Genomic DNA, 70,367 nt, shown 5'->3' with positions numbered 1-70,367 from the left:
TCTACCTACCCTAGGTGAACGAGTAATAAATTAATTTTTTGAAAGTCATACTCTACCTGCCCAGGGTGAAAAAGTAATGAACTAATTTTTTTGGAAAGTTCTACTCTACCTACTCGGAGTGAAAGAGTAATGAACTAATTTTTTTTTTGGAGTCCTACTCTATCTGCCCAGGGTGAAAGAGTAATGAACTAATATTTTTTTTTTGGAAAGTTCTACTCTACCTACTATGAGTGAAAGAGTAATAAACTAAGCTTTTTGAGAGTCCTACTCTACCTGCCCAAGGTGAAAGAGTAATGAACTAATTTTTTGGGAAGTTCTACTCTACCTACTCGGAGTGAAAGAGTAATGAACTAATTTTTTAGGAGTCCTACTCTACCTGCCCAGGGTGAAAGAGTAATGAACTATTTTTTTTTTTTTGGAAAGTTCTACTCTACCTACTCGGAGTGAAAGAGTAATGAACTAAACTTTTTGAGAGTCCTACTCTACCTGCCCAGGGTGAAAGAGTAATGAACTAATTATTTTGGGAAGTTCTACTCTACCTATTCGGAGTTAAAGAGTAATGAACTAATTGTTTTGGGAGTCCTACTCTACCTGCCCAGGGTGAAAGAGTAATGAACTAATTATCTTGGGAAGTTCTACTCTACCTACTCGGAGTGAAAGAGTAATGAACTAATTTTTTGGGGAGTCCTACTCTACCTGCCCAGGGTGAAAGAGTAATGAACTAATTTTTTTTTTTTGGAAGTTCTACTCTACCTACTCGGAGTGAAAGAGTAATGAGCTAATTTTTTTGGGAAGTTCTACTCTACCTACTCAGAGTGAAAGAGTAATGAACTAATTTTTTTCTTTTTTTAGGAAGTTCTATTCTACCTGCCCAGGGTGCAAGAATAATGAACTAAGCTTTGAGGGAACAAACGGGGGATTAACCTCGCATTTGATTTTTTTTTTTAATAAAAATTTGGATTTTATGAAGGTCCGGTAAACATTTTAACTCTCTTTGAATCTGAGGAGTTTTCAAAACTGCTATCAAGAGGGTAACCTTTTAATTCAAAGTTAACCTTATCCTTTGGGGTTGAAATTGACCAGGCATCAAAACAAAAATGCCCCTAGTTTGACAAGTAACATTGCACTGGGGATAATTGAACATAATTTGAAAATAAATGCCCCTAGTGTAAGGGGGGAAACTGTACTCTTTAGAAAAAGGAAGTGCCATTGTTATGAAAGTTTAAAATCCTTGATTACCGCAAGCGCAATAAAGGTTTAACTTTTAATTTTGACTTTTTATATTGAAGTTTTTGAGTCAGGCTCAAAGAAATTGGAACAAAATATTTCTTTCTGAAATTCATCATAGAATTTGTTCTTTCTCCCCGTCGGTTCGCTTAGGGACATGAAACTCTTCAGATCAATCATAGACGAGATACTTGTATCCATTGAGTCTATATTTGGTTCAAACTGGATATTGAAACTTGATCATTCGGACTTCTGATATTTCGACTCGGGCTACCTTTTCAGCTTCTCAACTCAACGGAGATTTTCTTTTATTTTTTGATAGCTCTAAATTTTGCCTAGATTGCCTATTCAGGTTTTCAATCTAGCGAGCATACTCTAGCTTTTGCCTAGATCGCCTTTTTAGGTTTTCGATCTAGCGAGCTTACAATTTTTTCTTTTTTCCTTGCTTTGATTGTTACCAAAGTCATCCTTCCAGATTTTTAACCTCGCGAGCTTGCCTTAATTTTTGCCTAAGTTGCCCTTTTGGGCTTTCAACCTAGCAGGCTCTTCTTTTTTTTCTTCCTGTCTGAACTTCTGGAGTTGCTGTCAAATCATGCTTTGCTATCTTCCTTGACTTTTCGCACGGTACTTAGGAGGATTTTCATGGGTAAGCTTAGGACTGGGTATAAAAAGAAAGGAATCTTGAGGCTCAAAAACCCAAATGCCCCTTGCGTGGCATTTCCTTTTAAATTATTTTCTTTTTCCTTGAATTTTCTTCCCCACTTTAACAATTTTTTTCTTTTGAATTATTTCTTTTTAGATTTTTTCTTTGTTGGGGAATCTATATTTTTTTTTATTTTGATGTGGTCGGGCCTGAAGTAACTTCTCAGGTTGCCTACGTACCCCAGAATTTTGGTATCAGACTAAAACGTAGTTCGAATTTTCCCTCCCCTAAGTTAGGTGATCGGGCTGAGAAAGAAAAAGGCATCATTTTTTTTTGAAAATGCTGCAAAGGGCTGAGAAAGGAGATAATGAACTGGGTAGCAGGAAAATTGATTAGGCCAAAGATGGCCTCCTTAAATGTAGTACCGTTTGATCCGGTCAAGGTTGGTTGTGTAGACACCCCATTTTTGCATCCGCCTGATTAATCAAGTCGTCAACCCGATCGCAAAGGTTCCCAATGATGGATGTCTATTCCAATGCTTTATTTTGTTACCAGATATGTTTCAGAAATCCGGATGAGGTATCTCGAACTGACAAAACTTAGAAACCACGCTACGCTAGGAAAATACTACCCTAGAAACATAGAAATCATCATCCTGCAAGCCAAAAAAGAAGCTTCACGATAAAAATCACTAAAAATGACCAAATTACCAAAATACCCCTAACATCAAAACAACCTTAGAGCCTACATTACGCTTAGGAAAATCTGTTCAAATACATAAAACGACAAATCGAAACCAAATAAATCATTTCGCCAATTTTCACAAAATTACGAAAATACCCCTCATAAAATTCACGATCAGTTCACGCAAAAAATTTCATAAATGAAAAAAACCAACATTCCCATTGAATTCCTTACGAAAAACTGATTTCAAAACATCCTGGAACATTGAAAAACGACTTAAAAAGTAAAAAATCCTCTCCGAGGGCAAAATGGTAATTTCACAATTTTAATAATTAAAAATTTTGAAATTAATAAATAAATCATTAAATAATGTAAAGTGAAACATTAATGAAATTAATTATTAAAATTTAAACCAAAAAATTTATCAATCAGGTTTTCAAGCAAAATTGTTGAGGGTTCGCAAGATATTTCTTTAAGGACCCCTCCATTTGGGGGTCCAAAGAATAAAGATATAATAGAGGGGGGTTCTCCAAATTTAAAGTCAATCAAGCAAGACTAAGGTCAAGATATTAAAGTCAATCAAATAAGACTAAAATCAAAATTAAAGTCAATTAAGTAAGACTAGAGTCAAGTATTAAAGTCAATCTCATAAGACTAAAGTCAAAATCCTAAATCAAAACCCTAATCTAAACTAATCGAGTCAATCTCATAAGATTAAGGTTAAAACCCTAAATCAAAACCCTAATCTAAACTAATCAAGTCAATCTCATAAGACTAAAGTCAAAACCCTAAAACCGTAAAGACTAAGTCAAAACCCTAATTGAAACCCTAAAAGAAACCCTAATCAAACCCTAATGCTTCTAAAAACTTTATAAATAGGAGCCTCCACACCCTATTTTCGTATCAAAGAAAAAACTCAAGGAAAAGTAGGTAAAGAAGCCTTCATAGCCTCCCCAAAACCCTAATTTTGGAGCCCCAACTCCTTCCCTAACACCCCTACTCCGATTTTAGCCTCAAAAACACCCAAAAACCTCTCAAAAACATCCCAAAAATCACAAACAAATTTGAAACACTCAGATCCAAGAAGGAGATACCTTACCTCGGAGATCAGGAATCAGATCCGGAGATAGAACGAAGTAAGGAATACGGTACAAGGAGCCATTCTAACCAGATCTGAAGGAATAACACTTTTCCAGATCAAAGGTAAATTTTTATTTTTTTTATTATTTTTTTTTATCTAGGTTTATCATTAGCAATGTAGATCTATTTGGGATAAGTAGAGACCGGCATTGGCCGGGCGGGGTTGGTGCCAAACACCTTCCAACCCCGTAACATGATCCCCGGATTCAGATTTATATAGTAGATTAGTTCTTTTTATCCATTGTAGGGTCAATTTGGTTCCTAGACCGTAATAACTAGGTGGCGACTCCCAAACCTCAAGGGTCAAAAGCGATCCGCGCACCCCGCGGATCGAGGGCGCTTTCAGGTTGACTCTGGTAATTCGATTCCATCATGATCTTGAAGTCTAACAGTTTTTCCAGATAATATTTCCTTAATGATTGAATCTCTCCAATTGAGTTCAAACTTTCTATGATCGAGGAAGAGTACTCAAAATTTTTTAGGTAGTCTGATGCTTAGATCCTTGACTTATAAGTGATGAAATTCGACTTTCTTGTCAAACATGTGAGTGACTCCTCTCCATTGACAGACCCAATCTGTTTCTAACAATTAACTTCCATCAAGACCTTGAGATACAGGATTTTCCCTTTTAACCGGTAAGATTGCTTCCATATCATACTAGAGTGACCCTAATAGAAGACTGTATTGAAGTGTAATATGTCCATAATGCGAATTGTAACTTCTCTGGCCAATGCCGGTGTGATGTGTGATTGACACATTTTCACGATGATTGTCTTGAGATTTTTACTGGCTGTTTCAACTATTCCATCGATTTTAAAATTTCAGCTCTGATACATCTATAATCCCTCCTCTGACTATGTCAGTCAATTCTGGTTTATATATGTGGTGTTCTCACAGGATGGGTATATATTTCATGTTGAACAACACTCCAAATTTAACCGACATATCCTCATAGGACCATGTAAGCAAGTATTTTGAATTTTTTGAATAAATTCATCATCTCTTTGTACTCCTCTGGGGATAAGTTAGTTCCAATTTGAATTTCTCGGGAATTATTTTTGTTTCGAAGTCAATGACCTTTGCTTCCTCGAGCAAGACATTTATCTTCTCATTTAAGAGGGGGTTTCTTATTAGAGGAATTTCTCCTTGAAGCTAGTTATTAGTTAATTCGTTAATACGCTCGAGGTATTCAAAAATTTTCTTTATCCAATCAAATTCAGAAGGGGCGACAGACACCTCTATAAACTCGATAAACTAACTCGACTCAACAGGAAAATAGTAGACTCAATTTAAAGAAGACATGACTCATGAAAACTCAAGACAATTACCCACACCGGGCTTGATTAGGACTAAGGACTGAGACATTGCTTACAACCGGCATGACTGAGGTACTGTGATCTTCAAAGAACAACTGGGCGATGTTGAGAAATTTTGAGGTCATTTCTCACTGTTGACTTGATATTGACGTTTACTCTAACTGACCGGATTTACAACCCTAGCTAGAAGATGGACGATGGACGATTGAGCTTAGATATAATGATAACCCTTAAGCCTCATTGAAGGTGAATTTAATCAATTCCAGGATTACCCACTTCATAACATTTTAAACGAACCCTGAGATTTTATTGAATTCTGTGCACCAATCCATTAAACAATTCATTAATGTAATGATTATTCAGAAAAATAATTTTATTGCACTCTTGAAAAATATTGACAAATAATGTTTTCATTGAATAACAACTTCCACAAACATATTTCAATAATTTTTCATGCAAAAATAGATTTTTTGTAAACCATTTTTTTTTTTAAATATTTTTCTTCCTTTTCTTTTTTTTAAAAAATATTTTCTTTTAGAAAACTTTTTGGGAAAGCATTTCCTTTTGGAAAATCTTATTCTTCCGGAAAATATTTTACTTTTGAAAAGCATTTCTCATCTGGAAAATATTTTTCTTTTTTTAAAATGGGTTTAAAATCCGAATCAGAAAAAAGTTTGAATTTCATTTTGATTCAAATGGCTCGGCCCATAATGATCGTTGGATCGAGATGGACTGGGTCAAGTTTAAAATGGATTTTTTATTGGGTTGGTGCACCCATTTTAATTTTCAAAAATAATATTTTTGATTCTTGGGGACAATCATACACTTTGATCTCATCATTCACATCATTCACATACATTCATCAATCCAAAGGTTCTATTTAATAAACAACCCGGGAACACCCACGATAAGTTCGAGTCGTGACCTATAGGAAAGGTTTCTAGACTCTAAGCTTACTACGTGCAATGCATTTTTATTTGGCCACCTTTGCCCAAGCACACCTATATACCTTTCGATACGTTGTGATTTGGTTTGATATACTATATAGGTGATAATCTAAAACCTCAACCCACTTCTCTGAAGCCAAAAACAGCCAGTTTGATCTCTAGTTAAGAGGTGGCGCACGATGCTGAGCAAGGGCCCACTTAAATACCTCTCGTCTAGAATAGACGTAGTCTATCCCCCTCGTACAATAGGGTACAGTGGGGCAAGATCTCGCTTAGGCACTGGTTTCGACCAAGAAGTGCAATTGATCTACTTAGATTATATTTTACATACCTATGGGTATGAGTAAAGAGTTGTAGCTTTCATAAATGGTTTGGCATCCCACGAGGGGACCGACCACGTACTAGTACTACGTTGGCAATCGGGACATGTGACTATGTGGCTCACAATAGATAAAAGGCTCAGGTCGCTCCAGCCTGGATGCATCTATATATCTATCAGAATCACCTGATCAGACGGTATTGATGCTCCAGTTTGATATACCCTAAGGTACGTGACTGGAGTTATGGTCTTCATGAATGACGTCGCATCTCCGAAGAGATCGGGCCACGCACTAGTACCACATTGGCTATATAGGACGTGTAAGTGTGCAAAACAGTAAACGTGCATGTGGTGTGTGCAAAACAGGGTGGGGTGTGGCCGGGGCCTTTTCAAATAAATGGGTCTATAGGCCTAATCAAGCCATCGCAACATAAATATCATATGAATATTACCCACATAATTCATCACATCAAGATTAAGATCAAAGCATGCACATCAAAAATATCTGTCAAGATCATGGCAAATCAATTAATGAGCATGGCATATAATAATTGATCAAACAAACATTACAATAGGCATAATTTTTATAATTTTTAAGGTCCAATCAATGATCACTTTTGGGTGATCCAAAATAAATCGAGATTCCAATAGATGTTACATTGATGATAGAATGACAATGGTTGAGATGAGCTCACTCTCAGGAACATTAATTGTGCTAACATTAGATAAATTCGGATTTTCTGTGAATTAGGAAAATACAATCCAAACTTGCATCGATGATATCTAAGGCTCTCGATAACGAAATCGAGTGAACTCAAGTTCTAAATTAATCTACTCGATGAGATCTACATTTTATTAAAGGTGCCCAGACTTAGTTCTCACTAGAATGTTCTGTAAAAACGTTTTAACATTGCTGTCCCAACCTTCATTCAGAAACAATTTTAGATTTACAGATTGAACTTGCATCGATGATATCTAAGGCTTCTGATAACGAAATTGAGTGAACTCAGGTTCTAAATTAATCTACTTGATGAGATCTACATTTTATTAAAGGTTCTCAGACTTAATTATCACTAGAATATTCTATAAAAACGTTTTAACATTGCTGTCCCAACCTTCATTCAGCAACAATTCCAGATTTACAGATTGAACTTGCATCGATGATATCTAAGGCTTCCGATAACAAAATTGAGTGAACTCAAGTTCTAAATTAATCTACTCGATGAGATCTACGTTTTATTAATAGGTTCCCAGACTTAATTCTCACTAGAATATTTTGTAAAAACGTTTTAACATTACTGTCCCAGCCTTCATCATTCCATCATTTTCATATGTCAATTTGAATCTTTCATTATTTAGGGGTCATCAAAAAGTGATCCTTAATTGGAAAAAAAAATGCAATACCCAAAATCATCAACAATCAAGTCACAAAAATAAATAAATAGAAAAAAAAAATAAAATAAATCAAACTAAAAAATAAAAAAAACTAGGTCATCTTGGCAATGCTCCCATACTTGGGGTTTTTCAAGTTCGATCCTCAATAGTCCCCAGCGGAGTCGCCACTGAAAGCACCCTCGATCCACGGGGTGCACGGATCCGCTTTTGACCCTTGAGGTTTGGGAGTCGCCACCTATTTATTACGGTCTAGGAACCGATCAACGACTCTAAATAGATAAAGAACTAATCTAGAACAGAAAAAAACTGAATCCGGGGATCATGTTGCGGGGTTGGAAGGTGTTAGGCACCAACCCCGCCCGGCCAAAGTCGGTCTCTACTAACTTTCCAAATAGGTTACATTGCTAAAAAAACCTAGATAATAAAAAAAAATAAAAAAATAAAAAGTTATACCTTTCCGATAGCAAAGACTTTGTTCCCTCAGATCCGACAAAAATTGTTTTTTGTACCGTACTTCTTGCTTCGTTCTGTCTCCGGATTTGATTTTCGATTTTTCGTAAGGAATTCAATGAAAATATTGGTTTGTGTCATTTATGAAATTTTCTGTGTGACATGGTCGTGAACTTCGTGAGGGGTATTTTCGTAATTTTGTCAAATTTTGTGAAATTTGTCAAATGATTTATTTGGTTTTGATTTGTTGTTTTATGTGTTTGAATGAGTTTTCTTAAGCGTAACGTAGACTCTAGGCTTGTTTTGATGTTAGGGGTATTTTGGTAATTTGGTCATTTTTTAGTGATTTTTATCGTGAAGCTTTTTTTTGGGTCTGCAAGATGATGATTTCTATGTTTCTGGAGTCGTATTTTCCTAGCGTAGCCTGGTTTCTAAGATTTTGTCAGTTCGAGATACCTCATCCGGATTTTTGAAACATATCTGGTAACAAAATAAAGCAATGGAATACACATCCATCATTGGGAATCATTGCGAACGGGTTAACGAGTTGATTAATCAGGCGAGTGCAAAAATGGGGTGTCTACACCACCTCACCCTCAACTCAACCCAATTCTAATCATACATTAACCTAATCAAGTCCAACTCAACTCCAAAGCTCATTCAACTAAACCAACCCTAAATCCAATCCAACCTAAACCATTACTCAATTCTTACCTAAGCCCAAAGTCATACCAATGATCACAACCAATCACCACAAAAACCAATGATTATCAAAATGGGACAATTGTCACCACCACAACTCACCTCCCTAAGTCCATCTACCCAACCCCATCACCATTCTCAAAAAGTTAATCAACCCTCACCCATGGCATAACCTACCCCCATCATTCTCTTCAAACCTCTTACCACGAGCCATCCCCACACCCCTTCTCTTTAATCAAATCACCTAACACAGACCCTCACACCATTTTGACACTTGTCATCTTCTCTACCTTCCCAAAAATATCAATAACTACCCCCTTACACCACCATTCTTTTAATTAAAATCCACTTCCCTTAACCCCACCTAACACTCAACCCAAATGGATTGAAATATCCAACCTATTTGGATCAAGAACAACCTACTTACACCACCTTCCACATATACCCCCCTTTAATCTCAAATTTCATATACCTCACTCATAAATCTCATGTCATTCTACACTATTCCATACTTTTACCCAATTTTATCCCTAAAAGCCATCCCCAAAATCCTAGATCCCCCCTTCCCTAATTTTCTCACAAACCCCTAAGTCTTGAAAAATCCTATCAAGTTTCAATTCTCTCAACTCTTTTCTCTCTCTCTCTCTCATGGCATCTATAGTTACACCTTTCAACCATTAAAAAATTCTACATAAATAACACATCATGACTAAGATAAAAAAGCTCATACCATGAAGGAAAAGAAGAAAAGTCAAAATAAAAGAAGAATGAAGTAGAGTAAGGACAATGAAAAAGGGATAACTCCCTCCCTTTTCTTCCCTTCATACTTTCTCCTCTTTTATTACTCCCCTCTCTTTATTTTACTTATTCTAGAACAACCCCAAGATGTAATGTATACCTTCCCTTACTTCTGGAAGATTAGGTTTTGGCTCAGTTGAAATGGTAAGGGTTGAAAACCATTTTCAAAAACATTTCTTAAAAATTCCTACACCTTGCACTCACCACAAAATATTTTGAGACTAAGACTTTTGGTCATTTTCTTATGAAAGTGGGTGCTTGAGCAATGAGTCTAAAGTTTTTCAAAAATGTCTAAAGGCATGGATCATAGAAGGGCCCCTTCCTTAATAAGGAAGCCCTCGTCAATTTAAGCCAAAATCGAAGCCCCTCGTACTCGATGGCACAAATCGAGTTTTATTGATTTTAATTTTAATTTTTTCAAAAAATAACCAAATCCAATGTATCACTTATGGTGGAAGGAATAGGGTGCCTAATACCCCTTTTACTTAGATTTTAGGTAGACCAACACCTTTATTCGTGCGAAAGTCATTATAAATAAAAATGAGCGCTCGAAATCATTTTTCAAGTGCCCATTCACACCCCTTTTTAAAAAAGAATGCTAGCAACAGCAAATCCAAGTAGTAGAGATATTCGAACTCGAAAATCTCATGTCTATAGCTTGGGGACTCTACTTGAGTGCATGAAGGTCCTCCATCTTTTGTATTTGATCATTTTTCAAATAAAAAATATATGTTTTCATTTGTTTGTTTTATCTTATCTACTAACGTTCATTATATTTATTTTTTTCCATTTTTTGTTGTGGGAAAATGTATGTAATATTTACTTACTTTTGTTTTTCATTTTCTAGGACAAATACTGTGCAAGGATGAATACATCTTTTCAAAAATGCACATGCACATGCTCATGTGCTTTACAACCACCCCTACCCTTGTTCAAAAGTTAACCCTGGATGTCAGTACTCTCAAGCCCCCGAGATCGTTATTTTGAGTAGGAGGGAGGAAAACATCCATCCCATTTATCAACCTAAAACATCGACACTTCAATATACATTGACGTTTGAAGAATGGATATCCGGAAACTTCCTATGAACCCGCATGCATTGAAGCACTATTAGTAGATCTAGGACATTAACCTCTTCAAAATCAAATGCGTATCCATCCCATGTTCATGTTGTTGTAATTTCAGAAGCCCACGAAGGTAGATTATAAAGCCCATAAGGACACCTAAGAGGGCAAAATTGTATAGATTTAACTATTTTTTTGTTTTACTTTTCCCTATTTTATCTCCTTCTAGGTAAAGGAGAAGCACTCTTCTTTTTATTTACTATCTCATTTGCAAAACACCAAAAATATATGTGACAAATTCGAACCAACAAGCTTAAAATATTTTTTTGCTCGAAATTGAACCTATTGGTCCGTGTTTCAAGTACGGACCAATATTAAATACCCCAATTTGTATTTGAAATACATACTTAAAAAAAATTTACTTCTTTCATTTTTTTGACCTATGATCATAACTATTGTTTTTTTTCTTGTTTACCTCTCAGATTTAAAGCTTAATAAGTTGACATGTACCAAATTGTTCAATCCTTAATGTAGACACCTCATTTTTGCATTCGATAATTCGTCACTCGGTTATTGTGGCTATTAATAATGGGTATAAAATATATGAAAAAGTAGGCTATTGAGAGGCCTTTTCCCAATTTCTCTTAACTCCTTCCACTTCTTTCCTCATGACATCGAGAATTGAAAAAGATTGACATTGAAACTAAAAGAAGTCATTCGTCAAAATATAAAAAGATCTAAAAAATGACAAAAATACCCCTCGTGGGCCCCACATTTTTGAAATGTCTCGAAAGAACTAATGCTATGCTTGGAATGTGATTTCGAGTTTGACAAGACTAAAATTAGTGAAATGGAGAATTTTTACAATAAATTGAAAAAATGATTAAAATACCCCTCGATATTTGACTTTTATATAGAGACCTCAATTCTTAGGAAAATGTGACTAAAAATAAATTTCCAATAACATTATCATGCGTTGAAAAAGTTTAGAAACAACCACGCTTAGGAAAATAATAAATTTCACATAAAATGATGAATTTCGTTGTGCGGAATGACACTTTTTCGTCACAGAAAATAACAATAAATTTTATATAAAATGATAAATTCCGCCACATGGGAAGACAACCCTTAATCTCATTCGCTTTAAGCCACGATCTGAAAACTTAAATTTTATTTTAGAACTAATTTCAAAATTAAATAAAAAAATAACTTTAATTTGAAATTTAAAAATTGAAATATACGAATGCTCAATTCTGAAAAATTGTAAAATATTGAAACCCACAAAATGTTCAAACATCAAGCCTATAATCTAAACCTTAGATTAACCAATCGCCAATAAAAATAATCAATTGATATGAAATGTAAGACAAATCGAGCCCATCAATACAAAATTTAACATCGATCGCCAATCAATAAATTAAATTTGATCCTAACAAATTAAAATCGAGAAATTGATCTCTCAATAAAAATTAAACCAATCAAACCCATCAATGCAAGAATCGAACCTTGATCTCTTTAATCATCCAATTAATTATAAAATCAATCACATAAATCGGACCGATCAACAAATTTAATTTAAATTAATTGATCTAAGCCTCCAATAAACAACCAACTGATTGCAAAGAAAAGTTAAGAGTTGTCAACATCGACCAATAAACACATGAGGCTTAAGGATGAGTGATAAAGTCGAGTTGCATAACATCAACCCTCCCCTACAGACCCACGTGATTCTTTAGAAAGAAATGGAAACAAAAATGAAAAGGATCTCACTCCTTTTTATTCGATCAAAAGAAGGCAAATAGAAAAAAAAAACAAAAAAAGGAAAGAGAATAAAAGGCTCCATTCTCTCCTAGGTTCGGTACTTCGGTTGACGTAGAGACCCAAAAAAATAATAATTTTAGAAGTAGAAAGAAAATAAAAGAAGAAAAAATAGATAAGTAAAGAAAACCCTTAACTTTTCTCTCTTGATACACAACAAAAATAAAATAAAATAAAATAAAAAAACGTTGACAAAAGGGGGACAAAAAAGAGAGAGACGAGAGGAATGACTAACCTTCTCTCATGTGGTCCTCAAGCAACCATTAAAGGGAGCATAACAGCAGTACCGTCCCATCGTCCTTCCTTCTTCTCAGCCATCCCCATCATAGCAGCCTCAAGTTCTCCATTTCATCCCTTTCTCCATACACTCCAACCTTCACCATTGACTGTTAGAAAAATAGAACTTGAACTTAAATTGCTCTGAGGCACGTAGTAATCTACGTTGTCTTATAGATAACAGACGCCCCCACTCCGATTGAACACGAAGATGCAGATGGGTTGCTGGCGAACTTGTCTTCAGGATACAACAAAGCCCAGTTCTAACACAACTGTATATTTCCTCAAAATTTGCACTATTTTGAGAAAATCTGTCACACAAAATCTCAGATACATGAATGCCTCTTTTTGTAGAAAATTTTTGAATTATTATTATTTTAATTGAATTGATCTCCATAAAATAGATAACAATTATAAAAGTCACACCCATTCATAAATGGTTTTTAAATCTCAATAGGTATGAAACCCATTGGAACCACTAGGCACCTATTCGGATCAAGAATCCGTTAAGCACCCTTAGGCCCTTTCGACACCTTTCGGATCGGCCTTGGTGCCTATCCATAATTGGACGGCCCTATTAAATATTTAATTTTTCTCTCTCTCTCTCTCTTTCTTTCTTTTCTTTCTTTCTTTCTTATTATATATATATATAAATAAAATAAAAAAGAATTATTAAATTTCTATATAGCTTGAAGCTATTAAGAGCTCTCAAGGAGAGAGTCTTTGGAATGAAGAAAGAGTTGAGAATAGGTTCTTATTTATAGGTTTAAAAATCCCTCCAAAACATTTAAAAAGCAATGTGGGATTTATAAAATATTTGAAAAATAAGTCAAAAAGAATTTTTATAAATTTAAATCCATGTGAAAAGTTATCAACCAATAGAAATGTTCTTTTTAAAATACTTACTTTTCTTTAACAAAAAGTATACCAAGCATAAAGTAACTTTCAAATATCATTTTAAAATAAACTTAATTAATTTTATTTGAATCAATTTTAAATAAATATTAATTAACATTTATTTTAACAATCCCCCACTTGATTCAAAAAATAATTAATTAATAGAGGCAAACTGGATGTGTATCAGAATGATCATAATAAGTATAACCATAGGTACCTAACAGTTTGAACCTTTGGCTTATATATATAATTCAAAGTTTATAAGATATTTAAGTAGCTTATAGCCTTGAACTTAAATTCTTTGTAATAAACCGGAATTATATATATACACTTATTATAATCTAACTCATTAGTGACAAAGAATAGTGCTTTGCAGTCAAGCGCTTAAATCCTGATTTTCGTGAGTATTTCAAAGAGATGACCAATTCTCTGTTTAAAGTAGTTAAACTTTTATAGTCATATAGGTAAATTTGTCATGAGTGCTCCTTTAACACCCAAGCTTAAATAGCCTACAAATTCATTAAGAGTTTAACTCATCCTTTTCTCATTACAAGATGTGTGCACTGAATAACATCATAGGGATAGCCAATATAAATATTGTGTGCACTTACAAAGACAGTAAAGTGGCTTCTTATCTCTTTGAACTTAGAAAATGGGATCTCCAAATCTACTAAGTTGAGGTTCCACTACTCTGTCTTCATGGATATAGGTCTTAGGTCCATCCCCCTCGATGTTCTCAAAACTACCTCTCTAGGTAGTGCTTTAGTTAACGGATCCGCTGGTATTTCTGAAGTTGGTACGTACTCGAGCACGATCACCCCATCTGTCAACATCTGTCGAACAATGTTATATCTAAGGCCTATATGCCTTGATTTGCCCTTATATTTTCTATTTCCTAAAATGGCTAACACAGCTTTATTATCACAATAAATAGTAATTGCATAATCTCGAATAGGAGTTAATGGAATAAATTTAATAAAAATTCGAAGCCATTCTGCTTCTTTTACCGCAGTCGATAATGCTATGTATTCTGATTCCATACTTGAAGTAGAAATACAAGTTTGTTTCTTTGACCCCCACGATATCGCTCCTGTTAAAGTATAAATCCAACCATTTGTAGATTTTGAATCATGAAAATCAGAGTTCCATGTAGCATCTGAGAACTCTTCTACTAGTTCAAGTTTACTATTATATTGTAAACAATAATTTTGAGTACCTTTTAAATATTTCAGAACCCTTCTAATTCCTTCCAATATTTAGGTCCTGGGTTACTTGTAAATCTACTCAATACCCCCACTATAATAGCTATATCAGGTCTTGTACATTGCATTAAATACATAAGGCTACAAACTATTTTAGAATATTCTAATTAAGATTTCGCTCTACCCGTATTCTTAAATAATTTCTTACTTGGATCACAAGGAGTAGGAGAAGGTGAACAGTCAAACATATTATATGTTTTCAATATTTTTTCAATATAATGTGCTTGAGATAAACTAATGGTTTTATCTTCTTTTATGATTTTTATTCCAAGAATAAAATCTACCTCTCCACTGTCTTTCATATCAAAAGATAATTTAAGATAATTTTTAGTTTCTACAATTATATCAATATTTGTACCAAAAATTAACATATCATCTACATACAATGACACAATCACATAACTTTGATTTATAACCTTACTATAAATACATCTATCACATTCATTTGATTTAAAATCAAATTCTTTTATTTTCTTATCAAATTTATCATGCCACTGTTTTGGTGATTGTTTAAGACCATATAAAGATTTATTCAATTTACAAACCAGATTACATTTACTTCATTCTACATAACCTTCTGGTTGTTCTAGGTAAATTTCTTCATCTAAATTACCATTTAAAATGTAGTTTTTACATCCATTTGATGTATATATAAGTTATGAATAGATACTAGTGTTAAAAGAACTCTAATAGAGGTTAATCGAGCAATGGGAGAAAATGTATCAAAATAGTTTATTATTTCTTTTTGCCTAAACCCTTTGGCTACTAATCTTGCTTTAAATTTTTCTATACTACCATCTGGTTTTAATTTCTTTTTGAAAACCTACTTATGTCCTATAGCTTTACAGCTTGGAGGTAAAGATACTAAATCCCAAGTTCTATTAGATTTAATAGATTCTATTTCATCATCCATAGCTTCTTTTCAAAACACACTATCTAAAGATCTTATGGCTTCTTTGTAAGTCTTAGGATCTGCTTCTAAAATATAAGTGTAAAAATTTGGACCAAAATTATAATGTGGATCCTTTCTTGGTCTCTTACTTTTCCTAAGTTCTAGTTTTCCATTTTCTTGTATTTTTTCTAACACTTGTTCAGAATGGGTTTCATTTTTTAAATCAGAAACATTATCTTTATGTTGAAGATTTTCAAAAAATTGTGCTTCTACAGATTCGATAATAACATTATCATCTAAATTTAAAAATCGATAAGCTTTACTATTTTGAGCATATCCTATAAAAGCACACTTATATGTTCTAAAACCTAATTTTTTAATCTTATCATCTAGTTTTCTAACATAGGCTAAACAATCTCAAATTCACAAATATTTTAAATTCGGTTTTCTATTTTTTCACAGTTCATATGGTGTTTTGTTCACTTTATAATACGGTACTCTATTTAAAATATGACATGCAAAATACAAAGCTTCACCTCATAAATTCATAGGTAAATCAGAATTTATTAGCATAGAATTTATCATTTCTATTAATGTCCTATTTTTACGTTCCGTTACACCGTTTTGTTGAGGTGTTCTAGGGGCAGAAGTTTCATGTATAATTCCAAAATTTTCACAATAAAGAGTAAAATTGTTATCAAAATATTCCCCTCCTCTAACACTTCTTAAAATTTTAATTTTCTTTTCTAACTGATTTTGTATTTCTGCTTTATATAATTTAAAATCTTCAAAAGCATCATTTTTGTTTCTTAACAAATATATATAACAGTATCTACTAAAGTCATCAATAAAAGTAATAAAATGTCTTTTACCACCTCTAGTTAGTATCCCATTTAATTCACATAAATCTGAATATATTAATTCTAAGATAGTAGAAGTTCTCTCTACACTACGATGTGATTTCTTTACTATTTTAGACTGAATACATATATGATATTTATCATTATTTTCTTTATTAAACTTAGGTACTAAGTTTAAATTCATCATATTTTTTATAGTTTAAGAATTTAAATGTCCTAATCTAGCATGCCACAAATCAAAAGATTCAACAATATAAGCAAAAGAACTTTCATTGATTACATTCAACTTAATCATATTGTTTACAACATACCCTTTACCAATGAAAATATCATTTTTGGTCAAGATCAGTTTTCCAGAATGAAGGACTAACTTGAACCCATTTTTGTCAAACATACAAGCATAAATTAAATTCTTCCTAATTTCTGGAGCATATAGAACATCCTTCAGCAAGAGAATCTTTCCAGAAGTGAGTTTGAGTTCCACAGTACCGGACCCTGCAATCTTGATGGTAGAAGAATTTTCCATGTAAAATTATCCTTCTTCTTGAACTTTGTATGATTTGAAAGCAAATCTATCAAATGACACATGTCGTGTTGCACTTGAGTTGATCCACCAATGTCCTTTCGTTTCAACCATAATTTATTTTAGACACAACGGCAACCACTACATCTCCTACCATGTTAGATTCGATTTTCAGTTTTTTACGTTGACGTTTTCTATAATCTCTTGCAAAATGTCCTTTTTTCCCACACACATAACAGTCGCCTTCATTCTTTTTGATCTAACCATGACCATTGTTTCTGATAAATTTCTTGAATGGTTTTCTATTGGTAAAAGGCTTGTTGTATTTTTTCTTCTCTTGAATTACATACTCAACTATATGAGCCTTAATTGATTCAGAGCGATCATCATTTTTATCTCTGATCTTATTTTCTTCTTCTATTTTTAAATCTTTCAAAATCTCATTTAGAGTTTGCAAATTTTTATTATGAGACAGGGTTTTTCTATAGTCTTTCCAATTGGGTGGTAACTTGGAGATTATTGCACCCACTTGAAAATTTTCAGGAAGTTTAATATTTTCTTCCTCCATCTTAGTAACAATAAATTGCAACTCTTGAACTTATTCTAGAATAGATTTATTTTCTGTCATTTTAAAATCAAAGTATTTAGAAATTAAAATTTTTTTTGTACCCACATCTTCGGTTAAATACTTCTTCTCTAGTGAGTCCCATAATTCTTTAGCAGTTGTGTGCTTGCAAAACGAGTTGAACAATCTGTCAGTCATTGCATTGAGTACATGATCTCGACAATCCAAATCATCATCTTGCCATTTTCATTGAGCGTCGATTTGTTCAGAAGTTGCATCCGTTGAAATAGTTGGACATGCTGTTGTAAGCACATAAGAGACCTTAAATTGATGGAGCATAAAGAACACCTTCTGTTGCCATCGTTTGAAATTCGACCCATCAAAACGATCAAGTTTTACAAGGTCTTGGTTCATAAACTTGATGCTTTGTGCCATTAGAGTAATAATCTGTTGTCTATAAATTGTTAGAAAAATAGAACTTGAACTTAAATTACTCTAAGGCACATAGTAATCTACGTTGTCTTACAGACAACAGAAGCCCCCACTCCGATTGAACACGAAGATGCCGATAGGTTGTTGGCGAACTTGTCTTCAGGATACAACAGAGCCCAGTTCTAACACAATTGTATATTTCCTCAAAATTTGCACTATTTTGAGAAAATCTGTCACACAGAATCTCGGATACACGAATGCCTATTTTTGTAGAAAATTTTTGAATTATTATTATTTTAATTGAATTGATCTCCATAAAATAGATAACAATTATAAAAGTCACACCCATTCGTAAATGGTTTTTGAATCTCAATAGGTATGAAACCCATTGGAACCACTAGGCACCTATTCGGATCAAGGAATCCGTTAAGCACCCTTAGGCCCCTTCGATACCTTTCGGATCGGCCTTGGTGCCTATCCATAATTGGACGACCCTATTAAATATTTAATTTTTCTCTCTCTCTCTTTTTCTTTCTTTCTTATTTTATATCTATATATATATATATATATATATATATATATATATATATATATATATAAATAAAATAAAAAATAATTATTAAATTTCCATATAGCTTGAAGCTATTAAGAGCTCTCAAGGAGAGAGTCTTTGGAATGAAGAAAGAGTTGAGAATAGGTTCTTATTTATAGGTTTAAAAATCCCTCCAAAACATTTAAAAAGCAATGTGGGATTTACAAAATATTTCAAAAAGGAGTCAAAAAGAACTTTTATAAATTTCAATCCATGTGAAAAGTTATCAACCAATAGAAATGTTCTTTTTAAAATGCTTACTTTTCTTTAACAAAAAGTACACCAACCATAAAGTAACTTTCAAATATCATTTTAAAATAAACTTAATTAATTTTATTTGAATCAATTTTAAATAAATATTAATCAACATTTATTTTAACATTGACAGCCTCTCCTCTCAGTTCAGTTTCTTCTCCACCCCCACTCACGCACAGTTTCTTAATCTTTCCATCATCATCCTTCACAACTCCCACAACAGCACCATTCTTCCAATAATGTTAGCCAATGTCCCCCCCTCACTTCCCACACACTCACGACTCTCACACCTTTACAAGAAGACTCAGGCTGTCATATATTTGGAGCTCATTAAGTGTTTTTTTCTTCCAGGAGTTGATAGTGTAGGAATAATTTCTGCATCTCTTTTAACATATGCTTCTATCCAAGCATTACAACCAGATCTTATCATAAATTCAGGCACTGCTGGTGGCTTTAAGGTATATTTCTGTTTCTAAGTCTCTCTTTCTTTCTAAAATTCATTCTTCTCGAGCTATTTCTGTATCATCATTATAGAAGCCTTGTCTTGAATATTTGGAATTGGCTGAAGGAATCATGTTTCGTAATCAGAATTTAGAATAACTTATTTCTATACTAAGTGGAAGAGGTGCCAACTTGCTCTTACTTTCTATTTATCAACTTGCTTTCTATTGCAATCTTGTGAAAGAGATAGGTCCCTAAAGGAGGGAAGGTCCATGATATTCCTAGCTACTTTAATGTAAGGGATATATAGTGGATGAGTGGTGATAATATGATTCCCCCACGTTGCATACTCAATCGATTCCAATAACGTGGGTGGGGTGTGTGAGAACCATAGACTTTATGCCACATCAGGGGAGTTGATTGAGTATGCCACATGGGGGAATTAGATTATCATGACTTGATCTTAGTGGATAGTAAAATGTTTGAAGAGTCAGACATGATCTCAAAATGCTCTATCTCAGTCTTCTCTATATACAGTCACCAATTTCTGTGATTTATTCTAGATTTTCCTGCTTGTATAATTTTTTCAATCAGGCCATGGTATTGCTATTCCCATTGTTTGCCTTTTGATTTATTTCATGTAGCCATAACTCCGATTTTGGTGTATTTGCAGGTTATATTGGTTCAGTTTCATAATATAAAAGTTATATTGGCTATTCCCATTTCTTTGATTTCTTTTAGATATGTAAATGTTTTCTAAAACATTATTTCCATAATTAAGAATAATATGATTTTGGGTATAATTCAAAATATTTCACCATCTTGTAGATTCCAATTCGAATATTTGGGGATAGATGAAGATGTCGAAGCCTTGGAGAGGGCTACAATCTGTTTGAAGAAGCTGATAGAGGTATGAGCTACTTCTAGTTAATTTTTTATCCGCTAATGTTCGCAACAAGGATCATCCAGCAGACATGTTTATCTTAAGCACAAACATACATGCCAACAGACATGTTTTTATGATTTGCTGATCTCTGCCGCTTGGTTTGCTTTTCTTTCTAATGGGGTTAGATGTAATGTGTGATATTTTCTTTTCTTGCTTTGTTTCTTTTAATCTCATTTCTGACTTTGCCCGATACTTTTAATGCTACATTGTCCTTAATTAATGTATTTTTAGTGAGTGTTGCCTATTTCTATTTGGAGTTGTTGATGTTTGTTATAATTTCAAGGCGGATATACTTTGGTTGTTGGTGACCTATGATGTCCTTTAGCCTAAGTTTTAATAGTTTTTGTTGCTACAACAAGCAACTCCAACTTTTAACTTTGGAATAATTAGTTTGGTGGATCCTTGATTCTATGAGGACTGAGTAATTTTTTAATTTCTTTTAAACTTATTTTAGCTCCTTATTTGATTAAAGGAAAATCCAGAAGTAGAATTAAAAGTGACATAGTCGACGAGGTTGTATATGTATGTAACCATCGATGCTTTTTCATCGAGATACGAGTGAAAAGCATCTATGGCTATGTGTGCACCTCCACATCAGCAATGTGAGAATTGATGTCAATTTTAAAGTTACTCCAACATGACTCTATTTGAAATGCTCACATAAAAATTAAGTTGGTCTGCTTCCCTCCCCTTTCCATACGATCCCACTCCTGTATCTTCTTATATTGTCTATATTTACATACTAAAAATTAATTTAAAACAACTCTCCAAAACTCTTTAAAGCGACTTTCTTATAAATGCATGTTCTTTTTTTATATTTTTTCCCGTTTAAATATTATTATTTGTTTCTTATTTATTTTCCCATCTATTGTATGTAAGGCAATGTGCATTCGGATAACTTTTAAAGATAGAATTGCTTTATTTTTAACAAATTGAGTTATCATTCATAACTTATATGCTTATTATGACAGATTACCACTACATTTAGAGTGTCTTTCGGGGCAATTAATCATCCATCTCTAGACAGATTTTTGGGCAAATTACAGCCCTTTTTAGGTTGAGTTTATGCTAATCTGTTTTGGGGGGTTTAATCATATATTCTAGTCCATATTACAAGTAATTTTAGGCTATGTTTGACCCCAATGCGCAAAAGTTGATGTGGGCATGAAATGGCAGCAGATGACTGCTGTTATGACACATGGCTACTGCTGTGGTATAGGTGGGAAATGGGGACAGCTGCTGCTGTGGCTACAATTAGTGTGTTGGTATTCAAATGGTGGTAGCAAAGCAGGAGGTGGCATATGTGCTGCTACATGTGTCAAAGAACACTGTACGAGATCCATTAGCTCTGTTTTAGTGCAGTTTAACATATGTCTGGTCTTATGGGCTCAGTTCAAGTCAACACTGTATATTGAATACTATCTAAGAACAAGTTTCTCTGGTAGTTTATATGAGGCACAAAGGTGAGTTTGCAGATCATCTAACCCTTGAAAGGTACTTTAGATGTTCTTGGCATAATTTTTTGTTTCATAATAGTGTTTATAATTCATTTAGAGATAGAATTGAAGTTGAGCCATCTTAGTATTGTAATGGGGTGCTGCTGGGACCTTAAATAAGGAGCAAGGACACATTGTTCTAAAGCGTTGTGGTGTGTCATGCATCATTGAATAGCATCTCAAAGGTGATTCTGTTAGGTGTGGTTTACACTTGTTTTATGAACTTCTAGGTTGGGTATATGGAAGTGCTCTTGTTTCTTCTATGGGCACATGTAGACATGTCGATATGATGCATGCTTACATATTTAAACGTATACACAAAACGGGAATCCCACTTGTTAAGATTTGGTGGGGTTATCAACTCAGTCGGTCCAAGTCTAACAATATTATCTTGTGATGTGATTAGCATTGTCACTTGGAGAAATATCACACATTTTACTCATTAATCAATTATAATTGTTTTTGTCATGCTTTGTGATGCATCTATACTGTTGGGGTCTCTTTCATAAGAAGTCTAAATGCAATGCAAAGTTGTGAGAAAAAAAAATGAAAAAGCTTTGTAGATACGTGGTTTTCGTCATTAGGACGGCCACATCTACGATGATTTGGAGTTGCCACCATTCAAGTTGTAAGTGGGTGTGAATGGTCACCCGATGTACATTTTTGGCGTTAATGACTCACAATGGGTAAGGATTGATCGAACCTAGAGATTCGGGTAAGCGGTTCGATTGGAGAAAAGGGAAGGTGTTAGGCACCCCTTTCTCCCCACCAAGTGGCGGTAACCTCAAATAATTCGGTCATTTTTTAGTTTGAAGAAAATTGGAAAATAAAATGCCACGTGGGGGTTTTTGTACCCTAGATAGGGATTCATTTTTGACTTGATCATAGGGTCATTTCATTGATGGAAATGACCCTTACGGATCTTTAGCCTTGGGGTCCACTCATTTAAAAATAAAAACGAAAGAGAAGAATGGTTATTTAGAAGAGGGAGAAGAAGAGGATAGAGAGAGAAGGGGGGGGGGTATACTTCAAACCCACCTTGTACTCTTGATCTTCTTTTCTTCTTTTCCTTGACTTAACTTCTATATCTTCTTGAATCCTTAGTGGAATGTGAGAGAGATATTGTGATAGTAGGAGAGTAGAAGAGAGATGAGTAGGAATTAGAATTTTTTTTTCTAACGAGACTTGGTAACCATTTTTGGGGTGAGGGGAGGGGTATTTATAGGAGTTGAGAGAGGAGGCTTGGGGGTATAATGGGGTTAAATTTTGAAAAGAATGATAGTGGCATAGGTTTTAGGGGTGGGAGGTTTGAAATTTAGAATGAGAGTGAGGGTATTTGTGTAGTGATGAAAGTGGGTTGTGTTTTAACCCAAATGGTTTGGGTTTTATCCAAATCCATTTGGGTAGAGTGTTTGATGGGATAAGATGAGTGATGGTTGATGGGAGGAGTGGGGTGTAAGAGAGTTGTTTAGAGAAGAAGTGTTAGGTTGATTGATGAGGTGAGGTGTGTAGATTTTGGAGAATGGGTTGTGTAAGAGATTGTTAAATTGATTTTTGGGAGGAAAGAGGGGATGATGCCATGTGGCATTTGTGATGAGAGGATGAGGTGATGAGATTGGTTGATTGGTTGATGGTGGTTGTTTGATTAGAGAGAAGGGTGTGGGTTAGTTGGTTGATGATGAGGGAGGTATGGATTGAGATGATTTTGTGAGAGTGTTTTAAGGAAAATGATGGGTGTAGATATGGGTTGTGATGTGCGTGGTTGTTGATGTTAGAGAGTGATGGTGTGTTAGGGTATGTTGAGTATGGGTTGTGATGTTGGTGGTTAGAGAATGAGAATAGGTTAGGTTAGGGTAGGGTATGGGTTGAGGTGATTTTGGAGAGAGGTAATGTGGGTTAGATGAGTTGTTTAGAGAATGGTGATGGGGGTGGGTGATTAGATGAGGGAGGTGAAAGGTGGTGATGACATGTATCATCTTTTGATGTAGAGAGGGTGATTGGTTGATGTGGATAATGGATAATGGGTTAAGGTAGTGGGTTGGATAATGAATTAGATATGGGTGGGATTTTGTGGGCCTTGGGGTGTATTGGGCTTGGATTTAGGAGAGTTGTGGGTTGTTTTGGATTGGGTGAGGCTTATTTTGGATTGAATTTTGAGAAGGGAGGTTGTTTTTAGGGCTTAGAAGGTATGAGATTAATTTCGGGTTAAGGGTAATGTAAGAAAATGGGTTTAGGAAGGGGTTGAGGCCTTGTGGGCTTTAGGTGGGTTTAGGGTATTTACGGATTTCGAGGCGGAGTTGTGGATGATAGATGAAGGGTAAGTCTCCCAAGTCTCATCTTTTTAATTTTTCAATTTTTTTTGTATTTTTCTTGAAGTTATTGATTTGATCAAAAATGCCACGTGTTTGGCGATTTGTGCCTTTTGGGCCCATTGGAGAATTTATCGATTTTTGTGGATATAAGTGTGGAGCGGCGAAGGTTGGGATGTTGTGGGATGAGTCCGGTCCCTTTGATGGATCATTTAGACCATTGGGTGGTCTTAGGGGCATCGATTTAATCGAAATTGCCACATTTTAATGTTTTGGGCCTTAGAAGCCCGTTGGCCTATTTTGTCGAAAATCGATGTTTCAAATTGACCGGGGTAGATGGGAGTGTGCCGAATCCTTTTGGTGGACCTACTAACCCATGGAGAGATGTTAGAGGCTTAAATTTTGGCAAAAATGTCACATTTTGATGATTCGGGCCATCGAGGTCCGTTGGTTAAACTTATTGAAAAATTACTGTTTTTGGGCCCATTCGAGTGAGGGCCCATTCAAATTGGGGTGTCTACAAGTTTGTTTCCTAGAATTGGTTCCTTCAAGTCGCTATAAATTTAATGGACTTGGAAAGTTCCAACAGTTTTGCACTGAGGAAACAAATCAAAAATCAAAAAGTAAAGCCACCATTTAGTGAACCCTCTCTCTCTCTCATCATTTGGTTGATTTGACCACACATCAGAACCCCCATTCAGGAAGCAAATGATTTCATTTGCCTATAGCTTCTTCACCCTCCCACTACTTGAAAATGAACACAGAGAAACAAAGAAGGAGAGATTTGCTTTTAATTAGAATGATTTTCAAATAGAGCCTTACAGTAAAGCTTTGGCATCCAAATAGAGCCACACACTTATTGGTGATTGAGATTGGTTTGGTTTGATGAACTTGATACAAAAAGGAGCTCGATTCAATCACCACATAAGTAACTCTTTTCCAACATCCAGTATTTGGTTCAACGTGTGAATCAAATTCTCTGTTCTAATGCCAATGATGCTGTTCCTTGGTCACAATAAATGGTTCTTTTCATGCATTTTGATTTCTAATTATGCCAATGCTGCTGTTACTTGAATATATTATACATTAACAGGTTTTGGTGTTGGTCCCATTGTGATGTTGCTATTGCAGCCAAATGGGACCAAAGCACTGAAACAAAGATACATAGCTTTGTTATTTCAAGAACTAAACTGAACAGAAGAGACTAGAGATAGAGAGGTGTATTATTTCTTATTTTATTTAGGGTTTTGAGGTTTGAATCTTGATTTCTTTTTTCTTTTCTCTTAAGATCCATAAAAGTGTTTTGTGTGCATTTGGTTCAGTTGCTTAATTTGAGGTAGAAGAATAGAGAAGCAATTGAAGTTGGGGAGTTATTTGAACTTTGAAAGATGTCTATTGGTATTATGTTATGGGTTCTGTCACCTAATAGTAATTCAAAGACTTCCAACTTGCTTTATTATGGGTTGCTTTATTATGGGTTCAGGATAGTTCAGGGACCTTAACTATAGAGTTCTAAGACATAAAGGAAAGAAGAAACATTTAAGATGGAGTTGTTGTTGTCCTTTAAATGCAAGTTTGTGGGTGGGTCACAAACTTATATTTGTGCCAATTTACTTTTATAATCTGCTTCTCATAAGAATATACACTTGCTTCAGCTTTTCATCATTACATAGACATTATATGCACTTACACGACTACTTAAAAACATACTGTTTTATAGCTATCTGACACATAAGGATACAAAGCATGAATATTTACTTTGGCAGTTGGCTTTAGTGTATTGTTGGCATAGGACTTAACTAATTAGTTATTACTAGTAGATGAATAGCTTCTTCATTCTGAAATCAGAATCGATAATTACATTTCAAGTAATATCAATTACATCTTACTGTGAAAGCATGGAAATGTCAAATCCTCCCTTGAAATTATGCTAGAAACATGAGCACCAACACTGGAGTCTAAAGCCCATGCAGTATAAAATAGGTCATAGTAACACATTTTTGACCCAGCCCGTTCACAACGACTAAATGCATTTATACTACAATTAAAGAAGACAACACGGCTAAAACCTTCACCAAGCTAGATAGGTTGATGAAACTTAAAGCACATGTCAAGGCCTGCTTTAGTCCTGATCTGGCAGCCCATCAGTTTTAAGAGCAATATACATGAACCAAATATTTAACCACAGATTACTGGATTTTGTATTTTCATACTTATTTTTTCACAAATTATTGAGCGCATTTACCATTACTTGCTAGTAGAAGTCTGGTTGTACTAAATAAAATTACAAAATTCATATAATGCTGACAAACTTTTATCATATAGGTTGGTGCAAAATCTCGCAATCTTCAATGTTTAAGAGGTAGGATATCATCATGGATAAAGATTCCAACATCAGTCGCTCTACCCTTTGGAGTGTTTGAGACTATTCTGTCGGCAGACTTAAACAAGGTACTTTTCACTTTTCCAAAGATACTATAGAGCACAGTGGTGTTTGTGGTTTTTCAGTCATTTTTACAACGGAATTCTTTTTCTTGGTGTGATCATGAATGTAGTTATAAGATGTAAATGTAAATGTAAATGTAGTAATAAATGTTTTGGTGTTTATTTCAGTCAGCTTGGAAATGTACATTTTTGACAGAATTATTCAACCAGTTTGGAAATTAGTATAATTTTCATGGAAATTTTATGAAGAGTAGAATTTTGAAAAAAAAATCATTGGAACTGTAGGAAATGATAAAAAAGATTTGGCAACTCCCTCATAAGTCATCAAACTACAATAAACAACAATATAAAAACTACAAAAAACAACAATATAGAGTATGCCAAGAAGATCATTAGTGTTTTGCTACACGTTTATGCATGTATTTGCAGTGGTACTATGTACACGTGTTAAGTGTCAAGGTGTCTGGCTCAACAATCTCGAAAAATTCCAATACAATAGGATGGCTTTAAAATATTAACTTATTTGCAATAGATCTTATAGGTGGTAATCTATTAATTTGTGACACATGAAGGAAACTTTTTGAATTGAATATCTACCCAAGCTACTAGAGTACATGATTTACACCGGTAATGTTTGTTCATTAAAAGGAAGTAAAAGATTGGTTCTACCATACGTGTGGAAAGTGAATTGGCGTGTCATGTCAGCATGCCAGTATGGAAAAACTTGGAAATTGGAAGAGCCAAGGTCACACCTGGGTATCTGAGAGCCCAACAACAAAAATAACTATGTTTTGCGTAGAAATGAGCATAATAACGTCTCATTAACCGAATACACCTCAATATGTAAAGCACTTGCTTATGGAGATCAAAGATTAATATGTAACACTAGACCTCTCAAAGGAGATAGTTTGGGATTTCAGAGAAGAATGCAAACAGAAAATTCCTCTGGGTGCAGTATTTCTAGGACATGTCCATATATCTTGTTTATGGAAGACATATTTGAAAGATGGTGATTTAAAGATTATTATGTACTTAGGTTAAAAAACATGAGAGAGGGACCCGTTATTGGTATTTCCCAGCTATCCATTCTTATATATTGGTTTTGGGGGCAGTGGTTGATGACTACTTGAACTTTGATCCAATCAGAGAAAATTTAGTTGTTCTAGTGGTAGGTGAGATGTCAAAATACCCATGTATATTTATTTGAATTCTGAATTCTGAAGTACATATATTCAATTATCAGATAGATGTTGTCCATCTATCTATTTGTCAAGAATTTTGAAGTACATATATGTAATTATCAGTGAGAATGCTGAACCAAGATTGCAATGTAAGTGTTTTACATTGTGAGGAGTTTGACAAGGCTTATTTATATTTCTAAATGATTGAGTTGATACAATGTATATCGAAATGTGATGATACAATGTATTTTCTTGAGAAATTTTACCACCTTATATGAGAAGAGTCAATGCTTCAACATATATCTTGATTGAGCTAGACTTTTTTAATTTGTTCAGAACAAATTTTTCTCTTTAATGCTTGTCCTTGTATGAGGTGTTCGTGACTCTAAGTTGTTTTAGTATTAAATAAAGCATAACTTGTTGCATATACTTTTCAACAATTAGTATATAAAACATAATTATCTGGATAGATAATTCATTTTTATGTTGCACTTAACATTTGCAGATGGAACCTGGATAAAGTTCATCTGGTGAGAGGACAAAATCGAAGAGAAAAAAAGGCCGTACTCGATGCCTCTCAATACAGAATCTAAAGTCAGGAGAAAGGTACTTAGGTTGAAGGAGAAACTAAAGTCTTTGGAGCAACAACAAATTGTGAGAGATGCTAAGGTGGAAAGACTCAAAGGATTGATCATTACCGTAATAAGAAAGGTAAATTCTCACTAATAATTGAATATGTTGTGTTATAAAATATTTTAATAATAAATAAATATTGATTGATATGACTAATTTGATTAATGTATATGAATTGTAGGTTGATGAGCAGCACAATCAGTTCGACAATGATAAGTGCCCACAACAACCATGAGTGATAGTTTTTGTTTTTTGAGTGACGAACATTGATTTATAAGCATCAAACATGGTTTTATAAGTGTTGACTCTTAATTCAATTGACTTATTATTTTGTTATACTTGTCTCTTAATTAATTTGACTTACTAAGTAATTGTGTTTAATTAACAGGTTGTATAAAAATAGGTATTTAATTACAACTAATTTTAAAATAAAAGATATTAAAAAATAAAAAAAATCTTATTAGCGGCGGCCACTACTGTCACTATAGGCCTTATTTATATTTATAACGATAGTAATACAATCAATTAGCGGTGGCCAATACCGTCACTATAGGCCTCATTTATATTTATAGCGACAATAATACAATCAATTAGCGGTGGCCACTACCGTCGCTATAGTCATATAATCAATTAGCAGCAGTTTTTGACCGCCACTATATAGCTCCATAGCTACACCACCTATAGTGGCATTACACGTGGCCATCACTATTTATAATAGCGGCAGTTTTTTGGGTATTTGCAGCGGTTTTTGACCCCCGCTAAAAACCTAAAATTTTGTAGTGTCATCACTCATCATTGCAAAAGCAGCCACATTCTCGTTCACGTCCTCATATCTCCCATCGTCCCTAGTAGTAACTGCCTCTCCAATTCACCATATCCTTCCCTAAGTCCCTACTACTTCCCACTTCCTCACAGAAGAAGCAAAAAAGAAGGAGAAAAAAGAAAAAAAAAAGGAAAAGGGAAAGAAGAAGAAGAAAACGGAACAAGGAAAATGAAACTTACCTTCACCTCTCTTCACGCACAACAGCAGCTCCCATCCTACCATCTTCATCTCCTTTTTTTCAACTTGCAGTCCACTTCCTCATCCCTCATTCTCTATGCACAACAGCAACCCTACTATTAGAGGACAATCTGATTCCTCTGATTATGACCAAGATATCAGTGATTCTCCATAATTATAGGAATTTATTTTCCTTGTGTATTTGTTTCCATATTTGTAATTGTCAAGCTATAATGTATCTTCTGTCTATAAATGAATATCTCCTCACAGCTTATTGCTTGAGAGGCATTTCCTTTACATGGTATCAGAGCAATAGGTCAACCCTTTGTTGATTTTTTTAATGGCCGAATCCAACACTTCTCTGCTTCTGCTCAATACAATGGTTCACCTGGTGACCATCAAACTTAATCCCACAAATTATCTCTTGTGGCGTCGTTAGTTTGTTCCCCTGCTTGAAAGTCAAGATCTTATGGGCTATTTGGATGGGTCTTTGTCTGCAACTGCTGCTCAAGTCCGTGCTGGAAATGATCTTGTTCCTAATCCTGCCTACAAGACATGGCACACGCGGGATTGCATTTTACTCAGCCTTCTATATGCCTCTCTCATTGAGGAATGTATGGCTGAAGTCGTTAACTGCACTACAACTCGTGATGCTTGGCTTGCCCTTGAACTTTCATTTTCTCATACTTCAAAGACCAGAGAACTCCAACTAAAAAATGAACTCCAGCTAGGACACCCTTCTTTTCGCATGCACGATTAGGACACCCTTCTTTTCGCATTGTTTCCTCTTTGAATAAGCATGGTGTAATCACAATTTCTAATAAAGGCAATTTTAATTCAAAACCGTGTTTTGGTTGTCAATTAGGAAAAGGTCACCGCTTGCCTTTTCCAAATTTGAATCAACGTTTTTTTTTTATTTGAACGGATTCACTGCAATTTATGGGGTCCCTCGCCAATTCCCTCTCCATCCGGTTATCGATACTATTGTGTCTTGATAGATGATTTCTCTCGCTTTAATTGGTTCTTCCCTTTAAAGCGTAAGTCAGATTTTTTTGATATTTTTGTCCAATTTCACTAGTACGTCATTAATCAATTTGACTGTAAAATCAAATCTTTTCAATGTGATGGAGGAACGGAATTCACCAACCACCATTTTACTTCTTTTCTTCGTAAGTGTGGTATAGTGCAATGCATAGCATGTCCTTATACCCCTAATCAGAATGGTATTGCGGAGAGAAAACATCTCCACATCACAGAAACCGGTCTCACTATAATGTTTCATTCGCATGTACCTCTTCATCTTTAGGTTGAGTCGTTCTCCACGGCATGCTATCTCATCAACTAACTCCCATCACTCGTTCTTGATGGCAAGACTCCTCATGAAATTCTATATGGTAAAATTCCATCTTATTCTTTGCTTTGTACATTTGGTTGTCTTTGTTTTCCATTTCTACGTGATTATATGCCCAATAAATTATCACCTCGCTCTATTCCTTGTGTTTTTATTGGCTACAGTCCTCTTCATAAGGGTTTTCGTTGCTTGGATAAGAAAAATAACCGGGTATATGTGTCTCGCCATGTTCAATTTTTTGAGAATTATTTTCGTTATGCTACCTCCAATATTCCTTCTTTGGTTGGCACTGATTATGTCACTTTTACAGACACTTCTGACAGTTTTCTCCTAGTGACAGTTCTTTCCCCATTGGTGTGACTCCCGTTTCTAGTTCGGCCTACACTCCTTGTATTCCTTGTGCTGACTCAAGTTCCATTCTCATGCCTCTTATCACAATCTCTCAACCTTCTTCATCTGAACTTGCCTTGGACGTCCCTCCACCTGCCTTTTCTTCTGCTGTCCAACCGTCTACAGCTACTCACCCCATGATCACCCGTACTCGGGATGGTATTGTTAAGCCTCGTATTATTCATTCGTTATGTGCTATCACTGCTCCTTCGTGGTTTCAGGTACATCTTACGGTTAAAGAGCCTTGTGGTTTTAAGTCAGCTGTCAAGCATCCAACATGGCTTTTTGCAATGGATGATGAAATTGCGGCTCTCAAGCACAATAACGCATGGCGATTAGTACCTCGTCCACCTGATCATAATGTTGTAGGTTGTAAATGGATTTTTAAGACTAAGCTTCATGCCGACGGATCCATTGAGCGTCACAAAGCTCATCTAGTGGTGCAAGGTTTTTCTCAAAAGCATGGCATTGATTTTGAAGAAACTTTTAGTCTTGTTGTTCGACCTGCTTCTGTTCGCATTATTTTGTCCCTTGCTACTATGAATAATTGGCCTTTACGTCAACTTGATGTAAAAAATGCCTTCCTTCATGGATTTCTCTCCGAGGAAGTCTATATGGAGCAACCCCCAGGCTATATTGATCCACAATTCCCAACTCATGTCTGTCGCTTACAACGTGCTCTTTATAGCCTTAAACAGGCTCCTCGAGCATGGTTTCAACATTTTAGCCAATTCTTGCTTGGTATTGGGTTTATTGCTAGCTGTGCTGATTCCTCTCTCTTTCTCTATCATAGTCCTCATGGTGTTATTTATCTTCTCCTATATGTCGATGATATGGTAATAACATGAAGCAATTCTTCTATGCTGCGTTCTCTCATTGATCGGCTAGCCAAAGAATTTTCCATTAGGATCTCGGTGATCTACATTATTTTTTGGGGATTGAAGTTGTTAGAAATGACAAGGGTCTTTTTCTCAGCCAAGCTAAATATGCGCTTGATCTGTTGACTTGAGCAGAAATGGTGGATTGCAAGCCTATCTCAACTCCTTTTTTGGTGGGATCTCATTTAACCGATTCTAGTACTTCCTATTCAGATGCTACATAGTTTCGTTCTCTAGCTGGCGCATTACAATATTTGACTCTTACGCTGCCGGATTTATCCTATAGTGTTAACTCTATATGTCAATATATGCATGCTCCCACCGTTGATCATTTTAGAGCCTTGAAGTGTATTTTACGCTATATCAAAGGAACCTACCATTATGGCCTGCAACTCTCACGGGATTCCTCTTAGACTTTGCTTCGTTATTCTGATGCTGATTGGGCCGGCTGTCCCATCACTCGGTGTTCAACAACCGGATTTGCTGTTTATCTTGGTCACAACTTAATTTCATGGTGCTCCAGAAAGCAAACTACCGTTGCACGCTCTAGTGCTGAAGCCGAGTACTGAGCTCTTGCCTCTGTTGCTGCGGAACTTTCATGGACACTTCAACTTCTTCGAGAACTCCAGATCACCCTCCCCTCTCCTTCGAGACTCTTAGGTGACAACAATAGTGCCATATTCATTGCTTCCAACCTGGTCACCAAATCTCGCTCCAAACATATTGATATTGACTATCATTTCGTTCGAGAACTTGTTGCCCGAAAGGTTATTACTCTCGGCTTTGTCCCTCACACCTACAACTTGCCGATGTTTTCACAAAAGGAGTGGCCAAATTGCAGTTTTTATTGGATCGTGGCAAGTTGTGCGTTTTTCCTCTTTCTACCACGCCAACTTTGAGGGGGGATATTAGAAGACAATCTGATTCCTCTGATTATGACGAAGATATCAGTGATTCTCCATAATTGTAGCAAATTATTTTCCTAATGTATTTGTTTCCATATTTCTAATTGTCCAGCTACAATGTATCTTCTGTCTATACATGAATATCTCCTCACAGCTTATTGCTTGAGAGGCATTTCCTTTTCACCCACCTTCATTTTTTTAGCCCTCGTAACAGGCCCCACATGTTTGATATTTATTCTTCTTACGCATCTCTTCTTGTTTCTAAAATAAAATCCATTTTATTTGGCCCTACACATGTAGTTATTTCTAAACTTGGGTTTGATTTGTTGCCTAAATTACTTAAGGGTATAATTGGAAATAGTGCATGCAATCTTAGCACGTTTCTAATTCATGGGATGTGGTTTCCCCTTTTGTAGGAGATTGATATCTACCAAAATTCTCTACCTTCTATGATGGGTTGAAGATTAGAGGACAAAACTCTATAAGTATTGGTAGCCGTCCCCCTCCCAAATAGACATGTCGTTTCATTCCCATCACTTTGGCTGTATTTAGGGATTGGGGTAGAGTTACCTATTCTAATCTTGTGTTTTGCAGGTTAAGGTCACTACGTCATATTGCGGGATAAACGACTATCTTAAATAGTCTTTTTTGACAAAAACAACTGCCTCTACAGTCGTTTGCGCAGTCGTTTTAAGAGGAGTCGCGATTAGAATGCGACTGCTAAAGAAAGTCGGAAAAAACGACGGCTTTAGACCGTAAAAAACGACCGTCGAAAAAAACTACGACTTTAGACCGTCGAAAAAAACGACGGTTCTAGGTAGTCGGAAAAAACAACAATTATAGTTGGAAAAAACGACTGTTAATGGCAGTCGTTTTAATGAATTTATAATTAAAAAAAAAACATTAATTTTCTGATTTTATAATTTGAGAATAGAGTTGTTCTAAACTAACTTCCTTCCACACTGCTCTCAACTTTATGCTGACGTGGCAGTGGGCCATAGATTTTTTCCTCGAAATGTAAGATTAATTCCTTAATTTGATCTTATTTCAATCCATAAAAATTATACACACCATCTATTTTAGACATTAATAGTAACTGAAGCTCTTGTTTTCTTCTTCTTCTTTTATAGAATTTTTCAATAATTCCAAATACAATCAAGATCAATTAGTCCAACTGAAGATTTGAAACAATTGATGAGCTTTCAGTGTTCATATCTGTAGTCAGCCCTATTTATTGTGAGATACCAATCATCTCCCTCTCTGCTTTACGACTCTGCTCCAATTGGTTCTCCAATAAAGCCTTCAATATGGTTTGATCTTGCATTAATACAGAATTTGGGTATTGTAAATTGGTTAAATTTGGAGGATCTTGAATTGAGTAAAATGAGTATGCAAGAGAGATTTTAAAGAAAATGGATGACAAAGGGTTGGTAATAATAGAAGGATTTGAAGTATCATAGACAAGTGGAGGATTGAAACAATAGTCTTCCATTGAATTGGAGAAGCAAGTCTCATGAGATGTCTCAGATGCAATTGTCTTACAACCAGAACTCTTGTTAAATATTCTGCACTTTCAAAATAAATAAATAAAACAAAAACAGGAAAAAATAAAATAAAATAAGGAGATATATCTCTCTACCTTAGTTGTTTTGGTGAGGTTTTAAGGAGAGAACTTTCCTTCTAATCTGAACCCATGCGTGAACCATTGTTTTCCACCCATTTTTGCTCTCCCTTCATTCAAATATATATATATATATATATATTAAAAAATAAGGATATAATTATCAAAGAAGAAGAAATATAGTTTTGTTTAGGAGACTTACATGGCAAATCCCAAAGTTCACACTTATTCAAATCCACTTCACCAATTGCTTTAGCATTGAAGTTGCTATCAAGCACCTTCTTTGAGAGATAGTGAGTTATAAGTTCTTCATCTGTTGGATGGAACCGAAAACCAGGTGGTAAATCCATCTGAGTTTGATCTTCTCCCTTAATAATCCTTGAAATATTCTCCATTCTTCCTTAACTCCAATTTTGTTGAACTCTTGAAGGTAAACCAAAAAAAAAATGTTCAAATTTAAAGGGAAAGAGAAGCTAAAGAGATAAAAAGAAAGTAGGAAAGTGATGGAGATTAACAGAAAGGAGGATGAGTACCAATAAATATTGGTTCTTAGAGAGAAGGAAACGTGGGATATAAGGAGTATATATTGAGCACATACTTCGGAAGGCAAGTTTCAGTTGACTTACCCAAATCCAAGTCTTCCTTGCTGATGTCAATGAAGTTCTTCTCTTTGTATGATTTCAGGTTTTGAATAGCAACTTCGTCAATGGGATCAACTAACAGAACCTAAAGCAATGGTAAACATTAGCCAAGACAGTTCATAAACAGAAAAGTAACAAAGCATCAAAGATCGCAAAGAGGTCCATGTAAATGATACCACTAGCATTAACTTCATCTAACGCATAAATAAGAACCACCTATTTCTATCTCTACTAATGAAGCCAAAGTTTGCCAATAAAGATAGCAAACCTTAATTGACTGATCTGAAATTGGAGTTGATAAATACCTTAATACACTCTAATTAATTCAAAATGGAGTAAGGGGTGACTAATTACGTAATTAGTCATTGAACTAATTTCAATGAAGATGGTGTTGAGGAAATCATTGAACTACACCACACAACATGGAAACCAACTCAATTCATAACTGAACTTGAATGGATATCGCTATAAGTTTAGGTGAGGTTGAAAAACACGTACCCATCCAGCTCGGGTGTGAGCGGGACCATGAAAAGCAGTGGCAGTGTATTCCCCGAAGTATTGGGGAACAAATAGACCCAAGAACAGTGAGACACCCGTAATGAACAAGTTTCTCATTGAGTTCATGTTTGTGAACTATAAAAATGAGAGCCCCAGCGACGTTGACAGCAAAAATAGAAGATAAATATAGTTAGTCATCACTAGACCAGAAAACTGAGTTTGGTAAAGGACGGTTTGTATTCACATACCAACAAGTCCAAACAAAACACATTGGTTTTAGTGGTCCAATTGAAGTAACTTCAACCCCCTCAAGCATGCATTTGCAGCCTATACAGCAAATGAAACAACAAAACCAAGCATTTTACTCAACTAATTAGATAAACATTTGGTAACAGTTGGCAAACCTCGTTGGGGAAGAAGAATGAACAAAAGATAAAAGTAAAAATAAATACAAATAATTAAACAAGAACGAAATGAAAGAAACTCCAAGCAAATGATTGAGTTTGAACTTCCTGGGATCTAAGTTTGATAAATTAGATATGTATACTGTTAATAGACCAAAGATGAGTTCAAACTTTTCTGCTTATAACATGTCAAAGGTCAGGAACAAAACTACAGAGGTAAAGAAAAAAAAATGTACCTGGGATAGAAGATGCAACAACACATAATGAGCTGCAACACCATCATTACCGAGAACAGTAGTTAGATGCCCTAGTAGAGCTTCTCTTATCCCTCTGATGGAATCAGGTGTTGCCTTGCGAACAATGGTTAAATAAGTTAAACACAAAGGAAAAAAAGAGAACATATTTTATACAGGAGTTCTGTTTGCAGCCTGAAACTTGGGAGCAAACCATCTGGATTCAATAAAGAATAAGATATTTGATGGTGGGAATAATGACAAATCACCTCAATGAGAGAAAGAGAGAGAGAGAGATCACCTTAGATAAACTACACACTTTGTCTTCTTGGGCCTAGTTTGGATCGATGAGAAGAATTTCAGAAATTACGCCAAAAGTAGCTCATTTATGCTCTAATCGATCGAATTTCACTAAAAAAGAGAAAGAAACCAGTTACTTTTAAGTGTGATTCTTCATTTTTTTGTTTCTCATATTTTTATAGAAACAAACAAAGCCTTTTCCCAACACAAACCATCTTCAGTTTTTCTCCTGTATTTGTCGGTCATCTCGACCACATTTTACTAATAAATTCATCTTTTGCCTATCAAAAAATAAACAGTGAGATGGATGCATTCTAATGAATACTTGAACACAGGATATTTTTTAATATGTAAACATTAAAGGAAAATCCTTGCATCTAAAAATGGATAGTTAAATTCCTCATAAAATATCTAACAGAAGGGTGTTTTGTGTCCATTCCACGATGTGTACTCATTGTCCACCTATGAATAAATCCAGACCATTAAATCTTGGGGCAGCATCTTGGATGGACAATAGTCCATCGGCTGTATAATCCCAAGTTTCATTATTATGTAATGTATTGGCCAACACAAGCAAAATATTTAGCTTGCAAAAGTAAATATTATGTGGAGCACCAATTATTCATTTTCTTAATCCATTTTTGTAGCTGACATATGAAATCACAGACCTTTCTGGGATGCAAATGGGACAATGTATCTTCACAAAGGTCGTTGGAGCAATCGTCAGAATCATCCACTTGTACCATAAGTTCTGGTTCAAAGGTGAAGACACCAACAAACTCAAAGATATCATTCAGTTTCAGATCAGACTCTGGTGAGTCATACACCTGCAGGACATGGTCCAATAGAAAAACTTAAGGACCGTTTTTCTTCACATTAAAGAAAAAGAAGGGGCAGTGCTTTGAAAGCACATGACACAATTTTAAAATCCAAACCCATGAGTTAGTCAAGTTCGTAAGTTACAACTTTTTTGCAGTTTCAACAACAAGGTATTTTGAGATTTACCTTAACTAGACATGGAAGATATTTTGGGTCAAAATCAGGCACCACATTCATCTTCAAAGAGATCTCTTTACTTGATGATTCTTGCATCTGAACTGATTCGCAAGAGAATCCTCCAACAGTTATCCGGACTTGGGACCATCTTTTTCCCTCCTCCTTTATCCGGGCGTGGGACCGGTAATGTAAAACATATAATTTTACATTGGCGGAGTTAAAAAGGGGTTAATTAACAACAACAAAAATAGTTATAAAAGAAATCATAAAACATATGTAGGTAAAAAGTATATGTAGTGAAATTAAATGTAACAAAAACTAAATGTATCGAGATGACATTGGATTTACACCTAACTCTTGACCAAACATTAGATCTTTCTGCATTTGCATTTGCATCATCACAACATTTAAGTATAGCTTCTTAGTATGGAATAATGCAACTGCATATATGAAATTAAATTACCTTTTTCCATTTCTTCATCAATAAAATTGTGTCCTGAATTTGGGCCATTCAGTGACATCTCAGATTGTCAAATCTTCAAAAGTTCCTTCCCCACTTTGTAGTTCCACGCTCCCAACAAGGATATCGTCAATAATGACATTGTAACAATTTGGATCAGTAGCAAACACACATGACACTCTCCCTATGGCAATAGGATCACACGGCTTTCGTATACGGAGCAGCTTACAACGACCCCTAGCTATTTGCACAGTTGATCGATCTGATTGTGCCTCCTGCTGTGTTGAATCGTGTCTCGCCTATAAAGTTGCAAAAAAATAGATGCAACATAAATATTTTATAAATTCAAACATTAATATGAATGAAATCTATTATTTAATTAATTTAAAATTTATACTTGAGAAGAACTTCCAATATTAAAGGAAGGTTGCATCAATGTTCCAGTTTGGGCATGAAAAAGTAATTTCTCTTCTAATAATTTACGTGCTCTAGACTCCTCAAGTAGTCGTTCTGTCAACTCCTCAAACTTGACATTAAAATTAGCCTCGAATGTTTGATGTGATGTTTGTTGATCTTTTAAGACTTTCTTTAATGGAGCTGTATAATGCATAGAGGTTTTAGAAATACTGAGACCCACACCTCTTACAAGACCTCGACTATCACGACCATAAATCTATGCCAAAAATAATAATAATAAATAAGTAATGTTAATACTTTCAAGGGACATTATGTGGATTAATTAAGAGTTTAAATAATGCACATACTATTGCAACTGGATCATGGTCCAAATCCCTATGTATACTAGAGGGATCAGTATCAATCATCCTGTCAATCGCTTCCTACAAATTAAATGAATAATAAATACAAAAATAATATTTAATTTAATAATTTCTTGGTACAATTAATATCAAATGAATAAATTAATTAATTATTCTTACAAGTTGTTATTTATCAAGCCCATCCTTCTTAGTACAAGTCGCAAGAAAGACATCTGTTCTTGTGACCTCCCCATTAGGATTTTTTTCTCTCTATAAGTAAGATAGTAAATACATTAAAAACAATTAATATGTCTACTAATTTCATATTTATAATATAAACTTACCAACTCTTGGGCAATACTTGCTTGTCCTTTTTGGCTTGAAGTATGTGTAGTCTTTTGTGCTTTCCTAGCTTTCTTTCCATTATGCCTCAATGTTTGCACGTCAAGTCTCGAACACTCATCACCGAATATTTTTCAATCTTCTTTCTTCACGTATGGAGATATATGAACTTTTCTTTCTGCATCCGTATTATATTTATCATATGCCTCACAACGGAGGTTACAAAATCAAAATTACAAAATATGTTAATATCATAAATCAATAATAACATACTCTGAGAAGTATACCCATAAGAAGTGGATGCAGATGATCTATCACTTTACATAGTACCTGTCAAATAAATACAACAATTATAAGCAACTATATACACTTATAATTAAGATTAACATGCATATAAAATTGATTTGTTAGAATTAAAAATAAACAAAATGTCTAACCATTGATTACAAGCATTGTCAATCATTTTCTATGTTATCGTCTTCTATGATATCATCTCCTAATGTTGTAGTTCAAACATCTTCATTCATTCTTGTCTCAAATACAAAGGGATCTTTATAAGAGTTCACGTATCGATTCAATCTCTTCGAAACTTTCAAGACAACATGTCAATCATCCATAGGTCTACTATGATCTTTGCAATAGAGATTTGAGTTGCTTGAGAAGCAAAAATAAATGGCTCATCAATTTTTTTTGTATTTTTCATCAATCTTTTCAAATTAACATAAATCAAATTTGTTTTTGGATCAACTATATATCCATTTGCATCTTCTATGCGCACCCAGTCACAATAGAATACTGTAACTCTAAAGTAATGATAATTGAGATCTAGAATCTATTTCACAATGCCATAGTAAGTGACTTCTTCATTCACCAAATTAGTATCCCTGACACTTGACCTAAAACTAGTTATGACTTTCATAGAGACCCCACTGCTCTGTGTTGTTTTATTCATTTATGAATCTGTTGTACAGAAAATATATCCATTTACTGAATATGCACTATATGAAATAGCTTCAAACTTCGGCCCATCAACAAGTCTTTTTAATAGACAACTTGGTTCATTTTGTAATTGTTGTCTAAACCAAGGAATGTAATCCATTGCCATTTCTTGTCGTAAATGTGTAGCTCTGAATATAAGTAGCATATTTCCTATACACGAAAGTAACGTGAATGTGTTATATAATCTTTAACATAATGCTCAAGTGTATAGGAAAATCAAATTTACATACCTTTCATACTCAGCGTTTTCAGGTGACTGGCGGAGTACCCATTTACGTGCTTGTTGGTATTCAACATTTTCAAGAATGCAAGCCTTCCTTTTTTTTATCAATAGGATAGGGTCCTTCACTACCAGCATCAATTACTATCTCACATGTTTGTTTATGGCATCATTTTCTATCATTGGACATATAATTCATGGCGTACATCATTACCTCGTCCATGAGAAAACACTCAGTAATAGATCCCTCTGGATATGTATGATTTAATATATATCGTTTGTATGTTTTCATCATCCTGATATGCGTGTGTCGTTGAATATTAAAACTTGGTGTTAAACTTATTATTATAATATAGAAACAAATACATAAATAAAAAATTGTATTACCTTTCAAAGGGATACATCCATCGATATCTAACAAGTCCACAAACTTGGGCTTCCTCTACCAAATGCACAACAAGGTGTGTCATAGAAACAAAAAATGATGGTGAAAAATACTTTCGAACACATATAATGTTTCTACAATGCATTCTTTCATATTCGAAAGTTCTTCACGGATGATCTCTTTCGAACACAAGAAATTAAAGAATACCGATAACTATAGAATAGCAACGTGCAAAGCTTTGTGTGTCTTGAATACATGCATCATATGCAAAGATTTAACCATCTTCTTATCAGTGAAAGTATTATCTGGCAAAGTGTTCTCATCGGGTAAAATCTTTTTAATTAATCGTAGCAACTCTGAGAAACTCTTATTAGACTATTGATGTCTAGCCTTCATGCTCAACAAATCAATTGTCACAGATAATTTTGTATTCTCAATTTGACAAGATGGATATAAAGGTTGCATCGAATCCTCTATCAATTTCTTATATTGAATATCCTCTAGTGAATCATCATGAACTTGAACATCTTCTTCGTCATTAACTTCATCCACATATGCAGGAGTACTAGCCCCTATATGATCTTGAGCATTATCCTCATTATGAATACATTCAAATGTGTCATTTACCATATCAACCATTCTTGGGAATGCATCTTCATTACGATTACTAATAGATGAACTAATACTGATATTGGCATCACTTATGGGAATTTCTCCATGATAAATCCATGTCGTGTAGGAAGTATTTATACCATCACATATTAACTGTGTATGAATATCTTTAAGTGTTCTTTCCTCCTACAAGATTACGACATTTAACACAAGGACAACCGAACCAATCATCACTCTCCAATTTATGTGTATTCTCTCTTATAAATCTAAAAAACGAATTAATTCCTTCTAAGTATTCAACATATAGTCTTGGTGCCGTCATCCATTCTTTGCTTGGGGGTGTAGATGAGGAAGACATTTTCTACAAATGAATTTATTATTGATGAAAAAAAGTGAATAAAAAGCGAAAATAAAGATAAAATGTGAATGAAATATAGATTTATTATTAATGGTGATGCCCTACCTTCAAATAATATCTTAAATAAAAGATAGCCAAAAGTAATGCTAGCTAGCTAGTGCAAATTAAGATGGAAAATAAGTTGGATGAGGGGAGTGGAAAAGACAGGACGAATCCCACGCCACACCACACAAGTGTATTATCATCATCATTCTTTAGGTTTAGGCATGCATATCTAAAAAGCTTGTTGCCTTTTTCATGATAAAGCAGTCCCAAAAAGAATGAACAAAATGGTGTTTAACCTCTTCATCACTATTTCAATACATAAAAAGTAAACAATACAGAATAAATGGTATAAGTTGCTAATTAAAATAGTGTGGTACAATGTATCCCAAGTTTTTAGAGACAAAAAAGTGAACATTAGAACATCATTAACCATCTATCGTGTGGTACTATGTATCCCAATGAAATCTGCGCACGTGACAAGCGAGGCCGAATGATGGGCTATCAAGGTGCCCGAGGCCGAATGATGGGCTACTTACTGTGTCTGATGAAGTACTTCATGCGCTTTTCCAACAAGGAACTTGGACATATTGCCTAGCTCAAATCTATCAACTATAAACATATATCCTTTTCGACAATGGGAGTTTATATTGAAACTCCATGCAAATTAATTGCTCTACCATTAAATTAAAATATAAAACCAGCCTTATTATAAAAGGATTCAACCAAGTTCCTAGTATGGACTACCATGACAGATTCAGCCCACTTGTAAAAATTCACTGTCATATGCACAATTATCTCCATTTCAACTCGATTTCTAAGGGATAGCCGCTCTATCAACTTGTTGTAATTAAACAAATGCACTACAAATCATTGAGTACTCATCTACCTAAAAAATACAGTTCATTATGATCACAATTTTCACCCCTCACCATCTCTCGTGATTTATGCTTTCTCCGATACTGATTGGGCTGGTTTCACAGATGATCAGAAATCTACTGGTGGTTATATAATTATATGTTACAAGCGAGGCCATATACAAATGATAACTGATTTTCACCTATAATACCACCCATCAGTTCACAAGTTGTTTTTCAAAATTATGATTCAATTTACATGAATCTCGTCAACTAATAACTATTTAAATTTGAGGCAATAGTAGCAACTCAAATAGTCAAGAATCAACATAAAGAAAATAAAAGTGAATGGTCCAGAATAACTATTTGAACTTTGTGGAAGTCACATCAAATTGAGCACTCAACGTAAACTTTATTTTATAATCATAAATAGTGTTATCGTTTTTCACCTATAGATGGAAGTGAAATTGGGGTTGTAACCGGTGGAAACACTAATGGTAACAGATTTTCGCCTCTAGATGGAAGATTTCGGGGTGTAACCATTGATCATGAGTAGCCAAGCTCTCCACTTTGTAATCCAATAACCCAAATCTTTGGCCTCTAGCAATGCATTTGATGGGTTTGGTGGCTTATGGGCATGGATGGTATGTAATGCCTTGAAAATCGGATATACCAAAAAGATTTTCCCCATAAAAAATTGGAGTAGTTATAACTTATATATACTAATTCTTTAGGCACAAAACCAACTAATTGGACTATACGAGAAAAGCACACATAGATGTAGATACACACATTCAAAGATTTTAAACCTAGGCAAGTTAACTCAAACTATGTTTGAATATTGATTACGGATTTAAAATTTTGTTCTTCTATAAAATCAATACTGATCTCGAAGAAATAAGTAATGACTTCTAAGAAACATGTGTTTTATACAATCAACTTAAGCTCAACCATATGTTTGATACTATGTATAAAACTTGTGTTGAAGAAGATGCTTTGAGGAACTATAGTACCACCCATCAGTTCACAAGTTGTTTTTCAAAATTATGATTCAATTTAAACTAATCTCGTCAACTAATAACTATTTAAATTTGAGGCAATAGTAGCAACTCAAATAGTCAAGAATCAACATAAAGAAAATAAAAGTGAATGGTCCAGAATAACTATTTGAAGTTTGTGGAAGTCACATCAAATTGAGCACTCAATGTAAACTTTATTTTATAATCATAAATAGTGTTATTTGTTCACCTATAGATGGAAGTGAAATTGGGGTTGTAACCGGTGGAAACACTAATGGTAACAGATTTTCACCTCTAGATGGAAGATTTCGGGGTGTAACCAATGTGGGCACATTCAACATAATCTCTGCCATCCTTGAAAGTCATAGCTAAGGGTGTAAATTGGGCATGGACAGCTTAACTTTGAAGGATAAAATGCTATAGATTTTCTTGCCCTTAGAACTCAACTCAGTAATTCAACTAGAGAACTTGAGTCATGAATGGTACTCTTCTATCATCCCAGCAGCTAAATGACTAACTACAAGGTGACTTGACTCTTGAGAATTGAGATTGACAGATGAGGGTAATTTGATTATGTAGAATATAATAGGAAGAAAATAGAAGGGTGGGAGGGTAACCTATCGTTTTCTGTGAATGGTGGCCACATGAGAGAGAGAGAGAGAGAGAGAGGAGTTTGGAAGGTCTATCCTATGTGTGACGAGCAAGAGCATGCAACACATAAATGTGAACCAAACTTCCCACCCTCGCTGCCCAAACTTGAACCACAAGGTTACTGCCCAAACTATTTCTAGTATAAATTGCTAAAATAAATGGGGAGGCACAGAATCAGGGAGGGCAACATTGGTTGCTGACAATTTAACTGTTAAAACAACACGAAATAAGGTTATATTTTGCCTCGCAATATATCTACATATCAACACATCCAAATACATTCATTCATGTTCACTTCAAATTTCTTACAAGTCTTACTTAGCTATTTTGTCACCCCAAGCATACCATTTCATGTAATTGAAGATTGGTGAATAGAAAGAGAAAACCACTGACTTTATTCTTAGGTTGAATTGAATTCATAAAACAACAACTCATCATCCTTTGATCAATTACTCACATTACGTATAATAATAACACTTATGCTTAGCAAAAAACAAAAAAAAAAAAAAAAAAACAATGATAATAAGAACATCTATGCCTTAAAACAGTCACGTTTTTGCCTTAAAGCAGATTATTTTTAATGTAAACTACCTGAGTTGGTAGCTTAAACACAAGCGAGTTTCCGGCTATCAGAGCAGGGACAATTTTAGAGATAGCAAGGTTGACAAGATAGTTGAAGGGTGGGATTGCCAAAATAACCCCAAGTGGAATCTGCAATTAAATACAATCAAGTTATACAACCAATTCTAGAACATTAAAGGAAAAATAAATAAGTGAACACTTCCACGCAATTTTTGAATCTCATTACAGTTTCAAGATGGTTTTAATTGGATAGAACATATATTTATTTCATAAAACTAATCAAAAAATTCTGGAACATTTACTTCTTAATATAAGGGAGTTTGTATATTATAATTTTATTAAGATGTGAAACAACAATCTTAACAAGAGTAGATTTCCCAATTTCAACAAATAATTTGGCAATGTGGACATACTAGATTAAACTAATAATTTCGACAAGAGTAAATCATCTACCTACTGCTTAAATTGGATACTTCCCTAGCTAGTTTCATTTTACAAGTTTTCCAAAACATTCCCCCAGAAATGAACACATTAGAACTACTAAATTCTTTCAAATGTTAGTTTTAGATTAACTTCTAGTTGTTTAGTCACAATAGTGTTAAAAAATGCAATCGTGGCTAGGGATTTGTTGGTGGATCTTAGTTATGTGAACATGATATGAATTGCTACAATTAGAAATCAGGAAGAGGCAATTCAAATAAGGGTGTTTTCCAACATAATATCAATTAAAAACCTTTAATGCCTTCAAACGTAAGAAATAATTTGAGATGGGCGAATCCGTACCTCTTTCTTCTTCAAATCTGCTAAAGATGACCTTGGTAATTTGAGATAATCGAGTAAGAGATCCAAGCCCTAGATCAATGATTTTGAAATCTGATTATGTCTGGAAACCCTAGTTATTTTTCTTCAAAATCCAAGATTATGTGAGTGAGAGATCGAGTGAAGAATTAATGTTCAAAATCAGATCGATTGTGTGAGTGAAAAAAAGTCGATCGAACGAAATCTAGTGTGAGTGAAAGAGAAAGAATCGATCGAATGAAAACAAGTGTAAGTGAAAGAGAACGAGTAGATCGAACGAAAACCAATGAGTGGAAGAGAGAGATTTGATCGAACAAAATCGGTGAGTGAGAGAGAGAGACATTCGATCGAAGAAAAATCGGTGAGTGAGAGAGAGAGATTCGATCAAAGAAAAACCAGTGAGTGAAAGAGAGAGACAGAGAGAGTCGAGAAAGAGAGACACACAAAGAGTCGATCGAACAAAATCAAGTGTGTGAGTCAAGTTTGAGTCAATAATAACGATACGAGTTGAGTCAAATGAAAAAACGTCTGAGTCAAGTCAAGTTTGAGGCGAAAAAAATATCTTTTTTGTGGATTAGCGACTGTGGGCATCAATCGCTTAAAACGACGACTCAAAGCTGTTGTTTTTTCCGCAAAAATCTCGTCACTCTTTACCCATTATGACGTAGTAGGTGAAAATTTTAAGTGAGTTTGGAGCTTATTGTTCAAAAGCCTTAAGGAGTTAAAGGAGTTTTTTATTATCCATTAAGCTTGCTAATTTACAGGTATGATCTATGGTATTCATGTTCATGAGTTGAGATTGATAGAATGTTAGAGCCAAAATCTGTGTAAATGGGTTTAAGACCCAACACCAGTCATCCTCATCTCTTTCAATCTCCATCTCCTTCGCACCCTTTCAGTCTGTTTCCCTCTTGGTCAAGCACTCACAACAGCACCACCATCACCACTATTTAAAGCTTTTATTGAGTCTCTTTAGGGATGCACCAATAGTAGCAGCCCTCTCATTGTTCTTTTTCTCGAGGAAGGTGAGATAATAAATCAGTTTTGATTGTTCATTATCATTAACGGATCTATTTTGTGTGCAGGTGAACAAGCATTTAATTATGATTTTGTGGAATTTTTTTGAACTTGGTATCCGATCGGTCCCTTACTTAGGTACGATCAAGCCACGTTAATAATTTACCAATGAGCCTTAAATGAATATGTTCATGTTTTGGAGTGATGATAGGACTAAATATAGCCATGGGGGTTCAAGAAACAATCATTTTCGTACCTTTAGGTTAGTTTAGTTTTTTGGGAGCTTTTGGAGGGATCATTTTGTAACCCAACCCTCTCTACCAATAGTCTCATCTGGAGGAGCTTCTCCATCTGTCTTGATATGTTCCCATTGTTAAAGAAAGGTATGCAGAGTTTGCTCCGCTAGGAGGGGACGCTACAAAAATTGAGGTATTTAGAGGTGGTTTTAAACTGCCATCAATTTCGAATAAACCGCCTCCAATATGATTAAGGGCGGTTTTATCAAACCACCCACTATAGTGGCGTCGCTGATTCCTTTTAGTTGCTGACTAAGGGCGGTTTTAAAACCGCCTCAAAATAATGAATTAAGGGCATTTTTTTATATTTTAGAGACTATTTGAAAACCGCCTCTAATAAAAATAATTTAATGGCGGTTTTTAAAACCGCCTCTCAGGAATATGATTTAAGCGCGGTTCTTATATTTGTAGAGGCTATTTTAAAACTGCCACTAATAATAATAATTTAATGGCGGGCGATTTAAAAACCGCCTCTAATACTAATAATAATTTAAGGGCAGTTTTAAAACCGCCTTGAAATATTATTATTTGAGGGCAGTTTTTATATTTTAGAGGCAGTTTGAAAACCGCCCCTAATAACAAATTAGTTTTAAAAAAAAACAACATTAGAGGCAGTTTAAAACCGCCTCTTATGTTGTAAAAAAAAAATTAATAAAATATTCATTCCAAAATAAAACCTAAAATTATATAAATAAAAAGAGCTGCTATTGGCACTACAAATTTCACTTATCACTTGTTTATAAAAATACCACAACCTGTAAATGAATATTTTACCAAACATAAGTACAATCTACCAAAAATGCATCTTCGAAATCCAAAAACAAATTACGCATTCACGAATATTTTCACTATAAAAAAAAAGACAACTCTATCAAATATAAACAAATGTGATATGATTCTTGGATTTAGTATGCACTTAAAGCCAATCATCTCCCATACTCCACCCCATCTCCATGCTCACTCTGGCAAAATAAAATGGTAAAGCCATAAATCATGTACAACCAAAATACTTGGATATCATGAGGTTCGTTGTTTTGGGTAAGTAATCTACTTAACATTTTAGCGAAAGCGATGCAGAAGTATGGAAAGTAAAAGAACATTGTACCTTTTCGTGAATGAATGCTCTCACTTGTTTTCGGCATATTACCATTAAAGATCACCCTGAAATACAAAGAAACAAATAAATGGATAAAATCAAACAAGATGGCCATTATTTATTTACACGATTTGTCCACTTAGCATACATTTTAACATATGAACCTGCAATACTACAGAGACTTGCAATACCACTCAATGTCATAAGGTTCCATATCTATCCATATCCAGTTTCAAACTCACATATCCCTATCCTTTCGGAGTCAATTTAACCAGGACATGGTTCAATCCCAGCTTAGTCATAAAAACAACTCCTACATTAATCAATCCCACATTAATAACCTTGATTTGAAAGTTCAAGGGTGCCACTACAACCAAGTCCATCTAGTAAAAAAACATTCAACTTCACTGACAAGGTACTTGCCAAGTGTCTGACTTAAATAATGAGCAACCTTTTATAAAGTACATGGAGATTCCCTAAACGTAAGTCCATCTTGCTAGCTACCTCATTGACTATCGCCAATGGAAGACTTGAAAGGACCATATTCCTACAAACAGATTTGGACAAGACTTGTGGTTGGTCACAATTAATAGGAGTTAATTGTGTTCGATCTGAGAAAAAAAGATACATGCAGTCAATGATTAGAGCTCATCTCATTCTCTTAATATTAACAAATAAATCTCAAAAAGGCTAGTTCAAACTTGGTGCATTAGGAGGGTCCACCATTTCACACTTGTTATTGTTGAAGCAGTCTTACTACAAACTTAGTTCAACAAAGTGGGAGTGGTATAAGAGGGGACTTGGGAGCGAGGGTAGGGAAACATATATTGCAAACAAGTTTTAGTTTAATTGCTACTAAGTTTTAGTTTAGCTTTTATGGAAAAAAAAAATGAAGGTGGTGTCAATTAGAGTACAAGGATGATGTGCCAAATGTGATATACATAGACAGGGTGGGGCCTTGCAGAATGGTAGGTTCTACTCTCTTGCACATGCACCACATGTGCTACACTGAGGCTGGCAGACAGTCTGCAGTCTACGGGGTAACCACTACAATTTTTACCTCCTAAAATGTTAAGGGAAACTGTTTTACCAAATACCAAGTACCAAAAGTAAAGATAACACTGAAAGTTACAACGTAATGAAATAAACTATAGTTTTTGTTTATTCCTATTTTGAGTAGTTCAAACAATACACAACTTTTAAGTCTTTCCATACCTGCAATGTGCAAACAGAATCTGTTGCGGAAAAGATTGCTCCAATGGCTGAAAGTAATCAAATGGGATACATATGACAGCACAAAAAAATGTGAACTAAAGCAAAATACAGCATAAAATATAGGGGAGATAAGAAGAGAGTGAAATAAAGAGAGTACCAAAATAATCTCCAATCTCCAGGGCACCTACGTCCATCTTTTTAAATATTTGTCTAGCACCTAAGTCATGGATTGGAGAAAATCATGAGAAACTAATGCAACACCTCTATTATACAGGACACCTAAGTCATGGTTTTCTATCAACATATCAATGCAGGACACCTATGCACATGTCCGTGTCTTTGTTACATAGCTTGTCGCTATCCACATGCTTGCTCAAATCTAGATTTTAGTTCAATCCACGTTGGATGCTGTATCAAATCACAAAATAATAATAATAATAATAATAATCTGTAACAATGTGCCTACATGAGACTTTGGTCTAGTCCATAATTGAAGTAGGGCCCCAAATATCATATAAAAAAGAATGGACTAATTGCATGACAGACATGTCATCTATTAAGTACAAACATAATCAAATAGGTGTGTAAGATGACGAGGAATGAGGATAGCACAACCTCCACAAAGTAACAACAAGAAGGGTGCAAAGCAACAAGAAACCCATAAAAGTCTACTCATTCATTGAAATTTTCCTAGCTTAAAGTTTTCCTAACATAAAAGTGAGGGGGACTGTTGAGTGTAAATTTTCCTCCACTCTCGGGTGTCATACCCTAGTTAAGCCCAGTGAACCTCTTATATTCATAGTTCTCCCTCTCTCCAACAGATTGGTCTTTTGTAGTAGTTGGTTGGTCAACACCATAAAGAAGATGTCCTAGCTTAAAGTTCAATCAAATAATCCCAACAGATTTCTCTCCCTCTCCAAGATCAGTCTTTTTGTAGTAGTTGGTTGGTTAACACTACAAAGGAGATTTCCTAGCTTAAAGTTTGATCAAATAATCCCAACCACTTCTTGATAAGATACTTCAAAAATAGAGAAAATGAAACAATGAGAAAGAAACTATCCATAAATTTATGTGTTACTATGGCTAGTTGATCTGTGCGATGGGCCAATAGAGCAGATGGTTAAACACTTCTTTCATTTATTTATTTTTTCAAAAAATACAAATAAAAAATAAAAGTACAACATAATGTACCATTCAAAGTATAATATAAGGCACCCTTTGCCTTATGTAAACACATACAAATAAACTAAATTAAGAAGTAACAGGGGGTGGAATACCGTTATGGCAATCTAAAGTCCACTGCACTTTTGATGTAGTACACAGAAGCGATCCACACCAGTAACGGGTGTCCTTAAGACAGAACAAACAGCCTAAACACAGCTAGTTAGAGGAGTTGGCTTAGCACACAACATAGTTAATTTTATCAAACACTAATAATGGAAAATTGTATTACCTTCAAAAGCACACTACATTTCACTTGAGGCGCAGAAATCGCAAAAACATAAAAGAAATCCGGCTTAAATGTTATAGATTGATAGGCAAACCTTGATGAATTGAGAGTGTGAAATGCAAGCTACACCAAAAAAGAGTTAGAAATAGGAGAAATTACCAATGCAATAACCATTCTAATTCCAAAAACAGCATATTACCGTTTTCTGAATTAATCTTTTACCAAATAGGAAAAAAATTGTTTTAAATCACTAAAATACCCTTTAGTGTTTATTAATAAAATGCACTTTTTGAGAAGGGTATTTTTTCCATTTAACTTAGATAAAAAATTAACTCCGAAAATGGTAATTTACCATTTGCGGAATTGAAATGAATGGGGTGCTAAAATACTCAAGCAAGGATTACAGAATTCAAAAACAGAATCCAACAATAATCTGAATTAAAGCAGTATATGATATAATAGGATTCATGTTGCTGACCCCAATAACTGGGATGAGGGGTAGATGATGATGTGTGTATGTCTTTTGGAGTAAAAATATATATACATAGAAAACAAATAATTATTGAGCATACCTCCTCTGCACTAAACGGATGAAGTGTTGGGGAGGAGCAAAAGCATGTTCCATATCAACTAGTGCAACCACCATCTTCTTTGCTTCGTTCTTAAACACGTCCAATGCAGCACTTGCAATTGCCACAACCTGGAATAAATAACCGAGTGCAGATCATTGAGACAAAGCATGTGTTATTCTAAGTGCAAATATGAACCCCACAGAAAAATAAGAAGCATTGATGGAAATTCCCAACCATATAATAGGCCGCACCTTGTACAAAACTACAATCCAGATCAGGATATTCTGGTGTTCCTGATGAATCCAGCAAAATTAGCAACTCATGCTTGTATGTTGTTACATTCAAGTTGTAGCATTTGCGACAACAACAACATTAACAACGCATCATCCCAGAGATTTGGTGTCAGTTAAACCTTGTTATGGAATTCTATTTCAATCCCAAATCATGAAAAGAAGATAAAATAAAAGTAAAAGGGTATAAGCAGGGGCGGAGCAAGTAAGGAGCTGGTGGAAAATTGTATAAGGAAAACCGTATTTATGAAAAAAGAAGAACCATGCTTGAATATGAACAAACACATATATATTAATCTTTCAATTATTGTAATTTACAAGGTAGAGAGAGGGACAATTCAAGTAATAACAATCAAAGAAGCATTACAAATGGTGAGAAGCAAGTTGGTTTATTTAGCACAGTTTCATTTGAAGCAAATGATGCCAAATGGACTTGTTAAACCGGTGTCACTGTTTGTCGTTCAGATTCCGAGACACGAGTTTCATAGAATTTAGCAATGAAGGCCGAGACTTTCTTGTCTATATCTGGTTTAGCTACCCATCTCCCTCTATCTTTGTCACTAGGACATACTTTTCGCACACTAATTGCTTCATCCAAGCCCACATCATCCCTGTTGTGTGGCCTCCTAGACTTGAAGACCTTGAGAATAAAATTAAAGGTAGCAGATTTCCTCTGCCAATTGTTTCCTACCATTGTTTCTGTTCTTATTCAATTTCTACACAGCTGTCCACAAAGTTCAGATTCTCAACCTAAGATACCATTAAGAAAGGTAGATATTATAATTGGGAGGAACACTAGCTCACAAGGTCTCAAGACCCAAAAGCATTTCGGATTGGATGTATGATTCCTGTGGAGAGCTTTTTTGGGCTTCCACTCCTCAAGATGTAAACTATTTCCCTATGATGGTTTGATCTTGATCTAACGGTCTACTTTCTTCGAGAGTGATGAAGAGGAAAACCAAGTGTCGAATTTGCAGTAGTAGAAACTATGTCTACCAGTACACGGTGCACCTGTTTGGTAGTTAATGGAGTACCAGCTCACTTGTGAAAACTAGACTCCATAGTGCAGGGACAGTTGGCTGATTGATATATTCAATGAAACCTTTGTCATAGGTTCAAGTCCAGTTTACCTACCTAAAAGAAAGAGTAGAAGAGACAGTTTTATACGATGCCTCAAATCTTTTATTCAAAATGTACCTATGACACTAAGCCACATTTGAACAAGAACTAGACTCCATAGTGCAAATGACATTGGAGTTAACATTAAGTTCCAAAACAGAAATGAAATGATAACATGGAAATAAACAAGACTTAATTGTACATCAGAAACAAAGTGAACACATATCCAAAGGACAAAAATAGGTCAGATTATAAGCAAGTAAATACAAAACCATAGACAGACGTGTGCACACCGATAGAAACACATATACACAGGTACACATAGGCATACTCAAATTCAATTGCAAGTAAATTATACTTTATGTTTTTGAAAATATCCTTTTCTACTAGTTTAATTTAGATCTGGATATCCTCAGATCTGACCCTAATCCAAACCCAATCCATTTTAAGCCCTACAGCTAAAGTTCCAGTTCAAATCTTAGCAACTTTAGGCAGTTTTTGAAAGATAATTTTTTGATGTATCTCAGTACAATATCTCCAGTCTGTTGATTGTTATGATAAAATCATGCCTAGAAGTGATGGTGATGATAGAGTTTATACTACTTCATATAAAGTATAAACTAATTTTAGTATGTAGGCAGTCTAGGCCTGAGACTTGTGCTGGCAAAAAAGATTTGCAGCTCACAGGGAGTCCTAGAAAAGCAAGCACTTCTGCTGTAGAGATTAAAATATTTCGCTATGTAAAACGCACTTCAAGTTTTGGTTTGTCCTACGAGCATATGGGGAAAGATTGTTGACATAAATATGTAATGCTGACAATGATAGTTATGATTCGTACAATAGGGGACCTACCACAGGTTATGTATTCAAGCCCGGGGCAGCTGCTGCCACTCGGTGCAGCTTTCGACAAACTGACCTACAGGTGCTCCCTATTCCATGAGGGTTGAATATAGGAGTGATAGTGAAGTCACAAAAGAGTAGTTGTGCGTGGGGAGCATGTTAAAAGAAATCTAGATATGGATGACTAATCAAGTGTAATGACAAGTTGAAATGCACTAGCCAGCCACATCGAAGAACCCGAAGACATGCTCATTTTGTCTCTCGAAAGGAGTTGGGAATAGGATAGGAGAAATGGATTGAGAATGTTTAATGCCCCTCATTAGTACTCATTAATGGATCAATAAGGAAGGGCCAGAGGAACCAAAATGAAGTTCAAAAGGAGGGGAAAAAATGATGGTCACCCTCCTCCCTCTACATATGCTGGCCTTACCTTGGAACATTGCTTTTCTTCAAAAGAATCATTAGCCTTGGAACATCCTATTTTCATTTTCTTTTCTTAAAAGAAAAAAAAAGGAGAGATTCTATTGCCACACCAATTTTTGCTAACACCACTCCAATTCATATGTAAATCACCAAAGAATTAGTGCACATCTTGGGTGGCGTTAGCAAAAGTTGGTGCGGTAATAGAAGTTCTCCAAAAGTAAAAAGTTATGGAATAGATGAAGCTAAACATTTTCATCTGGAATCTTTGATATTTAGATAAATGCATGGACAATGTCCTAATTTGAAGTCACAAGAGTACCAGTTTCTTCCTATAGCTGTCTAATGGCTGCGGACTTGGGTTCTTCACCATCTTCAATGCCCCCCATACATTGTCAATGCCAAAATGGGCTTCACATACTAAATATTAGATACAAATGAAAGAGTCAAAACTGAGTATTTTTAGTAGTCAATTTTTTTGGGCAGGTATTAGTTTATTTTGAAATAATTACGGATGAAAAAAAAAAAGAAGGAAACTAAGCAGTCTATAAAAGCTCCCCTAAAAATGAGAGAAGTTATCTGAAGCATCCATAAAACCCCCATAGATCCCCATTCTTGCCTATGCACTACGCGGCTAGGCGAGCTCCCAGATTACAAGAAATCATATGGATGTGTGTGACTATGTGAGCATAAAAAGTAATTATATAAGCATGATAGTATATATCAAGCAAGAATTTTGTATCAATAGAAAACAAAGAAATTACAACCTTCCAGTGTCTAGTGTTTGGGAGACCTAGTTTGTCTCCAACAAACTCATTACGGGCCAGCAAAGGTAAAGAATTTACAGAATCAAATAAAGCATTAGTCAGGTCACCTAGGTGCCAAGGCACCATTGCCTTGATCACCAGGCAAGCACCTTTGAGCATTTGCATTGGGAAACAATTCTTATTTTCTTTTAGTATTGGAACCAATGGTCTACTAATCTAGTTACTAGTATCTATCACCTGAGGCATCTGCCATGCACCAGGGACATTCAATCTTGAAGCCACGAAAACCAGTAGGAAAATAACAGAAAGTTATCAATTTTGCATCAGCTTACTGTTTTATATAAATAATAATGACTTTTCAGGGATGATCCATGTTCTTCGTGCTCTTGAACCTCTGTTATTAATTATTCTTAATTTGTCCAAGTTTTCAATTCGACTTAATCCCTCTAGAAAACCTATACAAGGAATGCCATTTACCTCAAAGGGATGCCATCAACCTCAAAAGTACTTCTCCAATGCAATAATTCCTCCCAGATTGAGTTACTATACATATTACCTAGTGTCTGTTATGTTTTAATCTAATTCCAAACCCAATACCTCCTTCCCAGCCCCAGCCCCAGCCCCAACCCCACCCATTTTCAAACAGAAGATAGATGATAAAAGCTTTAAGATATGGCTTACATACATCCACAATCCTAGTACCAAATAAGAAATCCTAACATATTTTTTAGGAAAGAAAAAATGAAATTAGAGTTTTGGGTCATCCCTCAAGTTGGTTGGTCCAAGTTTCAAAGTGGATAAAATTAAAGAATATGTAAAATAAACATTTGATTATAGAAAAATATAAGAATCACCGTTTTTATACATGAAACTTTACTCTATCCTCTCAACACCTCCCAATCTCAAAAATCAGAATTTTCAGGCCCATCGAGGTGATGAATCTCAACAACAAAATGATGAATCTGAGATATAGAATGAACCAGTAAAACAATAAAAATATTAACTAAAACATAAAATCAAATCTTAAGTTGAAATTTGGCCATGGTGCACTATAGCTATGATGTGCTCTCTCTCACAGAGAGAGAGAGATTGAAAAACAGAAAATAAAAAAGTAAAAAAAAAAGAGAAGAATATATGAGAGGAAAGAAAAAGAAAAGAATTAAAAAACAAATAGAAAGAGAGAAGGAAGAGGCATACCAAAGAGCTAAACAATGGTAAACTCAGCACAAATTGGAAGGGGTGTTTATTGATCAAGAACTATTTGTTGGAACTAATTGGAGGTGATGAGTAGCATAGTAAGACTAGTGATACTAGTCAAGCTTTATAAATAATACAAAAAATTCAATCAAACTATGGTCATGGGAAGAATGAAATAACTTTAAAGCAAATACAGATTTTTAGTCTACTATGTATGACTATAAACTACAATTAGGGGACAATTGATCTATTAACGAGTACAAGTCACCTCATTCTCAGATTAGGCATCATAACATAGATTTATTTGGGTAAAAGATGGCTTACGGATCCTAATTGTTTGTGATATGGGAAAATTTCAAAATCAGAAGAGGAATTTGCAAGAGGGCCATATAAATGATAAGTACGACAATAATTACCTCTAGCTTCCTTTTCTTCTCAGCTTCTTCCTGTTTCAGCTCAAGAGGTAAAGCAACAATTCTATCAGTATCAGTAACAAAGAAAAGAAATTTAACAAGTCTTATTAAAATTTTGCTTACTTAAGTCTGCTTGAGGCGAGCATTCTCCTCTTGGAGTTGGTTCAGTGCTACTTCTAGCTCCACCATGTAAGCCTATAGATGTGTGAGAGGAAATTCATTAAAGCATGAAGTAGACAACAGAATGTGAACTAAGAGCAGAAATAAAATGAACTATGCCAATTGCCAGTAGACCTGCGGTGCACGACTATCAAGCCAATATTGGGTTGTATATGATAAATTCTTTTCAAAATTTCACGAACGGCGAGTGTGTCCCTGGGCACTCCATGATTAGGCCATTCAGGGTATTGTATATGGAGAACATAGGGTGGTTCCTCAGACTGAACGAACATAAACAAAAGTAAAGCAGAAAATACCAATCCATTACATCAAGGGTCTAGAATTATTGGTGTAAACTAAAACTATCCAAAATAACCAAATAAAGTACAAAATCAGTAGTTGGGAAAAGTGATTTAGAACAACCATATCAAAAGACCATCTCTACATAAAAGTATGACAACAAGCTTGGAAAATCTACCATATAACATGTAATAATCAACATGTAACTCACAAACTCTTCTATCAGAATAACAATAATAAGATCCAACGGCGTTCAGTTACCTCAACTGCGTTGGGAGGAATTCTAGAAAATGTTCTTTTATTTTCTGAAACCAAGGGCAGTTTTCTACTACCAGGCCCCCAGTCTTCATCTTCATTGATTTGTTCATTTTCAGGCACATTCTTGCCAAACATTTCCTAGTAGGTGAACAATAGACAACACAAATACAGAATACCTAGCTATAAAAATGAGATATTAGGGTTTTGGTTTGAAACTGAACCAAAGATAGAATCAAAACTATAGAAAGTTGGATTTTGGTTTGAAATCGAACCAAAAATCGAATCAACACTACAGAAATTAGGGTTTCGATTTGAAATTTAACCAAAAATAGATTAACAAACCTGATTAAAGCTTCGATAACAAGAAAAAAAAAAAACCAAAACCTGATGAACCTTAGTACCAAAACAACCAAAGATTATACAGAGAGAGAGAGATGGATAGAGATCAATAGCTAAAACGCACAGATCTGAAGAAATAATAAATTAAAAACCCAATATCACTAAGTTAGATAGATAGGTCTAACACTAGAATAGATCGAGAGCTCGAAAAAAGAAAAATAGAAAAAAAAAAAAAAAACAAGCCTGATGAACCTTCAGCTTGAACAGATCGAGAGAGGGCGCGATTTTGAGAGAGAGGGCAGATTGAAAAGAATCGCGCCAAAAATTTCCTCAACAAATGCCCCGTTGATCTGGATTTTGGGGCGTTTTTCCAAAAACTGCCATCATGATCTGGTTTGTGCGGCGTTTTTCGAAAAACGACCCTGTTGGTCTGAAATTTGAGGCATTTTCCTATAACCACCGGTGTAAAAACGCCTCCAATCAATCTCTGTCAAAGTTGTTCTTTGTTCTTCCACAGCATTTCTGATGAAATCGCCTCCAAAACCGCTTTCATTGGCTTATCTCGACGCTTCGACCAAACCGCCCAAAATAAGAGCCTCTAAAAGCCCTAATTTTTGTAGTGGGAACTCTTCTACTTTTGGGCACTAACTCAAAGGAGATGGCTATCTATAGTGGTTTATCAAGCTAGAGTGGCCAAACTGACGGGCTCTCTAGTAATCGTTCAACTATTCTAGATGGGGTTATCTGTAAATCATGTTGTAGTGAAATTGTCCTTGATGCATTGATTTTGGACTATGTCCGAGTCTTGATTAGCCTCAGGAGAAGTGCCCGTGCAGACAGTGCAGCACAAAAAGCTTTGGTCCAGGTGATAGAACTTTCTTCAAGAGATAATCTTCCCGAAAGAAATAGCATGTCTTATCGTCAACCACCTGTTGAGGTTGTGAGAGCATTACTCAATGGAGAGGAGTCACTTGGTGAATTTCCATTTGCAAGTCTGTTACACTTTGTAATGTCTGGCTTTCGATTTCGTTTTTAGTCTCAATATTGATTAGTTATTAAACGTTGTTACTATTGCTTTCTCTGCCTTGGTTATGCTTTTATTACTCTTACCATTTATTAAAATAGAGGTCTTGGATCTACAATTTCTCTTCTGATGCCCTTTTTGAATTATATGGCTCTTTCTATCTTATATCCATGTTTTCTGAAGTTCACTTCTGTTTTACTTGTCTGTAACAGTGACTTAAGTTTTACTTTTAACCAGTAAATTTTATATTGACTAGTGTTTAAAGTTTCGGCTGGGTCATCCCAGTCTTCGGGGATATTGATTCGGTTTTTGGGCTTACTAACTTAAATCAGCCCTTGTCTGTGCACCGATGTTATAATTTTGAAGGTAGTTTATTGTATACATGTTGATACCTAAAAGCATCATCTGGAGAAATTTGCATTTGTTCATTCAAGCACTGAATTGCAAATCTTTGATAAAATGATAAATTAAATTCTCCCCCTTACCTATACTGACATGGACCTTGTACCTTCTATGTACAACAAAGTTTTTTCAAAATGGTGTCCACATTACTGAGGTTTACACATTCTTAGATATGTGAAGCTTTTAAGAATTTTTCTCATTTTCTAACATTCAGATTCCATTGAGCTATGATATGGATCTTAATGTAGATCGAAGGTATCTGAATGGATACAAAATGAGAAAAAGGTAGGAAACTCCATAGAAGTTGTATGCTATAAATTTCTTCCATTAAATTTTTTTGCCTCATGGAATTTCATTTTTAAATAAGAATTGGAATTGCAATGGATTTAACCATTTTATATCTATATCTAAATAGGTTGCACATTATTGCAGGTTGAAACAGCAGTAGGTTTGGCGCCACCCATGTCCTTGCTTGCCTTACTAGAATCTGAATCACGACATTCGTATTGGAGAGCTCCCACTAGTGTATCCTCAGCTGAATTCAATATTTTTCTTAGCAGTCTCTTTGATGTATCTGGGGTGGTTTTACTTGTTAGCCCATATGGCTATTCAACATCCGACACTCCCACCGTAAGCATCTGACCTTTTTCCTCACTTTGTATCCATTCATCTATACACAAAAAGATGCAAGTTTCAAACCTCTATCTCATTTCTCCATTTTCCATGTATATTTCTTATTTCCTGCAATTCTTACCCTTTAATTTGTCACATCTCCCACTTTTGATTTTACAGTTGCAAATATGGGACAGCAATAAGATAAATAAGGAAGAGCGGTCGTGCAAGGGAAAGTGAGATATCCAATCCTTCATAATGTCATCTTCTGAATTTTATGGACGAGAAAAAGCTGGTCACATTCCAAGGCATGTGAAATTCACCTTCCTAAATTATGTTCGATGCCGTATTATTTGGGTAACAATGCATCTTAGACGACTTGGTGCAAGTTCCATTAGTTTAGAGAGAGAGTACAATCTTCTTTCTCTTAATGAAAACCCCTTCGCTGAACTTAATCGTTGTGCATCTTTTGGGGGAACAGTTGAAAGTGACCCATGCCAAAAAGCTTCTTGTAATTGGAAGCCCGGTTAGAAAAGATTTGGAAGTTGGATCTCAACAAGGCTCAGATCAGATAAGTGTAAAAAGTTGGTTGGAGAGAGGTCCACAATTAAATCGATTCAAGGTACAACTGACTTCTGTCTTACTATTTCCTTCAATTCATTTTGCTAATAATTATTTACTGGGGGCAGTATCACTAATACTTCTCTTTTCTTCTTTCAGTTTCCAATTGAGATTGAAAGGTTAACTGATGATGATCGTGTCTCGGAACAGTATTTGTTACCTGCATCATCTGAGCTAGCTGGATTTCGCCTTGATGCTTTCAGTGCAATAAAACCTTGAGTTACCCCTGCACCTTCTTTAGATGTGAACATCTGGGATAATTCTTTAACTTGGCTAGAAGACAGGCACATATATCCACCAGTTTTGTTTATCCAAGTATCAGCCCTTCAAGTAGTAAGACTTAAATCTAATTCGTTACTAGTACTGTTTGATTATGAGTTTCTCCATCCAATATAATTTTGTTCTTTTTGCTAAATATGTCTTTGTTCCTCACAACTTATTACATATTATTAAGTTGTGCACCTGATATAATTCTTGATCGGAGATGATCTGCACCTAAGATAACTATCTAACATATTCGTATCTGATGGGCCAATATATGTTAAATGCTGTGACAATTTATATAATTTTTGAGTGGCTATTACATAAGAGCAAGACTAAATGTGTATCTGACATTATTATTTGATGAACACATTGTTATTATTAGACTTCCTTAGTACGTACGACGACATGAGCCCCAATGATGATGTTTTGGTGGTTTTACATCAACTTCATTTTGTTTTCTATAAAACTTAGATTCATGTAAATTACAGCAAATTGGCCTTTATATTGATGACTCCAAACTGCATGAAGGTTCTGTTAGGTTAATAAGCGCAAGAAAAGAGTAAAATCGTCATATTAGTCCTATGTATGCGGATTTTTAGAAACGTCATTTTAACTCCTATTTAGATTGAATTAAATTTAGAGACACCTATCTTGACCATAGCCTTCAAGTAAGAGTTTACCTTGATTAACAGGAAGTTTGAGAGGATGCATGGCCTCCTCTCTAGGAGACAGCAACAAAGAGTCTTCTTCCACAAATTGCACGAAGATGCTAACAACAATCATCAGGCCTCTTCCTTTTTCTTGTAGCCTTGAGGATTTATGCCACCACAAATCCTCAGAGGTGTGGGCAATGCACTTCAAATACCTAAAGCAAGACAGAGTCTCACAAAAAGTGCCTTTACAATGGCTACAGAATAATAAGATAAATTCAATAAAAAAGAGGATCATGAAAAGAGAAATCAATCCATCTATATTGTGCCATTGTGGTGGATGTGGGTAGGGGTAATTTCCCTTCTGAAGACAATAATCAACTGGTGCGTAGTATAAAAAAAATTAAAATTTTAAATTTTATTTTAAGTTTAGATATCGGTTAATGATCATTTTAGATATCGGTTTGCGACTGATGTCTAAAGTCTCAGACATCAGTCTTACAAAACATCGGATTTTAAATCAATGTCTAAGATTTTTTTAATTATACATAAACGCATACTTGGAATGGTTTTAAGCGGTTCCAAAATCTAAGTTTTGGAACGGTTTGTAACCGTTCCAACTCCTGAAATCTAGAACGGCCTCCAACCGTTTAAATTCATTATCAACGCCTCGATTAGAGCTGGTCAGTTAACCGTTTCATACTGGATTAGGAACGGTTATAAACCGTTCCTAATTTCCATATTTGTTGTAGTGATGAGGCAGAGATATGTGGGTAAAAATGATATATGTTCTTATAATGCTCCTCAGAATGCATCCTGGGCATGGAGAAATATTTTGAAGCAAGAACAAGTGTGATGGAAAATTTATATATGCTAGTAGGGGGTGGTTGAACCATGTATATGTGGAGAGATCCATGGATTGAAGGACGTTCATTAATTTTCAGATTTGGGGTGAGAGTTGTACTTCCGCTTGATAGTACTATGGAAACAACAATCAGCCAATTTGTGGATAATGGAAGGTGGGCATTACCTATGCCACATGATGATTGAATGCAAGAAGTTTCTGATCTAGTTTCAACACAAGCGACTCCTAAAATGCTTTCTGAAGATAAATGTATTTGGAGAAGAACTTCCAATGGTAAGTTCTCTTATAAAAGTGCATCCAATACTATTAATGAGAATAGATGGAAGGTAGAATGGAGGAGAGTGGTCTGGCATGGTAGAAGACTGCTATGGTATTCTTTCATAACATGGTTGGCTATTTCAAAAAAACTCAATACAGTTGAAAATTTAAATAGAAGGGGATTTCAACTTGTCTCTAGATGTTTCCTTTACCATGTAGATTTGGAAACAAATGATCATATTTTCTTTTAATGTGAATATAGTAAGTGGATATGGCGGAATGTTTGGAGGAGATTTGAGATCATCAAACAGGGGTTTGACTTGGTTTTGGATGAAGCACTATTGATCAAGAGTGTTTTCCAAACAAGGTTATCTTGGATATGATTTGTTTAGCATTTTGTGCTCTTATATATCATGTCTAGAAAGAACAAAATAGAAGACTATTTGAAGGGATTGACGAGACGAACAAAGTAATTTTTCAGTTGATTGCGGCTGATTTAAAAAGAGTGTTTGATAGTGTGGAGATGGAGATTAATGCCAATATGTGTTCTTTCTTCCAATGATGAGATTGTATAGGGAAACACATTGAAAAGAAAATCAATTACATCTTTAGGAAATGTCCTAATGAAAATATAGTGAAGATTAATACGGGTGCACCACTTTCAGAGGCTGGTGGAGAATTTGGTTTTGTAAGAAAAAACCATATGGGTGGTCTTCAATTTGTCAGAGACTAATAAAGGAGCAGATTTTTTAGTTCGATTAGGAATGTGAGAGAAACTATTTTTTGTAATTGAGGATGAAAATGTCATACCTCAAGAGTTGAGAAGAATCATTCTAGATGACTTAATTTGTAACTATATTCGTGAGTGATTGATAAAAAGGATGGGTTTCCTTTTAAAACCCAGCTTACCGATAAAAATATATATATATAATCTCATGGTGTGAGACTATTTTGTAATTTCTTTTATATAGTTGTAATATCGTTTAGAACATTGATTTATACACCTGCCCAGTGATTATCCAATATTAAAAATGTAAATTAGAGAATATTTAATGTTCGCCATGAGAATTGATGAAGAAAATCAAAATTTTCATTTGAGTGTAGAGAAAAATATTTGACAAAATGTTCCTAAAATTTATCATATGATTTCAAATATTTATTTTTCATGATTGAGTTGGTTTGGTGGTTTGGTTATGTGCAAGAGAGTCTGAAAACAACTTAGAAGGAGCATGCCAACATCAAGTTCCAAAAGAAAGAAAGGAAGACCACTAGATAGGGGTTAGCTCTGAATATGTAAAGATCGAAGTGTAGTGGTGTAGTAGTAGCAAGCACTTATGGGCCCTTTCTCGGCTATTGGATCATTCTAGAGCTTTGGATACTATGGAACTCTTGCCATCCATTTTAATTGGGGGCACTCACATTTTATTAGAATTAAGGTGCACTCACAATTTATTAGAATTAAATCAGAGAATGTAGCTTTTGCCTAAGAAAATGATGTGGAATGAGACATTGAAGAATAGGCTAAGGAACAAGATCAACACTTACTTTCTCATGGTGCGATGAGCATTCCAACCAACTAATAGCATGAATAAAATGCAAGAAACTATAACCATGTGGGACATCATATGCAACCTTTGGTTCAACCTTCCTGAACTGCACCAACTATTGTTAGATATATTTTTTCAAAAGTGTTCTTTACCAAACATATGTTCTTATATGAATGGGATAAACCTGGAATGATTTGGAATCTACGCTAGTTGAAAATGTTGTGATAACCATTGCAGGTACTGCTATGACAAAGCTCTGCTACAAAAATTTAACCTCAATATAATATACCAAACTAAATCAATATAAGACACTAAACCATTTAAATATACTCTTTGGAATTAGCACAGCATGCATTGTGAATCTGGAAAGGTCATCAAGGAAAGATGAAAATAAGTTCAACCACTATTCAAGTTTTCCTTATCTTAAGAATACAATTATTTTTTCTTAGAAAGTAGAGTTATGTTTAACGAAAAAAAATGTAAAAGCAACAAGGTCTTATCGAATTTAAACAAATTTCTTGGTGCACTGCAAATGGCCACAAAATTGTAAATCCAATTGAATTAACCTAAACCCTACATCAACCAATAAGACCTAAATGATTCCTTGAATTTCTACATACAAGAGCATCACAAACAACCAATAACAGTACATAACGACATTCATTCATTAATCCAAGTCATAAACCTTAATACAACAATCAATAGTAAAATAAACCCTAAAGCTCATGCATTAGCCAAACAAAAGGCAAACACTAAAACCTAATGCATCAAGTAACAATTAGATAAACCAAAATCCCAATTCTCAATTTTCTTAAAGAAAGTGTGTATCTACACTCATATCAAATGCATAAATATTGTCAAAAAATTGCAAATAGTTTCGTATTCAAAAAATTTTCAAAATAAATTGGATCTATTCGATCTAAAATTTAGAAAACAAAAAAACAAAAAAAAAAAAAAAAACAAGAAAAGAAAACAGACTAAATCAACAGTTTAGGATAAGTTGTGAATTTGAGCTCAACCCCTCGATTTTCTTAAAAGAACATCTAAAAGATCCGAACTTCACAAAACATGAAGAAAATGTGAAATCAAGTCTACAATAAATAAAAAAAACTTTGAATCCGAACTCGAAATCCTTACCTTTTTAAGTATAATTTCATCCTATCGATCTAGAACTCCTAAAGACAAACAAGAAGCTCATGTTACTCTCGAAGAAACCAAAACAAATTTTATAGGAAGAAAGAGATTTTTGTCGTTCCCTTCATTTCTCAAAGGAGATCAGAGCGATATATCATGACAAAGATGAAATCAAGAGAGGGAAAATGAGAGAGAGAGAGAGAAATCGAAGGAGATTGAGATGAAGAATGAGACAAACCGAGATGGAGAATGAGAGACATATCGAAGGAGATTAGGAGATAAATGAGACCAGGAGAGGAACAATGAGAGAAATTGAAGGAAAGACACAAGTGGAGATTCTGAGATGATATATCAAAAAGATTTTACAGATAAGAGCTGCCGTATATTGTCTTCAAATTTAATAGGTTTTCGCATAGTGCCACCATTGTCATGCTGTTATCGATAGTCTAAGTACAAACATCGCCGTAGTGCAATCATTTTTAACTGTTGCTGCTATCGTGATTGTTATTTTCAATATTATTGTCACCATCCCATTTTTATCATAGTTGCATGCACAAGAAAAATAAGAAAAATGATTCTATAAAAGAAGCTAAAATTTTACTAATAGTTTGTACTTTGAATAATATAAATTGAGTCGTGCTGGAGTGACATTGAAATTGACATCGTTTCACACATTGGTGTGCACAAAACCCATAGATGCTTCTCACTCGTATCTCGAAGAAAGTATCTATGGTTCTATACACACATCAAGGTCAGCAATGTCTAAAACAATGACAATCTAAATGTCACTTCAGCTTTTTCCATATAAATTATATACTTTAACTTAGATCTTCAAACTTATAATGACTCTACTTTGTCATTTTAATACATTTACTGAAAATCTAAAAATTTATTCAAAATAGCGAAACTTTCTAAAAATGGCACAGGTTTTAAAATTCCTAAGACTTCTCTAAACCTATAACACTTAATAACAATCTTATAAAAATATTTGAACTCAAGCTAAATCGGAAAGTGTTAAAATATATTAGACTAAAGAAACTAGATCGTAACCGTGGGAGAAGGATTAAACACAACCACAACTCAGAATGATTCACGGAGTCAAGTACTTGCACTTTAGATCTTATGAGTCATCTTGTAGATCATGGTGATACCTCCAACTTCGAAGATGTGATCCTCTTTTATTCACTTGCATTGGCAGTGGAGAGGCCAAATCTTAAAAAATTTGGTCTCGTTCGTCTCTTCCCTTGATTCACGATCAACATGGTTCTAAATGCATTGATAAAAGAAGATTGTTTTGATATTTATGTGACAAGATTTGAGGTCTGGGAAGCCAGTTTTAACCTTCCTCCTTTGGTGTGTACAATCTAGGTTTTTTTTTTCAAAATTATGAATTGAAAGCAAAATTCAAATGATATACTTTGACACTTGAAAACAATTATTTTCATATTCTTTAAGATGAACAGTTTTTTCTTGTTATCTTTATTGTAAGACTCGTCATAATTCTTTTCATAATTAATATTATAATAGTAATCTTGATTTACAATCTAGAAGTTAAGCCTAGTTGAAATTTATGTGGGACATCATATGCAACCTTTGGTTCAACCTTCCTGAACTGCACCAACTATTGTTAGATATATTTTTTCAAAAGTGTTCTTTACCAATCATATGTTCTTATATGAATGGGATAAACCTGGAATGATTTGGAATCTACGCTAGTTGAAAATGTTGTGATAACCATTGTAGGTACTGCTATAACAAAGCTCTGCCACAAAAATTTAACCTCAATATATAATATACCAAACTAAACCAATATAAGACACTAAACCATTTAAATATACTCTTTGGAATTAGCACAGCATGCATTGCGAATCGGGAAAGATCATCAAGGAAAGATGAAAATAAGTTCAACCACTATTCAAGTTTTCCTTATCTTAAGAATACAATTATTTTTTCTTAGAAAGTAGAGTTATGTTTAACGAAAAAAAATGTAAAAGCAACAAGGTCTTATCGAATTTAAACAAATTTCTTGGTGCACTGCAAATGGCCACAAAATTGTAAATCCAATTGAATTAACCTAAACCCTACATCAACCAATAAGACCTAAATGATTCCTTGAATTTCTACATACAAGAGCATCACAAACAACCAATAACAGTGCATAATGACATTCATTCATTAATCCAAGCCATAAACCTTAATACAACAACCAATAGTAAAATAAACCCTAAAGCTCATGCATTAGCCAAACAAAAGGCAAACACTAAAACCTAATGCATCAAGTAACAGTTAGATAAACCAATATCCCAATTCTCAATTTTCTTAAAGAAAGTATGTATCTACACTCATATCAAATGCATAAATATTGTCAAAAAATTGCTAATAGTTTTGTATTCAAATTTTTTGCAAAATAAATTGGATCTATTCAATCTAAAATTTAGAAAACAAAAAAACAAAAAAAAAAAAAAAAAAAAAAGAAAAAAAAAAGAAAACAGACTAAGTCAACAGTTTAAGATAAGTTGTGAATTTGAACTCAACCTTTCGATTTTCTTAAAAGAACATCTAAAAGATCCGAACTTCACAAAACATGAAGAAAATGTGAAATCAAGTCTACAATAAATAAAAAAAAACTTTGAATCCGAACTCGAAATCCTTACCTTTTTAAGTATAATTTCATCCAATCGATCTAGAACTCCTGAAGACAAACAAGAAGCTCATGTTACTCTCGAAGAAACCAAAACAAATTTTATAGGGAGAGAGAGATTTTTGTCGTTCCCTTCATTTCTCAAAGGAGATCAGAGCGATATATCATGACAAAGATGAGAGAGAGAGAGAAATCGAAGGAGATTGAGATGAAGAATGAGACAAGCCGAGATGGAGAATGAGAGACATATCGAAGGGGATTAGGAGATAAATGAGACCAGGAGAGGAACAATGAGAGAAATTGAAGGAAAGACACGAGTGGAGATTCTGAGATGATATATCAAAAAGATTTTACAGATAAGAGCCGCCGTATATTGTCTTCAAATTTAATAGGTTTTCGCATAGTGCCACCATTGTCATGTTGTTATCGATAGTCTAATGTCCCACTGTAGGACTAATTCATCATCTAAACCTTTCAACTTTCTCAATCTCATTATATTCTAAAACCCTCACCACCTCACCCTCAACCCAACCCAATTCTACACATACCCTAACCTAATCAAATCCAACTCAATCCCAAAGCCTATTGGACCTAAGCCAACCCTAAATCCAATCCAACCTAAACCATTACTCAATTCTTACCTAAGTCCAAAGTCATACCCATGATCACAATCAATCACCACAAAAATCAATGATTATCAAAATGGGATAATTGCCACCACGACAAGGCAACTTAAAAAATTTGATCTCATTCGTCTCTTCCCTTTATTCACGATCAACATGGTTCTAAATGCATTGATAAAAGAAGATTGTTTTGATATTTATGTGACAAGATTTGAGGTCTGGGAAGCCAGTTTTGACCTTCCTCCTTTGGTGTGTACAATCTAGGTTTTTTTTTTCAAAATTATGAATTGAAAGCAAAATTCAAATGATATACTTTGACATTTGAAAACAATTATTTTCATATTCTTTAAGATGCTCAACAGTTTTTTCTTGTTATCTTTATTGTAAGACTCGTCATAATTCTTTTCATAATTAATATTATAATAGTAATCTTGATTTACAATCTAGAAGTTAAGCCTAGTTGAAATTAATGTGGACTTTTAACCCAGCTTCTTCTACTCGAGCTACTTGATTTTAAAGTTTTTGCGTCATCTAGTCGCCTGACCCATCTACATGGTTTTAAAGTTTTTTTTATTCCAAAAGAGCCCTCAAAAAAATAATTTTTTTACTAAAATACTTTCATATGCTTGTTCCCAGGTGTAACTAATGGACTTAAACGTGTGCCCTTAGGACAGGTGTCGACAAGACCCTTATTTATTTTTTTGATCAAATACCCGAGTTAGACTTAAAAATCGGTGGAGACCGAGATGACTCACTCGAGTCATATCCGTTACGTGAAAGAGTCGATACAACTATATAAGGAACTTACCTTATTATGGGATCCATCGAAACCCTAGAATACGTCTAACACCTCATATTCTACCCTAACTTGTTCGAAACCTTCGCTTCTTCAACGTTAGCTTTTCACCCACAAACCCTAACCCAAATCTTCTTCTGTCTAGATTCCTTGTGTTAATCAAGTTACCGAGAAAAATCAAAATTTTCAGTCGCCACTAATGGCTTGGGCGAAGATCAAGTTATTTTTCCTCGGTGAGTCGTTGTTTAGCTTTGATCTGTAATCTTTTAATGTGATTGAAAGTCTGTATGTTTTTTTGTTTGATCGAAAGGTTCTTCCACTGTTTTCAGTCTTGATGGGTTTGTTTTATTGAACCATTTCTTAATTTCTGTACTAGAAATGAATCCCGAACCCATTGAGCAGATCAAGTGTTCAAGTTAAGGTTGAAAAAGTACAACTTTGTCTATCGATTTGGTTTTTAATAATTTTTCTGTTCGCTTTATCCAAAAAAGAAAAATCTCATTTTATTCTGATTGATTGGAAACAAACGCAGTGATAGATGGTCTTTAGATGGTGTACAATGCTGTTAATTTTATTTTCTTTTAAAAGAAAAAAGTTATATGTGGAGACATCTAGCAAAAAAGCCTCTCTTAATTAGGATCTCTAGTTTTTGGATCATGACCTTAGATACCAGTTTTAAATATCTTTCCATTCTTATTTGCTTTTTCATTGTTGAAAGTGTGATCTGTTTTAAATTTTGTGTTTGTAGGTCAATTGAAGGATATCTTCATAAAAGCCTTCAAGATGATAGAAATTAATTGTATGATATGCACTACAATAATGAAGTCACAGGTCCGATCCCAATTTATTCGAGAGGTATTATTCTTTTGTTCAATTTCTCTTTATTTGGTCGGACAATTTTATTATCTCAAGTTGAAAACAGGGATCAAATCTTTCTAAAGAATTATGATTTTCTTGTTTTTGAATTTTTGAAATTATGTTTCGCCTAGTACTTTTCAATAATAGATTCCAATGTGGCGCTCTCTTCTCTGAGCCATACCAGAATATTCGGTTTGGGTGGACCTGCATGTACGTCATTAATTATTTGTTGTATTCCCAAAGAATATGTTTGAAGGCAATCAATAGATCCATTTAACCATACCCAAGGTACTCAAAATTGATTAGTTTTTTTCCATTTCTATATTATAAATAGTTGAAGGCTTCCGATCTTTTAAAATTAATAAATATTCCATAAAATTATCAAGTTTCCATTTAATCTATGTATTCTGGTTTAAAACATTCATTTAGAAGTTTATATTACGTGTAAAGAAGATTAATTTTTGTTGTTTGAAAACACGAAATAATAGTCTCGTATCTTGTGAGAATAAACTGTAA

General features: G+C 34.6%; 1 protein-coding gene and 3 long non-coding RNA genes across 24 annotated transcripts in view; 2 read left to right on the top strand and 2 right to left on the bottom strand.

Annotated features, from left to right (window-relative positions):
- The first annotated feature begins 20,325 nt into the window (after window positions 1-20,325).
- LOC147388955 (uncharacterized) lies at window positions 20,326-28,481 on the top strand. The gene is made up of 3 exons (XR_015171053.1): window positions 20,326-20,408; window positions 26,575-26,700; window positions 28,381-28,481. It is a non-coding gene; the product is annotated as an uncharacterized LOC147388955 (long non-coding RNA).
- LOC147388953 (NADP-dependent glyceraldehyde-3-phosphate dehydrogenase-like) lies at window positions 26,776-58,560 on the bottom strand. 19 transcript variants are annotated; one of them, XR_015171045.1, is made up of 24 exons: window positions 57,809-58,560; window positions 56,795-56,940; window positions 56,624-56,695; window positions 56,504-56,533; window positions 51,706-51,747; window positions 51,455-51,582; window positions 50,886-51,005; window positions 50,710-50,802; window positions 49,590-49,649; window positions 49,433-49,479; window positions 48,227-48,282; window positions 45,020-45,139; window positions 39,559-39,615; window positions 39,288-39,463; window positions 38,189-38,484; window positions 37,735-37,887; window positions 37,398-37,556; window positions 36,731-36,840; window positions 36,433-36,546; window positions 36,041-36,119; window positions 35,793-35,927; window positions 35,280-35,379; window positions 34,856-35,076; window positions 34,087-34,763 (listed from the first exon to the last, which is right to left on the bottom strand). XR_015171045.1 is itself a non-coding variant. In XM_086419898.1 (11 exons), the coding sequence occupies exons 8-11, from the start codon at window positions 48,269-48,271 to the stop codon at window positions 39,605-39,607; spliced, it is 231 nt and encodes a 76-aa protein (XP_086276024.1). In that variant the 5' UTR covers window positions 48,272-48,282; window positions 49,433-49,479; window positions 49,590-49,649; window positions 50,710-50,802; window positions 50,886-56,533; window positions 56,624-56,695; window positions 56,795-56,940; window positions 57,809-58,560; the 3' UTR covers window positions 39,559-39,604. The 19 variants fall into 19 exon arrangements, 1 of the variants encoding a protein (XP_086276024.1); XR_015171050.1 differs by lacking the exon at window positions 51,706-51,747 and having other exon boundaries at window positions 34,086-34,763; XR_015171040.1 differs by having other exon boundaries at window positions 34,088-34,763; window positions 50,886-51,582.
- LOC147388954 (uncharacterized) lies at window positions 38,610-39,213 on the bottom strand. Its single transcript, XR_015171052.1, has 3 exons — window positions 39,124-39,213; window positions 38,950-39,024; window positions 38,610-38,858 (listed from the first exon to the last, which is right to left on the bottom strand). It is a non-coding gene; the product is annotated as an uncharacterized LOC147388954 (long non-coding RNA).
- A 10,473-nt stretch (window positions 58,561-69,033) lies between the features above and the next one.
- Window positions 69,034-70,367, top strand: part of LOC147388952 (uncharacterized) — a 6,816-nt gene continuing 5,482 nt past the window's right edge. The window contains exons 1-2 of one of the 3 annotated variants that reach the window (XR_015170923.1): window positions 69,034-69,226; window positions 69,742-70,367. The exon at window positions 69,742-70,367 is cut by the window's right edge and continues 1,039 nt beyond it. This is a non-coding gene — a long non-coding RNA (uncharacterized LOC147388952). The remainder of the gene's footprint in view (window positions 69,227-69,741) is intronic. The other 2 variants (XR_015170924.1, XR_015170925.1) reach the window with 2 other exon arrangements.

The sequence above is a fragment of the Akebia trifoliata genome, chromosome 12 (genome assembly GCF_017979445.1).
Source record: "Akebia trifoliata isolate Shusen 1 chromosome 12, ASM1797944v1, whole genome shotgun sequence".
Taxonomy (NCBI): domain Eukaryota; kingdom Viridiplantae; phylum Streptophyta; class Magnoliopsida; order Ranunculales; family Lardizabalaceae; genus Akebia; species Akebia trifoliata.
Note: the sequence above shows the minus strand (reverse complement) of the source record. Positions and strands in the feature narration are given on the sequence as shown.

Coding starts and splice junctions, on each gene's coding strand:
- LOC147388953 (XM_086419898.1), bottom strand. CDS start 48,271: ATGGTAATATGCCGAAAACAAGTGAGAGCATTCATTCACGAAAAG. Junction 45,140..48,226: donor GAGCATTCATTCACGAAAAG/GTACAATGTTCT, acceptor ATTTAATTGCAG/ATTCCACTTGGGGTTATTTT. Junction 40,947..45,019: donor TGTTTAAGCTACCAACTCAG/GTAGTTTACATT, acceptor TGCATTTGGTAG/AGGAAGCCCAAGTTTGTGGA.